Here is a 72,089-nt window from a genome sequence, read left to right on the forward strand (position 1 = left end):
AAGGCAAAAAATCTATAAATTCCTCTGTTGTTCCCAATATGGAGAGGAGTGAAACCAAGAAGTTGACGACAAAAGAATATGATCAGATTATGGCCCTCATTCACAAAGACATCGGTAACACTGAACCTCTTATCAATACCTCAGGTATTGATTCTATTTATGCAAGTAGTACATGGATTTTGGGCAGTGGTGCTATTGATCATGTATGCAATACTCCACCTACTACAATTAAATTTTTCTCTAAACATGTTGTTGTGCAACCACCAAATGGAGGGCATGCAGAGATAAAATCCATCGGGTCTAAGAAATTAAGCAACAATATGACTGTTGAGAATATACTCTATGTTCCAAAATTCAAGTTAAACTTGCTTTCAATTAGCAAACTTACACAGACTCTAGGTTGCAAAGTGACATTTTACCCTGATTCTTGTGTAATGCAGGATTTAACTACGAAGAAGACGATTGGGTTGAGCAAACAAAGTAATGGCTTGTATTAGGTGTGGCAATTCGGTTCAGGTTCGGGTTGACGGGTTCGGGTTGGCAGGTTGGCGGGTTGACAAATGACAACCTGAACCCGACCTGATTATTAATTCGGGTCAAACTATTCAACCTGAACCTGATCTGTTTATTTGCACTTGACCCGAACCCGACCCGTTTGACCCGTTTAACTTGTTTGACCCGTTTGACCCGAACATGACCTGAATTCATTAAAGAAATTTTGTATATTAAATTAAAAATTAAAAATAACATTTATCTACATAAATTGAAAATCCATATCATAAATGATAAGCCATGGCAACATTGCAATCAATAGCATATCTCTATGTTTATAGTTTTAACTTTTTTAAATTTGTAATTTTAGTTTAAATTTATAATTATTTATAAACGGGTTCGTGTGTTGTAATTGGGTCATTTCAGATTGACCAGAACCCGATCTGTTTATTAATTGGGTTAATTGGGTCGACCCGATTTCGACCCAAACCCAAAACTACCCAACCCTAACCTGATTTTTTCATGTTCGGTTCGGTTCGAGTCGTGTTTTCGTGTCGAGTCAAAAATTGTCACCCCTAACTTGTATTACCTTACAGTGAAACTGATCCGTCACCTTTGCAGCCCTATCAACCATACATCCAACCTCTGGCATAAACGTCTTGGCCATCCCACCGTTCATCAACTCTGATCATTATCTAAAACTATTCCAAATATTTCTTTAGAATCAAGCAATGTTTGTGATATTTGCCATTTAGCAAAATAATCTAGTTTACCTTTTTCCATTAGTAATATTTCCAGTCATGAACCTTTTTATCTAATACATTGTGATATTTGGGGACCCCATAGAATCCACTCCTATTATGGAGCAAAATATTTTTTTTGACAATTGTTGATGATTATTCTCGTTATACCTGGGTTCATCTCATGCGTCAAAAGTCTGAAGTTCAATCAATCATCAAGAAGTTTTTCTCTTGGGTCAAAACACAATATAATCGCTAAGTCAAAACATTAAGATCCGATAATGGGCTAGAATTTCTTTCTTTGCAAACCTTCTTTGATGGCAGTGGCACCAATTTTCATCGATCATGTATTTGCACACCCCAACAAAATGGGGTAGTTGAACGTAAACATCGTCATCTCTTAAATGTAGCCCGTGTCATTCGCTTCAAGCCAATATTCCTTTGAAATATTGGGGAAACACATTAAAGCAGCATGTTATCTTGTTAATCATTTACCCGCACCACTTTTATCAAATAAAACACCATATGAAAAATTGCATAATAAAATACCCTCTTAATCTCACTTAAGGGTCTATGGTTGTCTTTGTTTTTCCACAAATCTACAACTCACTCAAAAATTCGATGCTCGTGCACGATGTTGTATTTTTCTTGGGTATCCACCAGGGCAAAAAGGTTATCTTCTCTATGATTTGACTGACAGAAAAATGATTACTTCTCGAGATGTCATATTTTATGAAAATATTTTTCCATACTCAACCACGTCATATGATGACCAAGACGATATGCCAGTTTTGCCAAAGCCTATCAATAACGAGATAGAGATACCTTTAATCACTCAACCTACACAAGATGTCAATAATCCTACTCATAGCCACATTGACCTCCAACCCAATATCATGCCTATACACAACCCGAACACACAAGAACAACCACATCAACCGAATGAAATTTCTCTACAACAAGAATCACTATTCCGGAGATCTACTAGACCTAGTCGCACACCATCCCACCTTCGAGATTATCAAGTCAACCATACTCTGCCAGCCACTACCTCGTCTCTTCTGGTTAAATCCAACACTCAACACCCATTATCAAGGTATGTGTCATATTGTAATCTTTATACTTCACACCGTACTTTCATCTATAATGTTTCTCACTTGGTCAAGCCAGAAACATATGAGCAGGCCTATAAAGACCAAAAATGGATTGAAGCGATGCTGAAGTTTTTGCACTGAAAGTAAATAAGACTTGGTCCCTTGTTCCTCTTCCCACAGGACATCGCCCCATTGGATGCAAATGGGTATACAAGATCAAGTACAACTCTAATAGTACTGTTGAAAGATATAAATCCCGTTTAGTTGCCAAAGGATACACACAACAAGAAGGTATTGATTACAATGAAACATTTGCTCCAGTTGCAAAACTCACCACTCTTCGATGCATACTAGCTATCGCATCTGTTCATGGCTAGTCCCTTCACCAAATGGATGTTCAAAATGCATTTTTACATGGCGACCTTGCGGAAGAAGTCTATAAGCAACCACCCCTGGTTTTCGTCGATAGGGAGAGTCACTTGTATGTCGACTTCATAAATCCCTTTACGGATTAAAATAAGTTTCAAGATCATGGTTTCAAAAGTTTCTTTTTGCCATTACCAAGTTTGGTTTCCAACAATCACAGGTTGATTACTCACTCTTCACACAGGTGTGTGGAAATTCCTTTACAATCATCTTACTGTATGTTGATGATATGAATATAGCATGGAATGATCAAAAGGCCATCAACAATGTGAAGGTTTTTCTTGCAACATGCTTTAAATTGAAGGACCTTGGAATGTTAAAATATTTCCTTGGAATTGAAGTAGCTCGTTCTAAAATGGGCATTTCCATCAACCAACACAAATACACACTCGATCTTCTTCAAGAAGCAGGATTGCTTGGTGCAAAACCTGCTAAGTTTCCCATGGAACAATCCTTGAAGCTCACCTCAAATAATGGCAACTTACTCAAAGATCCGATGCATTATGGACTATTGATAGGAAAGTTGATCTACTTAACCATCACAAGATCAGAAATTTCATTTCCAGTCAATACTCTTAGTCAATTTATGTAAGAACCTAGACAACCTCACCTTGATGCAGTTCATTGATTGCTTCGATATTTAAAAGGTACACCAGGATAAGGATTATTTTTTCCTTCTAAAGGTGATTTAAGTTTGGTCGGGTTCTGCGATGCAGACTAGGTGGAGACATTTCTACACGGCGATCAGTCACTGGTTATTGTATTTTTCTTTGAAAAGCTCTTATCTCATGGAAAAAAAAAATCACTGTGTCTAAGTCTTCAGCTGAGGTAGAATATAGATCCATGGCTTCCACTACTTGTGAAGTAACTAGGCTAAGTTACTTATTACGAGATTTGGGCATTAATCATCAATAGCAAGTAATTTTATATTATGATAATCAAACAACTATGCACATCGCTGCCAATCCGGCTTTTCATGAAAGGACAAAACACATTGAGATAGACTATCACATTGTCCACGAGCGAATTGAAAAAGTAGAAATTAAGACTGCTTATGTGCCAAGTAAAAATCAGATCGCAGACATATTCACCAAGGCATTGGGTGAATCTCCATTTCGTACACTTGTTCACAAGCTGGGCATTCTTGACATACACGCTCCAACTTGATAGGGAGTATTAAAGAAATGATTCTAATTGATTGACGAACTCAATTTAATTAAATGTGATTTCCTAAATATATTCTGTGTAATTAATTCATATTAAACTATGTCTTAATTTCCTTATTTTATGTATTGAGAAGTTGTATATATTCTTGTAATTGACTATTATTTTAGATATACAGAATTAATATAGCTTTCCTCCCTACATACTTTCATATTTTTCACTCAAAGCGATTGCTGGTTTGAAAACAAGGAGAAAAAAGATGCTGCAAATTTCTCGAAAGAAGAACAACATGAGATTTTATTCTATTCTCAACATGGTTATGCGTCAAAGCATCAATGGTATTTGGATAGCAATGCCAGCAACCATATGACGGGAAACAAAGAATTATTTGTGGAGCTCAATCAAAATATTAGCTCAAGTATTATTCTTGGTGTTGGAACTTATAGAAGTGTAAAAGGAAAAGACAGTATTGCTGTCCAAACAAAGGAAGGTAACAAAAATCTCATTATTGATATTCTTTATGTTTCAAGTCTTTCATATAATCTCTTAAGTATTGGACAGCTTATTCAAAAAGATTTTTCAGTCCATTTTGATGTTGGAAGCGCAAAATTTTTGATAAAAAGGAAAATATTGTTGTGGCAAATGTTGAAATGAAGAACAAAACTTTTTTTTATCACATTGCCACTAAACAATGATTGTGCATTTAAAGTTGAGGATGCATATTTATCTCATCTATGGCATTTGCGATATAGTAATGTTTGTGAAGGTTGTGTCTAAGGAAAGATGCATAAGCTTCCATTTCTAAAGTTGTCATAGCGACTAAAGCACCACTAGAACTTGTTCATTCCGACATTTGTGGACCAATGCAAACTCTTACTCCGGGAAACAAGAAATATTTTATTATCTTTGTGGATGACTTTACCAAAATGATGTGGATCTATTTTCTCAGCAAAAAATCTGAAGCATTCTTTATATTTCTACAATTTAAAGCACTTGTAGAGAGACAAAGTGATTTTCTTATAAAGACCTTAAGAACTAATCGAGACAGATAATATCTTTACAATCCATTCATGGAGTATTGTAAAGACAAATACATCAAAAGACAATTAACAGTTAGTCGATGTCCTCAACAAAATGGCGTGATCCAGAGAAAAAATCGCACAATTGTGGAAATGACAAGGAGTATAGTAAAAGGTAAGGGAATTCCAAATCTTTATTGGGTAGACACTATACATTCAATGATATATATTCTCAATCGATCGTCAACTAAAGCTGTTAGAAATTAAACACCGTATGAAGCTTGGTATAAGAAAAACCCAGGAGTTGATCATTTCACAATATTTGGCAGCATTGCATATGCGCTTATACCATCACAACATCATGAAAAGTTTGATCAGAAAGGTCAGAAAGTTCTCTTCATTAGCTATAGTGATGAATCAAAAGGATATCGTTTATTAGATCCATCAACAAACAAACTTATTATATCTTGAGATGTTATTTTTGATGAAAATGCTACTTGGGATTGGAAAGGGAAATAAGTTAACTCAAGATCATTAAGGGGGCGCTTGGTATATAGTTGGCAATGGGAATGATAATGGATTTTGATTGAGGGATTAATAACAATGGGAATGATTACTAGATTGATGGTGCATGGTATAGATACTAGAATAGATATTATTCCCATTAATGTTGCTTGGTTTGGCTTAAATTATGGAATGAGAATCAGCCAAAATTCTCATTTTACCCTTATAAGTAAAATATAAAAAATAATCGTACAGAATGATGGATAAAACAATTTTATTAAAAAAACACAATATGGTGGCAACAACTCTGTCAATGGTCTTGCATAATCAAAACATCTACCACAATATTAAAAATGATAGAAGCAAAAAAGTATTCATCAAATCCAACGACATCACAAACATACTATTCCAAGCAACTGAGTATAAAATCTTCAACTTCAGAGGGATCTAAACTGAACAATAACTCAACCTTCATAGGATCTTCAAAAATTACTTGAGAAACTTTGTACTTGTTCTTACTAATGAAACCATACTTATCCAACATCTCAAGAACTTGTGGCATTTTTGAGGATTTACCTTGAACACAAGATGACATTGACTCAAAGTATGAGCTAACAGTTTGCATAAATCCCTCAACTGAACACTGAGTAACTTGAAGTAAGAATCGACATTTTACATAGTTGAAGTCTATGCCCTCTTCGAAACTTTTTGAACTCTGTCAACGGATGATTTTTTTTTCTCCTTAGATTGAGATTCCCTTGATCTAACAGAAGGTTGTTGATTTGACATCGAATCAACTTCAACTACTTTTTCAGCAAGTGAATTGTCATCCGATATGGTCAACCCAACATCCACATCAGTGATGGTTTGTGCAGCTATCCTAGGATCTTCCGCAACAAGGCTTGTTGCTCTGTCGTTGCCATATACCATCTCTAACTCCGAAAAATAAGGGAATGGTACATTATAGAGACTTTTGGCATCATTGTGATTCTGTCCAAAAAAATAAAACATAACAATCAATTTAACAAAGTTTGATAGCAGGTAATTTGAAAAAAAAACAAATAATGACTAATACACATACCTTAATCCATTCAAGATACCATGTTTCTTCACAAACTATCTTCTTTTCGATATCATTCCAAGTACAATCACTTTGCCTGCACATTTTATTGATAGCATGGAATTTCCTCTTTAAGGTTTTCATCCTAAATTCAATGTGACTGACAGATTTTGTGAAAGTTGACAGATTTTGTGAAAGTTGACAGCTTTTGGATCATAATCTTTCTTATCTCGACCATATAGTTGTTCTTGAACCTTCCGTCTGTTTTCCAAAGAGGATCAGTTGTCATATCTTGCAAACATCTTATCAATGCCCAACTCTCCTTTTCCGTCTAGAAAACTTTGTTTTTACCTCTTCCTCATGCTACATTCTTTCCCACAGATTCCTCAGGATTACTCTCCATCCTACTATCTAGGTTATATCAGAGTTATATAAAATATAATATGAAGGGGAAAGAATGTTACATAATATTACATATAATATAACAATGAAATTACAAGAATATCAAATCTGGTTGAAAGAATGTTAATGACACATAAAAGTTTTTTTATAGGCAACAAACCAAATGGAACAAACATCAAAATAAGGAGTACACATAAAAGTTTTCACAAAGTTGCATAGACAACAAAACAAATATCACAACAATGAAAGTCATTCTATATCAAATACTTCATTTTTCAAATTGTTAAACATTTGTTGTGCTAAATTATTCCTAAATGCAGTCCACTGATCAGTTGGGGCAATTGTACGTATGTACTCCGTTTCAGTTCCACGATCACTATCATCATCTTCACTTTGTTCATCTTCATCAGGAATACACTCCTGAGGATCATGACTCATGAATTTACGGATCAAGTTATGAAGCAAACAACAAGCAATGATAATACGAACTTGGATTTGCATTGGAAAAAATGAAGGGGAAGCTATGATTTTCCAATGACCCTTTAACAATCCAAAACACCTTTCAATAACATTCCTAGCTCTAGAGTGCTTCATGTTAAAATATTCTTCAGCTGTCTCGGGATGACGACCTTCCTATTTATTGAGGTGATACCTATGCCCTCGATAAGGTACCAGAAATCCATCTGAGTTGCAATATCTAACATCGACTAAATAATAATAGCCTAAACCAATGACACTAGTTAAATTAATAAATGCAAGTATTCTGGAAATTTGAAACTCTGTCATAATTTTAACTTCAAATAAAAAATATTTATTATTTATATTGGGGGATTTTAAGACCAGATGATCTACTGATGTCATCACAAAGTACCTGACCTTCATGGACAGAACCTTTCCACCCAGGTAACACATATATGAATTGCATTTATGGGCAACACACTCCCAACATATTTGTTGCAATCTCCCCCTTTTGTGTGTGATAACGTTATTTTTCTTCTTTAGGGAGTGTCACTTGGATAAAAGTAATGTCTAAAGCACCTAAACAACCCTATAATAGTTTTTAATTATAAGAATTATATATTGAAATAAAAAATATAATTAAACTGAAGAATTATAGGCGATTAAAAAATACTTAGCTTAAATGGTTTCCATCTATCTTCTTCGTAGTCATCGCGTATCGGTTCAGGTTTCTTGAACAATATGTTGTGCAGTTGTAAAATTGCTCGAAGACATAGATTGAAATGATGACTCACTGTCTCCTGACTTCGTTTAAAAAGGAGACTCATCGTTCGATTTTTTTTTATGATGTGCCAACACGTAGACAAATAAGGTCACAATTTCATCAATGGTGACATTTTTTGTGGCTTTTAAACCTCCAAGATCTTGAACCATATCACACAATATCCTGAATGTTCTCCTATTCATTCGAAGTTCACTAATACTTATTTGATCGCTCTCTTTTGTAAGGTTGAACATCCATTTCACACGTGCAATCGATTTGTCCTCCCTACTTTTTATTTCACGAATCTTACTTCGACGATATGCAAGTATTGCAATTTGATAAAGTATAACAACCAAACAACCCATGAACATTCCATACATATTCCACAAAGTGCGTAATAATCTACGTCTTCTATAGTTTAATGGTGGTCGTGCCATGTTTATCTACATCATATAACAACCGATGTCACTGATAACTAGCATTTTTATTAGGTCGGTCTCTAGAAAGAAGAAGATTGGCGAGTCTATCGGGGTATCGTATCCTAGAAGACTCCATTGATCGGATGAACTGGCGTGTTCCCGCTCGGCCTATCCATCTACATCAAAGAATGATAGGCCAATACTAAGTGTTCATAACTCCACCCGACCCCAAGGGCTCTGCTTTCATCGACTCAAGGTTCCACTTAGTCAGTTCTACTCCACAAATACTTCGGTTTGACCACCTGACACTATGGCCTCTTCCTTCACCAACTCAAGACTCCACTCAGTCAGCTCCATTATGTAAATACTCCGGTTGGACCACTCGACCTTAGGGGCTCTGTTGCCCCGACTCCAGTCTCCGATCAATCAGCTCCACTCTGCAAATCCTATGATTGGTTCACCTGACCCTAGGGGATCAACTCCCATCGACCCACTGTTTCGTTGAGTTTCATCAACCCAAATCAATCCCTTTTAGTGGATCGGGCCTCCTAAGGTCTAATGGATTCTTCATTTCTTAGGCCAATGTCATGAGTGGTACAACATGTGGGTTGTCAGAGTACACGAGATAGTATAATTATACTAATATAGGATATGACTGATGTAGATTGATATGGTGATGATATGATGATGTGACATTTTCTTCATAGCGACATCATGTCTAATTAACGAAGAGAGAATGACACCTTAATAATATTATAAAAAGGATCCCGCTCCCGCGCGCATAGGTATGCAAACATAAGCACACATATAGGACTTTTACTGTGACTAATTTCCACATTACTAGAAACTTAACTTGAGTGTTGGCTGAACTGAGACACCCATTCTAGCAACCATTATAATAACCCTCTCCGTTTCTTCTCCTTTTCTCTTAGGTTCGGCGAGTGCCATTGGCGATCCACCATTCCTCTTGGTGATTGAAGACTTCGTCAACCTCAACAATAGCTCATCGGTAGCTTATTCTCCGACGTTTCAGACAGGATCACATGGAGACTTCCTTGATGATCAGATTTGAAATGCTGACCACCTTACACTGCACATCCCCTATCCACCTAATTTTTTTTTTATTTGATTTTTTTTTTTACGCTTTATACTATAACTTAACTTCTAAATCTTAAAGTAAAATATGATTAGGATAATCGAGAGCTTTTAATACACTATGGACATGGGTGTGAAGCATAAGGTGAATAGTATATTAAAACTCTATATATAGATATATATAAAACTCACGTTTCGCTGCTCCATATCTCATGAGATAGATCGATTGTTCGTTGATGGAGAGGGTTATCTCAGGATAGGGCGTCCTTTCCCTCCCTCCCACGCAGCAAGCTCGCGATTTCAAGCTGATCCACTAACCTTCTCAAAAAGCACCTTGGTAGAATGGGTAGCAATGCATGAAAAGAAACGACTACGACCTCTCTATTTATAGAATTAAGGAGGTATCCCTTTAATTATTCACCAACAACACATCTCTTCTTACACATGCGTAGGTACGTACTTCATAAGCAATAACAATTAGTTTCTAAACAACAAGCTAGAACCATTCCCGACAATCTACTTTTAAGCGAGGAAGCTAGTTTGACGATCGATCATAGCTCAGAACAGCATATGTGGTCTGTATCAGAGTAAGAACAAATAGGGCAAGAGCACCAAATAATGAGATAATTGCCCAAGGATTGCTAAAGTAATCACGATTCAACCTTGCGCGCCATTTGTTGCATCTAGTGTCATGGTGCTTCCTCATGGCATTGACGACATCCGCAAGGTAGAAATTATATGAAGTATAGCTAACATTCGTGCCAAGTTTGTTAAATAGAGTGGCAATTTCTTGGCTGTCCCCTAAGTCGCCGATAATGATTTCATGTTGTTGAAGCAATTCGACATCTGCTGCGGTATTGATGAGGGAATCCATAAGCACCATATAGGATGTAACACGGAACTTGGAATTCATTGAACATTGCTCGTAAGCGATGAGATTTCTCAAGAGCGAGTTGATGCCGTCCTCTATTCGAAGTTGGGGAATCTCCAACTTGCCGTTATGAAATGTAATGTCCAGGAAACTCTTGTATCTCTTCTTTCTGCCGAAGTGAATTCCAGCTTCATTGAATATTGTAGCACTGGGAATCCATGGTATGCCAGGGCCAAGGTAATCCTTCTCGGGGTTTGTTGTCGGATCAATGCAAGAAAGACAAAAATGAATTATGTGATGAAAAGTCTTATTGTTGGAGGGAGGTTTCAAGTCACTTGAGATACGCATGCGGATCAACTCGACTGTTAGACTTCGAAAGCGATCGCCGTGAGGAAATGCATATTGGTACAAAGTTTCAAGAAGAAAAAAAGGAAGCTGGTTTTCGAGCATGAAGATATCTTGTAATGTATTAAAATGAGTCCACCAGGTACTCTCTTCTGAAATCTCCATCCGGTGGGTCCACCCCATTATTGTAAGCATCAGAAAGCATCCGTCTAGCAACATCATTTCCACAAAACTGTTGCTGCTCATGTTCACTTCCTCCGAATAGGCAACGCGTGCTTGCGTTTCCAGACCCTTGATCAGACCCACATAGTCCTTCATGACCATACCAGGGTTCTGCTCGAGGACAAACTTGAGGTACTTCCATTTGAGCTGATTCATAGCCTGTAGATGAGGTTTGTGGTGGTGGTAGGGGCCGAGTGAGACGAGCAATGGCTCATAGGCTTGGGGGTCGACACTTTTCAAGATATCCGGGACTCTATATATTGTTGGCTCTCTGTTTCTGTCCCTAAATTTTGTGTCTGACACCTTCAACTCCAATGAGGCTACCCAGTCCATGTCCAGTGATGCCTCAATCCCCTCATCTTCTATGTTTTTCATCTTGATTCCAAAGGATTTGCTCTCGAGGATTACAATGATTCAAATAGCTATAAATACAGCGACCTAACAGAGGAAGGAAATAGCACAAGGAAACGAAAATAGCACAAAGGATTTCCCCTTGAAGATTATAATGACAGAGGAAGTAAATAGCACAAAGGAAAGAAAATGGATCGATGACTTGATAATAAGAAGTAAAAAACCAACCTTAGAAAGCTTTCGTTAGGCTAAAGTAGCTCTATCTTTCAGCTCCCAACAATCTCAAGCATAATTGCTAGATTGCTTTATGGATTGATACTTTCTCACACAAACCAAGGTCCTATTTATACGGAGATTGTACCACCTTTTGCCGAATACATATACGAATATTGTATGACTTTTGCAGAATAATCGTTGAGATGATTATTATTTACATCAAAGCACGTAGCCCTTTTTTATTAGATGTAACGAATCCTAGTTTACTCTCGCTTTTATCCATTAAATAATTTTTATTCAAAACTTCTTATTGACCAAATTTGTTTATGGATTGAATTCTAACTGCGTAGAGATTTTTTTTTGTTTTTTGGGGTAGGACGCTAAATTTATAAATGTTGGTGTTTTGGATGAAGTTTTATAATTGCTCCTTAGTTTATTTTGATAGTCAATAAAAAAATTTTATAAATAAAATTCATCATCTTTAAAATTAATAGATTTGAAAAAGTTAGATAATTAAATTAAAAATAATACTCATGTTGAGATGATTATTATTTACATAAAAACATGTGCTTTGTGACACTTATTTTTATTCGATGGAACAGATCAAAGTTTTATGATGGATCAAATTGATTTATGGATTGTTATTTTCTCGTTGGTCAAAGATGATTATATTCATCTCAACGTCCCTATCAATCTATCTCAGAATCAACACAGAGAAAAAAAATCATGAATTATCATTTATCTTTAGAATAATGACTGACACATAAAAGAAATATTTATTTTCATTATATAAAATTTTAAATTTCAAATTAACAGCACCGCATGTGCTAACTATTAAACCCTCCCAACTTTTATTATTGACATGAAAGCGTAATAGCATATGCGTTCTGACACTTGATGGAACAAATAAAGTTTTAATATGTCCTCTTGTCCATCAAATAACTTTGATTCAAAACTACTTGATTGACCAAATACTTATTTATGGATTGCTATTTTCTCACACACAAAGCAAGTTCTATGTGAAGGCCGTTTAGATGATTATTATTTACATCAAAGCATGTGCATTGGGACAATTTTTTTTATTTGATGGAATAGGTTAATTTACAAAGTCCTTTTGTCCATCAAATAATTCTGCCTCGAAATTCTCACAAAAAACAATGTCCAATGATATGATTATTATTGACATCAAAGCATGTGCATTCTACACTATACTTTTTTATTTGATGAAACAGATCAAAGTTTTACTCTGACATTTTGTCCATTAAACTAAAACAACCGTAAGTCATAAACTATGTTATTGCTTGATGGATTGCTACTTTCACACACAACGAAAGATCCTGTGCTGAAGACTTTTGAGATGATTATTATTTACATCAAAGCATTTGCGCTATTTCTTACCTTAAACTTTTTACACAAATCAAGTTCAGAATATAATTGAAGGGGTTACATATAAAATAAAATAGACCTCTTCTTCAAATGCGATTATGGTGACTTGAACGTGAGCTTTTTATCTCCTTTTATTGACTTGAATGTAGAATCAAATTTAACATTAGAGTGGAATGAATAGCGTTACAAGTTTTAAAAATTACTACAAGAAAATCATGCATTAACATGGCTTTAGCGATGGATTATTTAAGCCGTTAATAATCCATCACTATTAGCGGGGGCGAAACTACACTTAGACTAGGGTAGACTCTAGCCCTATCAATTTTTAAAAAAATTACAATTAAAATTTTATTTCAATTCATATCATCCATAGTAATTTTATTTCAACCCTTATTTCTCTATATTGAATTATTGAAGGGTTGCTTTTCAATAATTTTAATTAAACCTAAATTTCTTCTTATTTACTGCTTCACCTTTTTACGCGTACTGCTCTATTTACCGCACGAGCAGTTATTGTCGTGGCCTTCCTTGTCCCTCCTCGCAGACATCTAGTTGCGACTTAACTAAGCAAACCTTCTCCCTATATATTAGCGCGCCCCCAGTCCTATCATCACTACGTTCTTTCTTGACCATAACGACATCACATTCATTGCTATCCCGTTGATAGTCTTGTTATCACTACTCTCCTTGCCACAAGCGATGTTGACTTTGCCCTGCCGTCACAACTCGGCCGCGACCACGATCGCTAGAACAGCGCCGTCGACGATCAATCCTAGATAATTTTAAATCTTAGCTGGCCCTATCCAAGTTTGGGTAATTTTGCATGCAGTCTTTATTGACAAATAAATCTTTGCATGCAGTCCCCACCCATTAAAATCATTGTTTTCACTCCCCCAGTTAAGTATCTTTACCAAATTACCCATGATATTTTTAGGTACAAAAAGTCTAAAAATCAGTATAAATCCTCTTAAATTGAGTATATTAACTTAGAATCTAGTATATTTTCTATCAAATTGAGTACGATTCTAAACCCTAAACCCTAACCCTAAACCCTAACCCTAAACCCTAAACCCTAAACCCTAAACCCTAAAAAATAAGAGGAACAATTTTGATAGAAAATATACTCGATTTTTAATATAAAGTACTGACTTTAAGAAGAATTATACTCATTTTTGGACTTTTTGTACTCAATTTTGAAATTTTTGTACTAAAAAAATCTGAGGGGTAATTTAGGTATCAATATTTGCATGAGGGAGTTGAAACAAGTAATATTTTGCATGCAGGGAGTGGAAACAAAGTTTTTTGGACATGGGGATTGCATGCAAAGTTAACATTATGATTGGAGATTTTTCTTTAATTTATCGTCCAAGTTTTACTCTCTGCTTTTATCCATTAAATAATTTTGATTCAAAACTACTGATTGACCAAATTTGTTTATGGATTGAATTCCAACTGCGTAGAGATTTTTTTTAGGATGATAAATTTAAAAATGTTGGTGCTTGGGATGAGGTTTTATAAGTGTTTTTTCTTAAAATAGTACGAGGAAAATATTTACTTCAGTATATTAAAATTTGAACTCTAAATTTTAAATTGATAATACCACTAGCTATTAGATCATCCAAAGGCGACCGTACTTTCTCACATCAATCCATGTCGTTGAGATGCCCATTGTTATTTACATTAATGCATAATAGCATATGCGTTCACACTACGGAGCAGATAGAGTTTTAATATGTACTCTTGTCCATCAAATAACTTTGATTAAGAACTACTTGATTGATCCGATACTTATTTATGGATTGCTATTTTCTCACCTACGAAGTAAAAAAAATATTTGATAATTCTAGTTATTTTCATTGATTATTTTTTGGATCATCAATCCAGCTCCATAGAATTTTTTCATCGATCACCAAGATAAATCGAGAAGCGCATGACGACGAACTCAAAAACCTAATATTCTTTAATTATATTTTTCATCTGGAAAAAAAAATTCTATAAATATATCTTACATCATTCTTATTTACATCAAAGCATGTGTATTGTGACATTTTCTTATTTTATGGAATAAATTAAAGTTTATCCTGTTTGTCCATCAAATAATTCTGACTCAAAACTGGACCAAATTGGGATCGCCACTTTCTCACAAAAAAACAATGACCAATGCGAAAACTGTTGATATGATCATTATTTACATCAAAGCATGTGCATTCTACACTATACTTTTTTATTTCATGAAACAGATCAAAGTTTTACTCTGTCATTTTGTCCATTAAACTAAAACAACTCTAAATCATAAACTACGTGATTGCTTGATGGATTGCGACTTTCTCACACAAAGCAAGGTCCTGTGCGAAGACTTTTGAGATGATTATTAATTATTTACATCAAGCATGTGCACTATTTCTTATCTTAAACCTTTTACACAAATCAAGTTCATAATATAATTGAAGAGGTTGCATACTTACATATAAAATAAAATAGACCTCTTCAAATGCGTGAGCTCTGTCTCTTTACGGTCAACTGGAATCCGGTCAGTTTGAATTTCTGCCCTGGATCATATCCCGTATGGCATCTAATCTCCTGATCCTCTTGTTTACCGGTCGTCCGATACCGTTTACATTGGATTTGCACTATAAGATCAATTTCCACATGACTTTTGGTCATCCGATACCGATATCTAATCACTTGATCTGAATCCTATGATAACCTATTCAAATAGAAAATAGATATTCATTGTGCATCGGGCGACCGGACTTGCTAGTTCAATCATTTGAAAAATTCAATTAACTAAAGCATTGCCTGAACCTTCCGACTCATTCAGCTACGCTTGAATCCACCTAAGTTGAGTCTATCCTTATCTCGAATAAAAATTACTCAACTCACCTCACCAGCTTATCTTGTGCAGATTTCATTCTACTTCTCGTCCCTTAGATGCACTGATCTCTTCCTGCTTATTCCCCATATGTCTTTATTGTTCTATTGGAATACTCTTTTGTAACTTCTTTTACCTCGAATACACCGAGTCAGTCGACTCTTTTCTCATATCATCTTTTTCGTTCGCTTGTGTCTTCTGCTAAGATCTTGTCTCCGATGCTCTTAGTCCTTTTTGGTCCCTCGGATGTCTCATACTATCCTTTATCGTACTCTACCGGATCACGAGTCATCGGGTACTTGTATTCTTCTAAGTACCTCCACATTTAAACACATGCATCAATAATAATAGAAAAGCTTCACTCAAACATTCAAAACTACCGTGGTTCATACCACTTGGAGTTCTAGAGATCTGGCCCTCAACCACTAGAGTATTAACAAACTCTTTTTTTTATTATTATGTTTGTCAAATTTTATTTAAGTTAGGTAAATCAAAATAAATTCAAACATAACATAGCAAAATGAAGACATAAAACTCTAATCCTAGGCTCCCCTACATTCAACCTTTCTCGATCAAAAATTAGCCAAACTCTCAACTTTCTCCTCCTTTAACAATATCAAAAATATAGGGTCCAGAAATTAAAGATAATGTTTCTAAAATTTAATATTTTCAATTATTTTCACTTTGATTCTTGAATTCTGTTTATCCAAAATACGACTTTAAATGCATTAAAATGTCTATTAGAAATTATCTAGAAATCAAAAAACTGAAATTTTTTATGATTTCTGGTACACAATTTTTCCTTTCACTAAAAATTGATTCCGATTAAAAATTCATTTTCATGCATAGCATTTCTAAATGAGAGGCCTGACATTTTAGCTACTCTTCTGTGAGTGAGGTAGTTTTCGATTAGTTTCATGATGGAGAATTTTGTCAAACTGAAGAATCATAGTATATGCCTGATTGACTGTTTTGGCATATTCTTTATGTTTATTTCATAGAAGATTTGTTGATGAGTTGCAGTTCTGCTGCTACTTAACAATATCATTGGCTGGGAAAGTACCAGAAGAATTGGAGATGTGAGTTTCTCCCTTTGGAAGGAAGATGGGAGCTGAAGAAGATGGAAGGACAAACAGGAAGAAGAGAGGAAAAAGGATTTGTATATATCTTGGAGGAAGAGAAGAATATAAAGTGCGGTGAGAATCTAAAGAGATTAGTAGCAGTCGAGGGAGAGACGAAGGGAGTAGAATGAGAAAGTGGGAAGTTAAAACTTGAAATGAGAGCAGGGGAAGATCAATAAGTGAAGTGAACAACAGAGGAGAGGAGGAGGAAGATCCAGAAAGGAGAGGAGGAATAAGAAGACGAGGAAGGCTAAAAGGAAGAAAAATCAATGAATTAAATGTTATAAGGGACAAAAATGTTAAGAGAACTACCAGGATAGTGAGAGGCGAAAGAGAGAAACTGGGAGAAGACATCGGATAGATGCATTGTTTCCACCTGACATCCTTGCTCAATACAATAAACTCACTTGAATAAGAATTAGGCCAAAGGAAGCATACTAAACAGCACCAATTAATACCCATATTAGCTATCTGTTCCCTAATGCTTCAAGTCATCAACCATAAATCTCTTCCATGCCTCAAGTTGCCAGCTGTATCAATCCTGTCCCACCATTGAATCAGCAGACATGGTAAGGATCCATATTTATACAATTTTTAACATTATATTATGCTGTCTGCCAAGGTCTAACACCATCCTAGCTCGATTTTTAACATTTGGGCTTGAGATTGGTATTGTTGGTTTTCCTTGCCTTTTAACATTATTTTATTAATATGATTGGCACTAACGATGCAGTTACTGGAATTTTTGGAATTCCTTGGCATCCAAAATTGTATGCAGGTGTAACTTCTGCCTGTATTCTAATCAGATTATTCAGTTTTATTCTCCTTGCCCTTGTTGGCAGCTATGACAAATTTTGTTAAAAGTTTGTGCCAAGAAATTAATCCATACACCATAATTTGCGAGATGTTATATAATTACTGAAAACTTGTATAAAGAGGCTACATATTGTACTCAACAAACATAAAATTATGTGATAAGGAAAAGGAAATATTGCATAAATAATATGCTGACATGCTCTAAATTATATCTTTTTTTTGGCTATATATATATATATATATAATTTTGTAACAATTAAAGTCTTAAAAGTATCATGTCAGCTTATGATCATTTCCTCAATGGAATTGCGTGTTTCAGATCACCTTCTAGGCAAGGAAGGAGCCCATCAAGGAGGGCACCTCCTCTACCTTGACATCGTAGCCGTTCACCAATGAGGTGATCTCTAGACCAATATCTCCTGGCAGGTTCTGGCAGTGCTTTTCCCTTTCCCTTTTTGAACTTGCATGTATGAACCCTCTTATTCTTCATTGCTAATTTCCGATTCCACCATTTTCTTTCCTGCTTGTGTAAAAATATATGCTTATGCTCTTGATTTGATCTCTTGAAATAATTTAAGGTATACCTTCTTTTGACTAGTATGAAAAAGTTTTGGACACTTTTTCCATACTTAGTTGGCTATTTTGTTTATCTTATAAAAATGAATCTTCGCTAATTCCATATCCTTGTCCAATGTTCATAGTGTTAGTCTAGGGTTGCTGTGAGTTGATTGGATCTACAATTTTGGTAGGACCTTTTCATAGGCCTAGTATCATTAGATGGAGGCATTAATATCCACAAGTAATTTATGCCGACCTTGACATGCAAGAATTCTAGGCCCTTCAGCTAAATAATTTTTTTAGTGTTGTTTTGATGTTGGGTCCATTTTTTTCCACCAAGCTCAAGGAGTTTGTCTCCATAGACGGAGTGTATTTAATTCTTTACTAATGGAGACCTTTCTCAAATTAGGGGTCGTTCTCCTCCACCAAGGCGGGGCAATTCTAAAGGATCACACTCTAGTTCTCCTAGTCTTCACAAGTTATTTAACACCATGTTGTTTATACACTTGTGTTAAATGCTTCTTCGGATACTACAGCACCCCAAATCTAACTTCTCCCGCATTCCAGGGAGCACGAAGAATAACAAGAAGTCCCAGTCCTAGAAGGTAAAATGTTTTCACATTTGTACTTTCACCATTCAATTTTGTCCACATTAGCATAAAGAAAATGACATAATAACTTAAATTTACTTACCTAATAGAGAATGTAATTTTTCCCTCGCATTTTGCCCTGGAAACGGAAAACTTAGCGAAAAGATGATATTTTATTCTACTATTTAGCATTAGGAATTGATTGTTACATGTTAGGCCTGATAAAGGAAGTAGCGACAGCAACAATGGGAGCAACCACTGCCCTCTGCGAAGAGGCAAGTAACCACTTATTGCAAGGACAGTGCTTTGCTACACTTTGAAAGCTAAAACAATTTATCTGATGTGTCCAGCAATATTCATTCAGAAGTGTGATCTTGCACTAGTTGACCATTCACGATGTACTTTTTAGGAAACAATTTTAATATATAGTTACTGAGATATTCTTGTAGTAATTCTTCATGAATTTGTTTTTAAAACTAGCTTTCTAGTAAATTTCTAGCTGTTAATGCGGGCAATCTTGCATCGATGGTAATCTGGAGGGAAAGAGAGAGATATGATTCATGTAGTTCATGATGACTAATACTGTTTGATGATATACCATGTGACATTCCAATTTAATTTTCAATACCTTGGTAGTCATTTTTTCATCGGCATAGTAGATTGGTAAAAAATGTATTGCAATTAAATAGTGTTTAGTTTAAAATTAGTTTCATAGTTAAATTCTCAAATTTCAAAAATACAATAATTTTTAAAATTTCATGATTTTACAAAATTTATAAATTTTCTCATAATTTCTTTTTTTTAATAAAATCATGTAGGATGGACTCAATTTTATGTTATAATCTTAAAAATGGAATCTTAAAAATGGATTTTCCATTATAAATATTTTTATGCATGCACAAAAAAATGTCCACATATCTCTATGACATGATATTATTGGACCTAGACCCCTTTATAGTCATGACCTTTCTAAAAATCTTTTCAATGCGGGATTTTAACAAAATTTTTAAACCCATAGATTTTCCCCAAAAGGTCTTATGCCAATGGAGATATCATACATCCTTTTAAACTCATGATCTTTTTTAAATTTTTTCAATATGAGACTTTGATTGAATCCCAACAATATAAAAATTATGACGGACAAAATTTTTAAATTTTATAAATTTTTAAATAATTTTCTGAAAATTGATATACCAATGGGAATGTCCGATTTTGAAATTTGATATTTACAAATTAAACTCCAATTAAGGAGAGAGTAAATTTTGCGCAAAGTCATTAATTCAAAAGTTATTTGGATCTCAATTATTTGGAGCGAGTCAACTTTCATGTCACATCACCGGTCCATGTGTTGCCTGAATGCATGGCTGCCAAGATGCTCAAATCTGAAGCCAAGGCCAAGAAATGAAGGATGATGGGAGATTAGTCTACATGAGGTGATGAGGGGTCATATATCCCTGCTATGAGTAAGTAATTATTATACTAACTTTTTCAATGCATTATTTAAATTCATTCATCATGATTAATAAAGTGATGGGGTCCTTAATTATGTCTGGCACAGATTAATAAGGTTTCATTTTTCACTGTAGCACAAATTACTCTCTAACTATTGGTACTGCAGAAAATCTATCAACAATGCAACTGATCCGATCAGCAGTCTTCAGTTGGACCAGTAACTACAGTACTGAGACTCTAAAAACAAGTTACTAGAATAATAACAGCAGAGGAGAGCGAAGTGCCGCCCAATTATGGGTCTTGGCGAGGCGCCGTACGTACAAGGGCGTGGATACAATACGCTACATCCGCATGAGGGCGAGTGATCGAAGTGGCCACAAAGATCTCTGCAACCGACCATCAACACCATCAATTCCCAAAACCAGAAAGGGAAACATTTCTATTCGATTAGGGAACAAGAAAAACAAGAAGAACAGACTCCTGATCTGTCGCTCCTTGGGCGGGCACTCGACGTGATTGGTGGCTTTAACGATGGACACATCCAAATCTTTCGATCCATAAAAACAAACGAGAGGATCAGATATTATTCAAAGAAAGATACTTTTCGAAGAGATTTTTATGGGACGCGAACTTGGAAATGGAAACCTTGAAATTGCTGTTGAGGTTTGCGAGGCTGACGGTGGTGGTGTCTCTGAGCGTGCACACCGCCTTTCGCCAACTCTGCAGCGTCGCCATCTCCTCATCCGCTTCCGCTTTCCCCTTCCTTCCCTCCTCCTCCCTTTCTCTCTCTCTCTCTCTCACTCACTCACTCACTCACTCCCCACGGGCTGATCAGCTGAAAAGGTGTCTTATGTTTGCAACGGAGGTTCAAGGGTCGAGGGTCGCTAGTTATATAAGGGCGTAAAATTTCGGTCTGCTTTAAATTCCACTCGATCTCTAGTCACCCTTCCTGTCCAATTTAATCATGATTTATCTCCTCTAAATATCTGTGGGGCCGGACTTAGGGGCCGTTAAGTGACGGATCCATCTTTTTGCAACTCTAAAAATCCAGAATGCGTATGATGGAGATTTCACGATGGCCATTTCAATCATCATCATTTCTAATATTCCTACTGTTGCTATAATTTATGTGTCTCAATGTATCATGGAATGCATTTAATACTATTAAAATAAGCAACGTTGTACCGAAATGCTGCCATATTTCTCAAATCATTTTTGCATATCTTGATTTATTTAAAAAAAATTATTTAATCCTGTTTATATAGTTTCATTTTAAACATTTATGATAAATTTAATATTCAACTCAATAAAATTTTATTTATGTTCTCAATTAAATAAATAAAGTTAAACAACTCAACAAACAAATTATATATATATATATATATATATATATATATATATATATATATATATATATATATATATATACCAATTTGAATTTTGTGAATACTAACCATAAACAGAAATTACGAACCGTAACAGTTTTGAATACTAATGGTAAACATTAGTTATAAACATTGATTATGAACTGTAGTTATGAATAGTGATCATGAACAATAATTACTAACAGTTTATCTTATTTTTTTTCTTTTTTTCTTCTAGTACTGAGCCTCATCACATCTATTCAGGATCTCACAGTTGAACAGTTGCCCGACTATTTTAGGAATATGGATAGTATACTTTCCTTACTTAACCTGTATAGGACTTATCCAGTCAAAACTTCTATTATTTCTGATATAATTATCGTTCATCTCGTGGTTATTAAGATAAGGACTGAGGAAGTTTTATGAGAGTAATTATTAGTTTAGAAAAACATGACAAAGCCCCTACTTTGTTTGGTTCTTAATAGAAATGACTTTATTAAACATAGAAATTTTATAAGACAATAAAATCATCAGTTAATTACATGGATATTTTTACATAGAGATGGTATAAACAGACAGAGATATGTGGACTTTACATGGACTTAGAAAAGAAATAGCAAATTTACATAAACTTACATAGAAGTGGTATAAATAGATGGAAACATGTGGACTTAGGAAAGAAACATCAGACTTATAGAAACTTATGGAGTTGAGACTACTTGCACTTTGGGGGCTCTCTCTTATGCTCTTTGGGTTGAGATTAGAAGGGCTTTTTATAGAGGAAGAGAGGGAAGACAACCGTGGAGAATGAAGGAAAGGGGCCATTTTCTGAGTGGAGAGCATAAGGCATCTAGAGGATAGAAAGAAGGTGAAAGAGGGTCATTTTTGGAGTGGAGATATCAAGAGGATAGAAAGAAGGTGGAAGGGACCCTTTTTCGGAGTGGAGACATCTGTAAAGTAAGTGTGTCAGAGTAATAGTGGAGTGTGAGACTCTTAGGGTGTGTTTGGTATGCACGTTTTTTATTTTCATTTTCTAAAAAAAACGCGTTTTCTAAAAAATAGTGTTTAGTTTGTATTTTTCGTGCCTGTTTTCTAGAAAACACGCGTTTTTCAGAAAATGAAAATGAAAAATGTGCGTACCAAACGAACCCTTAGGGTTCTAGCATGTTCTCAAGGTTCTGTTCACCTACAGAATCCATTGATGGAGTAGCACTGGTTCCTTGGGATTCATTGTACTGGGCTTGCTGGTTGGATGAGCTGTGTGCTTGGGCTTCGCTTCTTTGGGTCGTGGCGAGAGTAACTCTATAAGCTCTAGCAGAAAGGGCTAAAGTTGCTTTTGCTTTATGAGACCATCTTTTGGCCTTTCGTTTGTAGTGTTGTAGTAATGTTGTATGTTGTGTTGTGAAGGAGAAAGGAAAGAACTCGATTCCCATATCTCTAGGCCAATAAATTTTTTCAATATATGTTTTTTCAGCTAGGAGGTACTCATTAGGGTCTTCTTGTGGATCCCATGTCCAGTTGGATCCTTGGACCGAGGCTCTCCAGTGTTTGACTTGATGTATTAATGAAGGGAAAGCATCCCATTTAGTATCAAAATCAGAAATATAGTCATCAAATTATGGTTGTCTTCCATTAAGCTCATCAATATATATTTTGATAAGATGCCTAGCACGTTCAATCTTTAGATTTACCCATTTGAGAGGAGAGCTGTCAATAGAACATATAACATATGTCTCTTATTCTTCTAGAGCTGAGATGATCTATCTAAGTTTCTTTAGAAAATTTTGGATAGCATCAGGTTCATGTACTCATAATTTATAAAGAAGACCATAGTCCATTAAGAGGAATGGAGTAATCAACCTGCCTTTTACTGTTGGAGTCTCATACGTATCAATATTTATATGCACTTTTCTGAAAGAATATACTAGTTGACATTGGTACCTGTATTTTTCTGAAGTCTCACAAATTTTGTTTCTCTTTTTGACATTTGAGCTTGGGGTTGAATTCTGCTTCATAGATAATTGTCATTCCTTTTGGTACCTTTTGATGTAATAGTTTCAAGGCCTCACATAACTCAGCAAAAATTTAAAGAGTAGACATTTCTACCAACCTACGTATGTAGATGACAATATCTTCAGGAATAGTATTGAGAAGACCTAATACTATTGCTTCTGATGTCCTTTGTGCTGAAGTGGCTTCTAATTGAGCTTTTAACTATTCCAAAGTTAAATACCTTGGTCTATGGATGTGAGGTTCTATCACATTGGAGCTAGGAATTGTGGCAAGGGCCTGTGCATAAGTCTTTTCTTGTTCCTCTGTTTCTATTAGTGTTTTTCCATCGGTTTTAAGTAGAGTGCTAACAAAAAAAATTAGCGTCGATGACTGTTCTTGCTACAGTGAAGGCTTTTTGTAAGGAGTAAAAATCTGTAAAGGAAGGATGTTCACACCCTTGGATGTCAGTAGTCACTTCTTCCCAGTCATAATAGACTTTTGCTTTTGTACGAAAGTACATTTTGAAAGCTGAAACAATTTATCTGAGGTGTGTCGATCAAGGTTCATTCAGCAGTGTGATCTTGCACTAGTTGACCATTCATGATGCACTTTCTAGGAAACAATTTCAATATATAGTTACTGAGATATTGTTGTAGTTAGGGTGAGCATTCGATTAAAATCGAACAGAATCCAATCGAATTAACCAAACCGAATCAAATTGACTGTATTTTAAAAAAATGAATAAACTGAACTAATAAAATATTAATTAATTCGGTTGAAACCTAAATTAATAGATTTTTTTAAGAAACCAATTGTTTCAAATAAAATCAATTTTTAAGATAAAATCTATTTCGGTTTTAAAATATAGGGTTTAAAATTTTGGTTTAAACTAAAAAATTGGTTAATTCGGTCTATTCGATGTTTAATCAAATAAAAAATTATAAAATTGAAATTGAACCGAATTAATTGATTTTTTAAGAAAAAATTAAATTTTCAAATAAATCGAACTAAATTTTAAATTTCGATTGGTTTGTTCGATTAACTGAATTTTTGCCCAGTTGTAGTAATGTTTCTATGAATTTGTCGTTGAAAACTAGCATTGTAGTGAATTTTCTAGGTGTTAATGCCGATAATCTTGCACCAAAGGCAATCTAGTGGGAAAGGGAGAAATTAGATTCGTGTAGTTGATGATATGCCATGTGACGTTCCAATTTACTTTTCAATATCTTGGAGGTCATTTTTTCACTGCTATAGTAGACTGGTAAATAACTTATTGTAATTACATAATGCTTAGTTTAAAGTTAGTTTCATAGTTAAATTCTCAAATTTCAAAAATAGAATAATTTTTTTTGAAAAATAGTTTTCTCTAAAATATGGCATGAAAATTTAAGTCTTAAAAATTTCATGATTTTTTAAAATTTATAAATTTTCTCATAATTTTTTGAATAAAATCATGTATGATGGACTCAATTTTATGTTATAATCTTAAAAATTGATATGCATTTGTCATTATAAATATTTTTATGTTAAAATATGGCAAACATAAATTTTGAATTTTATAAATTTTAAATAATTTTCTGAAAATAGATATACCAAGGGGAATTTCAATTTTGAAAACTAATATTTACAAATTAAACTCCAATAAGGGAGAGATGTAAATATTGCTCAAAGTAATTAATTCTAAGATTATTTTGATCTCAATTTTTGATATTGTCAAAGGAGAGAAGATAGAAGTGAGAAGTAAGTTAAATCATGACTAAAGTGTGTCTGAAGAACAAAAAATATCAGAGGTGGGCACATCTGGAGCAGAAGACGTAAGCGAGAGATAAAGATAACAGGGAAGGGAGCTGATAGGCTCAATGCACCTGAGGGATAAAAAGCTTGATAAAATAGTACACCAGTAAAACAAGAAGAAAGCATGAGAAATGAACTAGAGAACTTATACATTCGAAGAATGAGAAGACAAGTAGAAGACTGCACAAGGTCAACTGTTGTGAGATGGTAGTTGAGTGAATTTATACTTGGATAAAGGTTAGACCTCAACCTAGGAGGACCTAGCCTTGGTAGACTCGAGTCAAAGTTTTGAGTGACCTAAACTATGGTTGTTCGAAATATAGGTTTGGGTAATCATACCACACTATAGGGTGCGCTTTGTTATAGATTGTTATTGATAACCTTGGTTATTTATCCAATGTCATCAATAAAAATCTTATTTGGTTTAGATAATGAGTGATTTCTGAGTCGTTGATGCATGTTTGACACGTCAGCAAATGTGGGTATGCAATCTGGAATGGGAAATCCTCAAAAAAATAAGATTTTTCTTCATTTATTTTCTTTCCAAAATTATCCTCCAATATTTACTCTTTGGTACAAAATTATCCCTAAAAAATTATTAAATGATAATCAGACCTTACTTATTCCCAACTTTGCTGACTCACGAAGTCACAGTCGCGGAGGGGTCCCAACTCGTGAAACCCTAGTAGAGTTTGAAGGCATCCTCACTCTGCGAAGAACCCTAGCAGCATCCCACTCACGAAGGTGCGGTTTTCCTGACTCGCGATCGCGAAGAACCCTAGCGGCATTCTTCATAGGTATCTATTTGATTAATAGTAAGATTTTGGGATTTTGTTTATCCAGCACAGATCCGTTTCTGTCTGGGTGGTGGTCGTGGAACCTAGACCTTGAACTGTTATTTTTTTCTCATGAAAGACCATGTTTTTAAGCTGAGCATTTCTCCTTGTTTTCTTCCTTGGATATCTCTGATGAATTTCTATCTTGGCTTGTTTGTTTAGCATTGTCTTGTTTCCATTTTGCCCTTTTTGCCCTTTTGTACTTACAGCAAAGCTATTCAGTATGACAATGAATGCATTTTATGTAATTTCCTTGACTCAGTTGATTATGTAATTTTGATTTAGTTAAGTTCTGTTGTTAGTTCTTGCTAGTTTTCTTCATACTCTGAAATAATGATGTATCCATTGATGTCCATGTTATTAATTTCATATTTTCCTAATAGTATTGAGTATGATAATTTGAAAGATACATTTATTACTTGTGCTTCATTTGTCTAATCTGCATTTTTTAGCCTTTTTATTCTTATTTATCTTTATGATCAGGCTCAACTAACATTACACAGATTAGTGATGCAATTTTCTTTTATCCTTTGTACTTCCTAGTATCAATAGTTTCTCAGATTCTCCCTATTCTTTTTTTTGTGGTAGCTTCCTTGATATGCTTCTTTCTGTTTACTTGAAGAGATTATTTTGCAACTACAATTATGCATTTTATTAACACAGCATTAGCTTAACATTCATCTGGGAAATTTTTATTTTGATGCTGAGTTCACAAATACTATTTAGTAAAGTATCATTGAATGAGTACAGCCTTTTAAGATTAACCTGTGAACTATCATATAGCTATGTCTTTAAGTAGATTCATTGAGATCTAGTTTTTGTCTAATTTAGGCTTCTTAATTGTGTTCTTAGATGACTTTTACCTGCCCCGATAAAAACTATGAAATTAACCTGTGAACTATCACATGTGAGGTATGCAAAATTGAGCAAGGGTCGAATCCCGATAAAAACTGTGAAATTACCCTCCCATGTGATGGCTATCTTCGTTTCCTAATTTACTCCCTCTCAATGGTGTGGGGTAGTCATGGGGGGGGGGAGGTGCTAGGGTGACAGAGTTCATCTTTTTGCAAAATTAGATGACTTTTACCTAGATTTGTTATGACCTAATACCAAGTTTTAGTTTGGAATAGAATTCTTGTTTAAAACAGAATTGTAGGTTTTTATTCACTATTATTAGTTATTCAGTATCATCAAAATTTAAGATTTTCCATCAAGCTAATTTATTGTTTGAGCATGAAAAAGCCGAACATGCTGAAGGTCACAAAGATGAATAATATGATGATGTCAACTAAGTAATAAGGAAATCTGAGATCCTAAATTCATCAGTTTGTCCATCAAACAAGTATGTTACAACTGTTACTGAGACTAATGAAGAGATGAAGGGAATTTCCACCTACTTTAATAAACAAATGGGGTAGTGATAGAAAAATGAAGATGTATGATGAGTTAATAGAACTTCATGAATTCTCTAAGCAAGAAATTATGGATGTTGGGGAGTACATCTTCAAGGATGAACACAAGGTTGACAACTTCTTCGTAGAATTCTCTAAGCATTTAGGAGAAATTATGTGGGGAAGAAGGTCTCCGAAATTCATCCAAAATGAATTAGATATTTGAATTAGGTTGTTGGTACTTTTATTTTAATATATTTTTGGATAATCATGATATTATTTTGAACAAAACTTATTGAATGAATATCATTTTCGATTGAACTTGGATGATATATTATTTTATGTTTATCAAAATTGCTGGTTGAATTAGTTCAAAAATAAAATTTTTATTAAGTTTTGGTGATAGTCTGTCATTTTTTTTTTATTGCCAGTTAAACCGGACATTGAAATAAATGATTGCAACTCCTGTGGCCTGTAAATTGATTGTGTTGAATGATCAATCCATCCCCTTTTAAAACTGGACATATTCATACTGTTAGAATAATTTTGCACACGATGGGGAGCCTTCCCATTTGATGTAACTATTTGCACACTGGATTTGTACAAAATTTGTGCATTTGACGCTTCCCTCTCTGCATTTGTACTAATAATTTCAATCCATCCCATTTGCACACTGCATTTGTGCCTTTTGAGCAGCCTGTCTAAGCATCTGATCACCAACTATATTCCTTATCACTCTCAAAAATGTCCTCTTTTGACTTCATTATTCTAGAAAATACATTGCAAGTTTAAGTATGTTTTTCATAACTAATCAAATTGTATGAATCTGGTTCCAGCATGTAATTTATTACAACTTAACAAAAGATCATCTAAAAAGGTAGTCGAACAAAGATTTGAAGTATAAGAGGAAGTTCTGAAAGTGACACATAAAGGTAGTTTTAGTTGACATATTCCATTATCTATACAACAGGGATGTCATCCAATTCCATAGGTATGAAGTAATCAATTTCCAATGTTTGTTTGTTTATTTGTTTCATTTTAATATCCAAAGAGTTAGGTTGCAATTGTATGAATCTCAATTAACACTGAGCTATCACCCCACGAGTAGGAAAAAGAACAAAAAATACACTACAAAAAAACAATAATTTAGGGGCGAAAGATTGGGACGAAAAATTTTCGTCCCAAAATCGCAACAATTTTGGCAACAAAAACAAAATTTGATCCGAATTAGAAACGAAATCTGCAACAAAATAATTTCGTCACAAATTCCCAACGAACATTATTTTCGTTGCAAAATTCATCCCAGATTCTGGGACGAATCCAGGATTTGTTCCATAATCAAAACTTTTTTAAGAAAAAAATTAAAAAAATGGGCCAAAATCTGGGATGAATCCAAGATTAGTCCCAGATTTTGGGACGAATCCAGGATTCGTCCCAGATTTAAGAAAAATAAAAAATAAAAAGACAAATCATTTGGAAGGCCTAAATATGGACCTAACGAACTCAGAATTTTATGAAATAAGTTTCTATGGATTTTTAATTTTCTCATGATCTTAAAAATATCCTCATCCATAATTTTAACCTCATATATTTAGTATGGTAATTTTTTAACCCGAATTTGACCTAATTCATAATAAAAAATTCACCGCATTTAATATAGTATGTTAAAATTATGAATGAAGATATTTTTAAGATTACAAAAAAATTAGAAATCTATAGAAACTTGTTTCATAAAATTCCGAGAATGCTAGGTCCATATTTAGGCCTTCCAAATAAATTTACTTTTAATTTCTATTTTTCTTAAATTTGGGACGAATCCTGGATTCGTCCCAAAATCTGGGACGAATCTTGGATTCGTCCCAAAATTTGGGACGAATTTCTGGATTCGTCCTAGATTTTGGGACGAATTCAGAATTCGTCCCAAATTTAAGAAAAATAAAAATTGAAAAAATCATTCGGAAGGATAAAATATGGACCTAACGATCTCGGAATTTCATGAAACAAGTTTCTATGGATTCATAATTTTCTCATGATCATAAAAATATCCTAAATCTGAATTTTAACCTAATAAATTAAGTGTGGTGATTTTTTAATATGAATATGACCTAATTCGTAATAAAAAATTTACCGCACTCAATGTAATATGTTAAAATTAAAGATGAAGATATTTTTTAGATTATAAGAAAATTAGAAATCCATAGAAACTTATTTCATAAAATTCCGAGATCGTTAGGTCCATATTTAGTGAAACATAGACAGTTTAGTATTAAAAAAATAAAAAATAAAAGGAAAATCATTCGGAAGACTAAATATGTACTTAACGATCTCAGAATTTTATGAAATAAGTTTTTATGGGTTTCTAATCTTCTCAAGATCTTAAAAATATCTTCATTCATAATTTTAACCTCATATATTTAGTGTGGTGATTTTTTAAACCGAATTTAACATAAATCGTAATAAAAAATTAACTGTGCTTAATAATATGTTAAAATTACGGATGAAGATATTTTTAAGATGATGAGAAAATTAGGAACCCGAAGAAACTTGTTTCATGAAATTCCGAGATCGTTAGATCCATATTTAGGCCTTCCGAATGATTTTTCTTTTAATTTTTATTTTTCTTAAATTTGGGACGAATCCTGGATTCGTCCAAAATTTTGGGACGAATTTCTGGATTCGTCCCAGATTTTGGAACGATTTCTGGATTCGTCCCAGATTTTGGGACGAATCCAGGATTCGTCCCAAATTTAAGAAAAATAAAAATTAAAAGAAAAATCATTTGGAAGACCTAAATATGGACCTAACGATCTCAGAATTTCATGAAACAAGTTTTTATGGATTCCTAATTTTCTCATGATCATAAAAATATCCTAAATCAGAATTTTAACCTAATTAATTAAGTGGTGATTTTTTAACATGAATATGACCTAATTCATAATTAAAAATTCACCGCACTAAAAACAATATGTTAAAATTATGGATGAAGATATTTTTAAGATCATGAGAAAATTAGGAATTCAAAGAAACTTGTTTCATAAAATTCCGAGATCGTTAGGTTCATATTTAGGCCTTTCGAATGATTTTTATTTTAATTTGTATTTTTCTTTAATTTGGGACGAATCCTGGATTCGTCCCAAAATTTGGGACGAATTTCTGGATTCGTCCCAGATTTTGGGACGAATTTCTGGATTCGTCCCAGATTTAGGGACGAATCCAGGATTCGTCCCAAATTTAAGAAAATTAAAATTTAAAAGAAAAATCATTCGGAAGACCTAAATATGGACCTAACGATCTCGGAATTTCATGAAACAAGTTTCTATGGATTCCTAATTTTCTCATGATCATAAAAATATCCTAAATCTGAATTTTAACCTAATAAATTAAGTGTGGTGATTTTTTAACATAAATATAACCTAATTCGTAATAAAAAATTCACCGCACTCAATACAATATGTTAAAATTATGGATGAAGATATTTTTATGATCATGAGAAAATTAGGAATCCATAGAAACTTGTTTCATCAAATTCTGAGATCGTTAGGTCCATATTTAGGTCTTTCGAATGATTTTTCTTTTAATTTTTATTTTTCTTAAGTTTGGGACGAATTTCTGGATTCGTCCCAGATTTTGGGACGAATCTAGGATTCGTCCCAAATTTAAGAAAAATAAAAATTAAAAGAAAAATCATTTGGAAAGCCTAAATATGGACCTAACGATCTCGGAATTTCATGAAACATGTTTCTACGGATTTCTAATTTTCTCATGATCACAAAAATATCCTAAATCTGAATTTTAACCTAATAAATTAAGTGTGGTAATTTTTTTAACATGAATATGACCTAATTCGTAATTAAAAATAAACCGCACTCAATACAATATGTTAAAATTATGGATGAAGATATTTTTAAAATCATGAGAAAATTAGGAACCCAAAGAAACTTGTTTCATAAAATTCCGAGATCGTTAGCTCTATATTTAGTGAAACATAGATAGTTTAGTATTAATTAAGTATGTTAGCGTTTAACGCATGTTTGAATATGTGTTTAAAACTTAAAATATTGATCCACAGATGTCAGAATTTCTTGAAACAAAAGTCTATAAGTTTCTAATTTTCCCTTAATCATAAATATATCCTCATCCTTAATTTTAAAAAAATATATTGAGTTTCGTGTGATTTTTACCTGAAATAGGTCAAATTCGGGTTAAAAAATCACCACGCTAAATATATGAGATTAAAATTATGGATGACGATATTTTTAAGATCATGTGAAAATTAGGAACCCGAAGAAACTTGTTTCATGAAATTTCGAGATCGTTAGGTCCATATTTAGTGAAACATAGACAGTTTAGTATTAAAAAAATAAAAAATAAAAGGAAAATCATTCGGAAGACCCAAATATGTACTTAACGATCTCAGAATTTTATGAAATAAGTTTTTCTGGGTTTCTAATTTTCTCAAGATCTTAAAAATATCTTCATTCATAATTTTAACCTCATATATTTAGTGTGGTGATTTTTTAAACCTAATTTAACATAAATCGTAATAAAAAATTAACTGCGCTTAATAATATGTTAAAATTACGGATGAAGATATTTTTAAGATGATGAGAAAATTAGGAACCCGAAGAAACTTGTTTCATGAAATTCCGAGATCGTTAGGTCCATATTTAGGCCTTCCGAATGATTTTTCTTTTAATTTTTATTTTTCTTAAATTTGGGACGAATCCTGGATTCATCCCAAATTTTGGGACGAATTTCTGGATTCGTCCCAGATTTTGGGACGAATTTCTGGATTCGTCCCAGATTTTGGGACGAATCCAGGATTCGTCCCAAATTTAAGAAAAATAAAAATTAAAAGAAAAATCATTCGGAAGGCCTAAATATGGACCTAACGATCTCAGAATTTCATGAAACAAGTTTCTATGGATTCCTAATTTTCTCATGATCATAAAAATATCCTAAATCTGAATTTTAACCTAATAAATTAAGTGTGGTGATTTTTTAACATGAATATGACCTAATTCGTAATAAAAAATTCACCGCACTCAATACAATATGTTAAAATTATGGATGAAGATAGTTTAAGATCATGAGAAAATTAGGAACCCAAAGAAACTTGTTTCATAAAATTCCGAGATCGTTAGGTCCATATTTAGTGAAACATAGATAGTTTAGTATTAATATAATATGTTAGCGTTTAACGCATGTTTGAATATGTGTTTAAAACTTAAAAGACATTCCGAGATCGTTAGGTTCATGAAATTCCGCGCGTGGCCGCGCGTGGCTGGCGGAAGTTGGCCGCGAGTCGCCGCTGCTAGCACTGATGTTGCAAGATTTGGAATGGTGGAGTACTGATCTGTGAAATTTAGGGCTTCATTCTTGTTTGTTAACAAAGAAAAGCACTGCAACCCTTGATCACTTAGATGTCAATGACCAATGATCTGTGAAATAGGGTTTAGGGCTATTTTTTGGATAAAGATTTGTAGTTCTTCTTGTATATAGATGTGCAGTTTCGGGGTGTGGAAGTAATAAAATCTCAATTACACTAGGGCAAAATTTTGATACTAGGGTTTCGAATCCTAAATGTATGGGGAGCTCCAATATACCATAGGTATAAATTTACCTTTGATTTTCTGTGTACTGATCCTCTTTATCATTACAAATACTTGTAGGATAGTTTTTAGATTGGAATTAATTAATGGAGGGACAAATTACAATAGAGTGAAACCTACGAATTAGGTCATATTCATGTTAAAAAATCACCACACTTAATTTATTAGGTTAAAATTCAGATTTAGGATATTTTTATGATTATGAGAAAATTAGGAATCCATATAAACTTGTTTCATGAAATTCCGAGATCGTTAGGTCCATATTTAGGCCTTCCGAATGATTTTTCTTTTAATTTTTATTTTTCTTAAATTTGTAATAAAAAATTCACCGCACTCAATACAATATGTTAAAATTATGGATGAAGATATTTTTAAGATCATGAGAAAATTAGGAATCCAAAGAAACTTGTTTCATAAAATTCCGAGATCGTTAGGTCCATATTTAGTGAAACATAGATAGTTTAGTGTTAATATAATATTTTAGCGTTTAACGCATGTTTGAATATGTGTTTAAAACTTAAAATATTGATCTACAGATTTCAGAATTTCATGAAATAAGAGTGTATAAGTTTCTAATTTTCCCTTAATCATAAATATATCCTCATCCTTAATTTTAAAATAATAGATTGAGTTTCGTGTGATTTTTACCTGAAATAGGTCAAATTCGGATTAAAAAATTACCACGCTAAATATATGAGATTAAAATTATGGATGACGATATTTTTAAGATCATGAGAAAATTAGGAACCCGAAGAAACTTGTTTAATGAAATTCCGAGATCGTTAGGTCCATATTTAGGCCTTCCGAATGATTTTTCTTTTAATTTTTACTTTTCTTAAATTTGGGACGAATCTTGGATTCGTCCCAGATTTTGGGACGAATTTCTGGATTCGTCCCAGATTTTGGGACGAATCCAGGATTCGTCCCAAATTTAAGAAAAATAAAAATTAAAAGAAAAATCATTCGGAAGGCCTAATTATGGACCTAACGATCTCAGAATTTCATGAAACAAGTTTCTATGGATTCTTAATTTTCTCATGATCATAAAAATATCCTAAATCTGAATTTTAACCTAATTAATTAAGTGTGATGATTTTTTAACATGAATATGACCTAATTCATAATAAAAAATTCACCGCACTCAATACAATATGTTAAAATTATGGATGAAGATATTTTTAAGATCATGAGAAAATTAGGAACCCAAAGAAACTTGTTTCATAAAATTCCGAGATCGTTAGGTCCATATTTAGGTCTTCCGAATGATGTTTCTTTTAATTTTTATTTTTCTTAAATTTGGGACGAATCCTGGATTCGTCCCAGATTTTGGGACGAATTTCTAGATTCGTCCCAGATTTAGGGACGAATCCAGGATTCGTCCCAAATTTAAGAAAAATAAAAATTAAAAGAAAAATCATTCGGAAGGCCTAAATATGGACCTAACGATCTCGGAATTCCATGAAACAAGTTTCTATGAGTTCCTAATTTTGTACCGATCATATAAATATCCTAATCCTGAATTTTAACTTTATATTTTGAGTGTGGTGATTTTTTTAACTTGAATATGACCTAATCCAAGGTAAAAAATCACCAAAGTCATTATATTATATTAAAATTAAAAAAGAAAATATTTTTAAGATCACAAGAAAATTAGAAACCCATAAAAACTTGTTTCACGAAAATACGACATCTCTAAGTCCATATTTAATGTCTCCGAATCATTTTTCTATTTTTTTTAAAATTTTTTTATATTTTGGGATGAAATCTGGAATTCGTCCCAGATTTGGGGACGAATTCCTAGATTCGTCCCAAAAACTGCCCTAAATCTCCTCCCACCCATCTGCCCCTTCACTCATCCCTTCACTGCAACTCTTGCGGCGACTGATTCCTTCCCGATCGGCTGCGGCACAGGTAACCCTCTCCCTTCTCCCCTCTTCCCTCTCCCTTCTCCCACAACTGCCCACTTCTTCTCGCGAGGCCGCGGCTGGCCGCGTGTGGCCGCGGCTGGCCGCGCGTGGCCGCGGGTGGCCGCGCCTGGCAGCGCGTGGCCGCGAATCGCCGCTGCTAGCACTGATGTCGCAAGATTTGGAATGGTGGAGTACTGATCTGTGAAATTTAGGGCTTCATTCTTGTTTGTTAACAAAGAAAAGCACTGCAACCCTTGATCACTTAGATGTCAATGACCAATGATCTGTGAAATAGGGTTTAGGGCTGTTTTTTGGATAAAGATTTGTAGTTCTTGTATATAGATGTGCAGTTTAGGGGTGTGGAAGTAATAAAATCTCAACTACACTAGGGCAAAATTTTGATACTAGGATTTCGAATCCTAAATGTATGGGGAGCTCCAATATACCATAGGTATAAATTTACCTTTGATTTTCTGTGTACTGATCCTCTTTATCATTACAAATACTTGTAGGATAGTTTTTAGATTGGAATTAATTAATGGAGGGACAAATTACAATAGAGTTGACATATTTTTTTTTTCTTTGATGCAAAATTTAAAGGGTGCTCATCATTATTATTACTGTTAAAAAAATTTTCTTTTAAAGAAAATAACAGAAGCGACCCTATTCTATTTTTTATCTCAAAAACATCCTTATCAAAATATTTTATTTTTCATCTAAAAAAATGTCAATTCTGATCCACAATTGCTCTAATATAGAGAGTAATTTTGTTTTTTTTCCAAATTTTGTTCCATTAAAATATTATTATTTCAATTTAATTATAATTGCTTCAACTTTATTAAAATTGTTAGATTAATACTATAATAATTGATAATGTTGTTTGTGCAGGTCTCAATTTGGCGTGATCTCAGTGTAGTTGAAGACAACTGTATTTGTTCACCTCTTTTCGGTATTCCTAAGTTCATTAATATGCATTTAATGATCTGTATATAAAGTTAGCTTTAAATAGTTATTTTATAGTTGATTAATTGCGTTTCTTCTTTTTGATAAACTGTTCTTTGTTGTTTCGTCTTCAATGATAAGATTTATCTCTTTTAATAATGTTTAACTAAATAGCTGAATTCAGTTAAAATGCAGAATGAGCGAAGTTGGATGTATAACAAGAATTCAGGTATAATGCAGAATGAGGAAGAGGAGGCGGAGGAGGAGGATGATGATAATCACAATGATGACTTTGATTTTTGATGATGGGTAAGTTTTGTTAGCTTATTTAAAAATTTTTTCCATAATTATGTATGATGATTATTTGTCTCATGTTTACTGTTTTACACATTAATCAATGGCTTGTTAACTTTTCTAATTTTTATTTTAATTAATATTGTCAATTTATTTTTAATAGGGTTGGTAAGGCGAACTAAAGGTCCGAGAAAAAAAGTAAGTATTAAGTAACATGTTAAACTTTTAATTTTATTTATTTATTTATTTTTTAATTGCTTTTAATTTATTGAAATTTGTTACTATTGTATTATTAGTTCAAATTGCAAATTATGATTAGAGTTTACCTAGCAACCAAGTAACCATGATTACTAAAACACTTGTATCACGAAAAAATTAAGTTTAATTAGTTTGTGTTTTCTTCATTTGAGTTATTTTCATATGTTAGGAAATTTTAAGAATATCTTTCATGTTCTCCATGTGTCATGGACATAGAATATTTGTAGCTATTGATTGATATGGTGAAATAGGTATTATTATAACAATTTGATGTGCCATTTATATTAGGTTGTATCATATTTACGATACTTTTACTTAGCTTCAAGATACTTCTTATAATTTTATGACATGGATGGTTCATATCGTTGGTAAATAGGGCATTTATTTGAATGTTTTTCACAGTTATGTCTTGTTTCCAATCTTTCTTGTTGCATGGGCATATCGTATCATATTTATAATCTTTCTTTTTACACATGATCTGGTTTATTTGTTTGTTGTTATGTAGGCAAAGGAGATTTGAGGGGGTGCAAAGCTTTTGTGGCAGACGAAGATGACTTGATGTATTCTTAGTTTATTTACCTCCTTGGATGGATGATGGATTTATATAACATTTGATTGTTGAACTTTATAATATTTTCTAGAAGCTTGAACAAGATAGATCTTGTAAAATTTGTTGAGATCTTTATGTTTGTTGAATTATGAGTTGATTGAGTTCAATTATTACTCCTGTATGTGAAATTAGGACGTGTTGAATGTATATAATATGTTATTTGAATTTGGTGTTTATGTATTTATGGATTGAATTATAGAAAGAAATTTAATTTGGAAAAAAAATTTAATATTAGGGACGAATTTGGCGACGAAAACGATTTGTTCCCATTCTATCATAATCCTCAATAATTTTGCGACAAATTTATTTTCGTCCCAGAATCTGGGACGAATATGTGGATTCGTCCCAGAATTTGGGACGAATTCTGGGATGAATCCACAAAATTTGTCCCAGATTTTGGGACTAATTTTGGGACGAATCCACAAAATTCGTCCCAGATTCTGGGACGAATTTTGGGACGAAAATTTATTTATTAATTAAATTAGTATTTTTGTTCTCAAATTCGTCGCAAATGCTTATGAAAATTATCAACGAATTTGGCTACGAATATTGAAGTCATTGCCAAATTTTGTTGCAAAATACGTTGCCCATTTTGCAACAAATTTATTATTTGTTGCAAAATTAGGGACAAATTTGGCAAAAAAAAAAATTTGTCACCGAATTAGTCCCCAAATTCGTTGTAATATTAGGGACAAACTTAGCAAAAAAAAATAATTTGACACCGAATTCGTACCCAAATTTGTTACAAAAATAGGGACAAATTTGGCAACAAAAAATTATTTCCTCCGAACTGAATTCATCCCCAAATTCGTTGCTAAGTTTGCAACAAAAAATTATTCGTTCCTTTTTTGCGACGAATTTGGGGACGAAAATTTTATTCGTCGCCAATTTTGTCCCCAAATTCGTTGCCAAATTTGCAACAAACCATAATTCGTTCCAAAAGTTGGCATCAAAGATTTTGGGACGAAAATATTTACGTCCCTGATTTCGTCCCAAAAAATTTTGCAACGAATTTTTTTTAAAATTCGTCCCAAAATGTCTTATTTTTTATAGTGATATGTAAAAAGAGAGTTGAACTGTTGCCTCTAGTGAAAAAAGGTATTTGATTGTATGACATTCGATCAAGTTCTATTATGCAATTTTAAAATGTATAAATCAATTATATTTATTTATTAAATATATCATCAACCTATTAATAATATTAATATAATATTAATTTAATTTAATTTGTTTAAAAAAATAATCAAATATCAAATTGATTTAGTTATAAAAATATTTAGGTTGAACCAGAATAATACAGTGAATGTTAAACTATGTTATATATTAAAATCTTCAAATAAATAAATTTTTATTACATTGCCTAGGATTGAACCAAACTACATTAAGTTATATTTTATTTCTTGTAATCTTGATTATGTGATTAACTACTTCTAATTCTTCAATTAGTTTGTATAATTGTTGAGGATTTTTTTTGAATGATTTTTTTCTTTATTGATTTCTTCTTCTTCTTCGATGATTTCTTCTCTGTTTGTTGTAATTATATCGAATACAGATTTTAAAGATTTTGATTTATTTTCTAAATTTCTTTTTATTTCTTCTTCCCATACAGAAGATATTTTCAAATAAGAATTGTGTATGTACTCAAAATAGGAGTTATATATATATATATATATATATATATATATATATATATATATATATATATAATAGGATATATATATATATATATATATAATAGGATATGGAGTTGACTGATAGGATGAATCGAGCGATCAAAAAGGGATTTGGGAGATTGGAAATAGACATTGAGTGTCTAGAATAGATCTAAGTTGATTAGGATTTCAGGATTACTGAAAAGCATTCTGGGTGAATGGAACCCTACCACATTAGCAATCCCGTGGCAACAAGACACTTCATGGAGAAGGCTTATAAAAAGACCAAAGTCTCAAAGGAGAAAATTTAGGTTAAATTATGATCAGAAAATTAGAAAGTAAATTTACGGGGAAAAAGATGTAGGGGGAGCCTACTTATTTGATTTTGTATTTGATTATGCATTAATCTTTATTTTCTTACTGTTGTACCCTAACTTAAATAATTTTTGCTAAACATAAGAGAGGAGAGATTGTGAGATTATTGGTACCCTAGTTAGTTTGAAAGGGAGATTACTTTGAGGGTGGGTTTGGTTAGGAGTAATCGTTGATATCTTTGATTATCGAACCAAGGTTATATTATTTATCCCTATTTGATTTAGGTAATAAATGATTCTAGAGTTTCCATCACACCTATCATATCAACAAGCGTCATTGAAACTGGAGATGCGATTACTGCTAAAATGGGTGGTTTTTGATGATTATGGAGTTAACAGCAAATTGTTCCCAAAATTATCCTCGCTTCTTTCTGTGCACCATGCCGCTTGAGATGGGTTGAGTTTGATGCGATTCATGGCAGCATGGCCGGCGACAGCCGCTTCAGCAGGGTAGTACCGGTGGCTCCGCCGGTGCTAGAGAGAAGCTTCATTTCCGATCCCGACGACCTCTACTCCTACAACGGGATTTTGACCAGTATTGAGACCATGCTTCACCAAACCACATCATCAGACGTTGTCCTTGAATCCTTCACAATCGGAAAGAAACACATCGATAAATTGGAGTTTGCGACGGGAGGCCCCACCACTGCCTCATTCCACTGCTCCAGTGTGGTGGTTGCCTATGCCTACGCATGGCTTTGCCATGTCAAAACACACGTCCAAAAAATGACAAGGACAAACATCCTTCTTGGGATTCTTCGCTGACTGCAGGGGAAGGTTGAAATCACCGATTATGACAGAATACTTTGGCAACTATCTCAGCGGTTGCTTCGTGGAGTTAGAGATTGGTGACCTCACATACAAAGATGAGGTGGTGACAACCACGAGGGCAATTGGAGAAGCCATCAAGGTGTTCAAAGAAGGACCTTTTAAGGCATTAACATAGGAGTTGCCAAAGAGGTACAAGGCCCCGACAACCGAACCACCGCTGAGTGTCGCCGGGTCATCGAAGTTTAAGGTGTGCGACATGAATTTTGGGTGGGGGAGATAGAGCGAGGTGGAGATAACACCGATCGCTAAGACCAACGCCATGGTGGTGGCAGAGAGCAAGGAAGAGGAGGGCGACATGGAGATCAGGTTGGTGAAGCTGCAGGCAAAAATGGAGGCTTTCTCACCCCTAAATTATATTATCCTATTAAAATAATTAAACCAATAATAAAATAGTAAATGTTAAATTAGGTTATAATATTATCTAAAATTGAACCAAACAATATTAAATTATGTTGTATTCCTCATAACCTTGGTTATACGATTATTTGATAATTGCATAACCAACGTTATACAGAATAGCTTGAACCAAACGTATCCTGAATGGTTTGATCATGATTTTGATATTTGAGGAAAGGATTTAAGTTAGGCCTTTGTATAGTGATCTAGTGTGTGTGTCTAAGTGTGTAGGAATTTAAAAATATATAAGAATACTTGATGACTCAGGATCCATGGAAGAATGGAGAAGGATGGTATGAGACACTTAAGAGATCAAAGGACGAGGAGTATGAGAGGCAAGTACACCTAGAGTAGAAGACACAAGTGAGTGAGAAGGATGATATGAGAAGGGAGACAATGAGTTCAATGCATCCGAGGCATGAGAAGCTTGGAGAAAGAGTACACCAATGGAGAGAAAAAGAAGCAAGGAGAGTGTGTAGGATCAAGAAGCGCGCTAGAGGAGGGTGAATAATGTGTATCACTTTTTCATGTTTTTTTGAAAGTACACAAAGTATAGTAAAAGTAACACAAAACAAAAGAAACACTTTATTTTTTTTTTCTTAATTCACAGCTCGACGACTGTTAATCCAAGATCTATGATCATTGATTATTGCTTCTAATGGACAATCCACTAAAAATTCATCTTTTAGAGCGGTAACACATTTACCGTCCTTAGAGAATAAAGTACGAGAAGACGAACAAAGTAAGAACACAAATTATACCAACAATTTAATGTATGTACTTGTGCACAGTTGTCGAAGAACGTCTTGGAATAGCGTTGGCCTTTTTGGAGCGAGACACAAGTTCGATCACTTGAGAATTGTTGTTCTGAGCCTCAGCACGAGACCTTCTTTTATAGGTCTCAATTGGTCCACCAATCCGCCTAATCGATATATACCAATTGACGTAGACATTGGATCAAGATTTGGTCCTCATCCTTGATAGGTCCCTCTACCCCATCAGTAGGTCAACCCTTATCGCTTTGCCACATCAGCCATCCAATCATTATCCTGCCCCATGTTAGCAATTCGAGACCTTATCGGTCCACGTCGGAGGCCACGTTAGTGTTAAGAATACAATCAAAGTCTCACATTAATCTAATTGAATCTTATTAGATTATTAAATTAATCTAATTAGATCTTAAACTTATTAGATTAATGGTTAATCTAATATTTATTTAGGTTTTTCACATAAACCCAAATCAAATAAAGCCCACAATATTAGATAATGTCTTAGTAGATAAGATTTGACCACATTATTATATAAAGTCTTATTAGATAAGACTTGACCATATTATATTCGAGTCTTATTAGATAAGACTTGCTACTTTTTATTAGTCTTATTAGATAAGACTTGGTGGTTATAAACATGTCTTATCTGATAAGATAACTCTAAAAGTTTATATATAATAAAACATAGGATGAAAACCAATACGATAGATGTCATGGAAGAAAAATATGTTAAGATTTTTGGTAATAAAATTCTATTACGATTTTATATAACATAATTCTGTTACAGTTTTTCATAACAAAATTTTGTTGCAATTTTTCATAATAAAATTTTATTATGATTTTACCGGGTCTGAGATTTATGCACTATTTATAGGAATCATTGTAAACCTATTATACAACAACAATCACAAGAATCATGGAATATGATTTTCTTGTGTAAAGATAATTCTAATAAAACTTCGGTCATTTTGTAGAGTAGGCATGCTGTCGAACCACGATCACTTTTGTTCTTCCTCTTCTTCTTCTCCTTCTTCATGTTTGCTCTCCTTTTGTGCATCTTTGTCTTGTTGCTCCGCGCGATCTCTTTCTCTCTTTCTCTTCTTCCGCATTAGAAGTTGAAAGGTGTCCCCCCCTCTTTACACAATAATTGGTATCAGAGCTACATATTTTAGCAAATTTCTTCGACATGTCGAGGATGACTTATGTGAAGTTTGATATAGTGAAGTTTGATGGAACTGAGAACTTTAGATTATGGCAAAAAAAGGTCAAGGACTTGTTGGTGTAACAAGGCATGGTGAAGGCGCTAGGAAAAAGGAAACCGGAAAGCATGGAGATATTAGATTGGAAAGAACTTCAGGTGAAGCCAGTGGCAATAATCAGGCTTTGTCTTACGGATGATGAGATGTACCATGTCAAAGACGAGGAGTCACCGGTGGTAGTTTGGCAAAAGCTCGAAAGATTGTACATGTCAAAGTCATTGACAAACAAGTTGTATCTCAAGCATAAATTATTCAGGATGAAGATGACAGACGGAACCAATCTGAGCCAGCACATCAACGTATTCTACCAGATTGTGAGTTATTCGAAGCGGGTTGATGTGAAGATCGAAGATGAAGATAAGGCACTGATGTTGTTGAATTCTCTACCTTCATTTTCTACGTACGAGAATTTGGTTTCTACTTTGATGTGGGATAAGGAAATTCTCAAATTAGAGGAGATCATAGGTGTGCTGCTAGATTTTCACCAAAGGAAGAAAACAAGCGATGAAGTTTCTCAAGGAGAAGGACTTGTGATAAATAGCAACCAAGAGCTTGGTAGGAGCAAATCTTAGCATGGATTTGGTAACAACAATAAGGCTTGTTCTAAGTTAAGAAGAAAGAAAGTGATCATGTGCTATAAATATGGAGGCAAATGTCATATCAAGAGAAATTGCCAGAGATAAAGAAACATATTGTAGAGAACAAAGGTAGTTCGGTAAAGTCTGCAAAAATAGTTAAAGAGGAAAATTCAGAGAGCAGTGATGGAGATATGCTATCAGTTATGTTGAGTTCGGAGCAACTGACGAATGCATGAATTTTAGACTCTGCATCACTATAAGAAAAAAGATCTATTATGACATTTTATTAATGACACTTATAAAAAAATATCATTATAAATACTTTATAATGATACTCTTTACAATTGATTATTATTTTATAAAAATGATCATATTAGACCTCTACTAACATATTTTATAAATGTTATTATATTATAAATAAATTAACCTACACTTTCGCTTCCCAGACGATCATTTCCTTTGTCTCCCACCTCTTCATCTTTCCTTTCCTTTCCTCTATCGCTGCTAGGTTTCCTTTCCTCTGTTGTCGCTAGGTTTCCTCTGTCTCACACCTCTTCGTCTTTTCTTTCCTTTTTGCAGCGAAGCCAGGTTCTTCCCTCTCCGCAGCAAGTATGGAGGAGATCAAAGGTAACCCTATTTCTTATTTCTTCCCTCACTGCAGCACCATTCACAGTCTCGCCAGGCGACGAGGGTTTGCTTCGCGTTGCCACATTCTGATCGCCAGAAGAACGAGAAGGTGTCGAAGGTAGAGGAGATCAGCGTGTCTTCCTCTTCCGGCTCCCTCCCCACATCCAAGGATGTCATTTTAAACCTTGTCGTCTCTTTCCCTTCGTCTACTTCGGCAATGGCGGAAGAAGGAAAGATCGCTCCCTCTGATCCCCATCTGAAAATGCCAAACGCATATGATTTTGGTTCTCAGAAGTCATAGGTGCGTGCGATCTCTGGTGAGCCTATGATTTTGCATGCTTGATTTCATAGTTCAGGATGGTTTATTGGAGCTAGGGTTTCCCTCCTATTGATTTGAAGATCAAGCTCTAATTTTTGTTTTCGTAATTGTTGTATCTCATGATTGGATGCATAGATTTCGTCTCTTCAATTTTGGATCGACGGTTTCGATTGATTGGTATCAAGATTTGAGAGTCTTTGTTCTGAACTAGCAGTTCAACATCTTTTCTATTGTGTTAGTGCGGGAATCATATTTTGTTTGAAATTGACAGAAGGAACTATGAATTAATCAGATAGCAGATAGAATGACTTGCTTCAAAGAGTACTAATTTTGCATTTTGTTTGCTATTATTTTTGGGACATGTCTAGCATTCACATTTTTCTTTGGCTTAGCCAATTACTTTGCATAGTCTTTCGAACTCCGTGATTGTTGCCAATGATGTACTAATTTTGCATTTTCTTATGAATGGTTTATGAAGACCTTCTAATTACATTACAAAGCAAGAAATATGATATTTTTTTTCCTTAAAGAATCTAGTTGTTTATCTCGTGTTGCTTATTAACCTCATATATTTTGGCTATGTAGACAAATACTTCTGGTTTGCAGATGTCATATGCACTCATATCACCTAGAATTGTTCCTATGTTAAATCAGAGCTCAATGAACTTGGTGTAGGATTTTATGCAATTAAGTGTTTTTAGTCTAAGTCCAATCTTAACGATAAGTATTACGTTGGGTATACCAATGAGATATTCTATATGTTCAAGCATTGAACTCATTTATTATTGGGCAACCTTGCAAACAACTTTTTGCCAATTCTAATATCTCCTTGTGTGTTGAAGTGGAAAAATTCTCAAGACACTAGCTGGGGTTTTTAAAGCACGAGCACTATTTTTGTTTCTTTTCTTTTTATTTATTTATTTTTTGGTAGAGTTCATAAAGTACATGTATCAATCTTTCATGCTCTTTTATATTTGTCAAAGTAGTCTATATATAGTTCAAAACTTTACCAATTTCTTTGTGTATGTGCCTAGCCATTAAATTTCAAGTAGAATTGGAGTTAAGGTTGATAGTTTAAAGAAGTGTGAATAAACTCAGCTTTATTAAGTTTGTGTAGTATGCATTTTCCCTAGTTGGTTTAAGTGATAATGAGAAGACTGATTACTGATGTTTATTGACAAGTAAAGTTTGTTGATTTATTTTGTTAGTAATGATGTTTGCTTTGTTGGTGCACATCTACCGTTATGGAAATAAAAACTTTTCATTGTTTGCTTTTATGTTTGTAGTTAACAGAAAGCGAAGACTACTATAAGATACATGTGGAATGTTACTTTGCATTTTTCTCGTTTGGTATGATATACAATATTTTGAATTATTTTCATTAATTTTGTATTTTCATTATTTTATTTCACTTATGCAAATATATATATATATATATATATATATATATATATATATATATTTCATTATTGTATCTGCAGATGACAGGTACTTGGATTTTTATGAATCAATATAATAGTTGAAGATGATCCATCTAATCGAGTTTTTATTTTACAAGACTTTGTTAGTATTAAAATTTAATATTTGGAGTGTGAGTAGGTTGTTTTAGATGTAAAAGATTTAGCATTTGTAAATTTGACTCAAATGATTATTGGATGAATAAAAATATTTATTATCCCTTTAAATTTTGTTTTGTATTTTCTATTCTAAATGGTCGGTAAATTGTGATGATGTATAAATATTGAATTAAAGTTATATATTCTAAATAAATATTAATGATAAATATTAATGTATTTATAAATTATTATAATGATATTTATTATGTCATTATAAATTAGTTTAGGTGGCATTTATAAATGTCCTTAAAATATAATTTTTCCTGACATTTTTGACTGTGGGTATATCCTTATATTATGACACTTTTAAAAAAAGTAGATCTGCTACCTTAGCGGCCCCCCTAGTGTCGACCCCACGGATATGGAGGGAGGTTCATGCTGGTACACAGACCATAAGCGCATGGCGTATTGTGACATTTTTAAAGTTAGCATTAATATTGTATAACGATATCGTAAAATGTCAGGAATGCAAGGAGGTTCTAAGACGACATCACTTTATAGGACGTTTTTCGGTAATGCCACTAAAACTTAAGTATCACCAAAAATATACTATATGGACATTTATGTGTGTCATTATAAACTTTTTTTCTTATAGTGCATGTTCATATCACATGACTCCAAATAAGAATTGGTTTGACACTTATAGGCCAGTGGACTCTGGTTCAGTGTTGATGAGAAACGATGCATCATGCAAAGTTATTGGCATAGAGAACGTCAGAATCAAGATGTTTGATGGTGTGATATGAACTTTATGTGATATCAGACACATACCAGATCTAAAGAAAAATTTGATCTCACTAGGCACACTGAATGATATTGGTTACAATTACAAATCATTGAGCGGAGTGATGAAGGTCAGCAAGGGAGCTCTGTCAGTAATGAAAGGATAAAAGGTAGCAAGAAACATCTACAAGTTGATAGAAACTATAATTATAGGTGGAGTCAACTCGGTGTAGTCTGAATCAGACAGTACTGTCTTGTGACATATGCGGCTAGGGCATATGATGAATGTGGGATGCTAGAACTTCATAAGAGAGATTTGTTGAAGGATGTCAAGACGTGCAAGCTTGAATTTTGCAAATTTTATGTTCTTGGGAAACAAAGTAAAGTGAAATTCAAGACAGCAACAAACAAGATGAAGAGAATTTTGGACTACGTATATACAGATTTTTGAATACCAGCCAATGTAACATCACATAGAGGATACTTGTATTTTGTAAGTTTTACTGATGATTACTTATGAAAGGGCTAGGTATATTTTATGCGTCACAAGTCGGAAACTGTTGTAAAGTTTAAATTGTAGAAAACTAAAGTGGAGAACCAGACTGGAAGGAAGATCAAATGTCTTAAGTTAGACAATGGAACTGAGTACACAAATTCAAAGTTTCAAGAATTTTGTTAGCAGCATATGATAATGAGGTATTTCTCAATTCGCAGGGCACCTCAGTAGAATGGGGTAGCGGAAAGGTTGAACATGACAATCATTGAGAAGGCAAGATATCTCAGACTGAATGCAGGGCTAGCAAAGAATTTCTAGACAGAAGCAGTTAACATGGTATGTTATCTCATTAATAGATATCCAAGGGCAGCACTAGAAGGCAAAGTATCATAGGAAGTATGGACAGTAGATCAAGTAGATTACTCTCATATATTCGAGTTTTTGGATGTCCAGCTTATATGCATATATCTAGTGAGGAAAGATCAAAACTGGATGCGAAGTCAAAGCAGTGTATTCTTCTGGGGTATCAGAAAGGAGTTAAAGGCTTCAAGCTTTGGGATCCTAAGATAAACAAGGTGGTGATCAGTAGAGATATGGTATTTGATGAGAATATTATGCTATAGTGTACTCAGGAAGAAGGAAAGGAAACACCACAGAGCAACATGGAGAAAGATATTGTGTAGGTGTCACGCCCCGGAGGAGTCCCTGTCCGAAGAAATTCCGGTAGCATCTCCCCTGTACGGCGGACAATATGAAACTTTCTACATATCCACATACCTTAGCCACATGTGGCTGGAATAATAGCAGAAATAAAATACAATACACAGACATTCCACGCAGTTTATATAACAAGTAAACGGAAGAATAATATTCTGACTCGAAATCAACCCTACTCCACTACACTCGTAAAGCTCAAATCCGACAAACTCACCTCTTCTGCCGTCCAGGCAGGCATGGAGTAAAATATATCCAAACCACAACAAAGTCCATCAACGATAAGAATCCATACAAGATCCATAAGTAAAACAATCCAAAACATAACAAGTTCAAAACATAGTCTAATAAAGAAGAAAACCAAAAGACCAATAAGTCCTCGTGGTCTGCAGGGGACTAGCAACTGGAACTCTCTCCTGACAGCATCAACCTGGAAAATAACAACAATGGAGGCGGGGTGAGTCCAACACTCAGCAGGTACAACTGATATACAAAGTAGGGAAATAACACTTAACACTAATCATGCATACAGTCTCCTGATATAAGAAAGATAAAAATGCATCTGAAGTAAACAAGAGAGAAACTGTACTAACCAGGACCTGGGTATAAGGACAAACAGTCCGAGTGGTATGGAAATCCTGTATGCATGTCAAACATAGGTATCTAAACAATATGCAGCATATAAATGCAGCAAACACAAACACAAGCAATAAATGCATCATACATATGATGCCAATGATGCGTCCTGGTCACCCCTGACGCTAGTCGATCATCTCACACAATAGTGAGGCCGAGTGGGTAGGGCTGTGACAACCGTGCACTCTGTCGTCACTACTCCTGATGAGTGACCGAGTGGACGGGGTGCTGTCGGAGTACACCTATCCTCCTACCCCAAATCATAAATGAGGGAGCGCAATGCTCTCAACTCCCGGTACACGATGACGGGGAGGAATCCCTGTCGGCTAACACATTGCATCACGCTACCCATGAGCGGACCAACGGTGCCTAACAGAGTCCCTGCTGCAACACACTCTGCCTGAATCGACCATTAACCCATGAGTGGTGGTGTGTGCAGATCCATGTAACTGGCGATGTGCTCAACAATAATGGAGCGAACTATTGCACAGCATGCAATCATGCAAATGGTGCATGGCACTAACCACAAAAATATCCTGACCTAATCCATATATATATAAAAATGCATCATAGGTCAACGAATCAAATCAAAGGTACACAGAAGGTATAAAACCTAGGTCCTGAACATGATGAAGCATGGTATATCACTACCCCTATAACCATGTATCAACAGGTAAGAAATACATGAGATGCAAAACAAACAATCAATCAATCATGTAACAAGTATCGGGTAGTGATTAACCGGAATAAATAAGAACATAATTAATGTAACTTGTTAAATTCACTACTATGTATATCAAATGACATAAGTCAAAAGTACCCGCCTCCAATAGGAATGTCCAAATCCGACATCGAGATACTCGTCTCGCGTCAAAGTCCTGTGTCACAATACTTAGTTTAGCTAACTCTATCATGCATCATTAACTAAACTAAATCCTAAACCATAGATCAATTAGGGTTAACTTCATTAACCCTAATTACACAATTAAATAAATTCTAAACCTAAGTTAACAATTATTGCTAACCCAACTGGCAATCATCTACAACGAAAAATCAAATTTCTCCACAATACCTCAATCACCGTCGCTGTTGCTGCTGAAAATCTAGAACAAACCACAGCACACTATACAAGTCGGACACTTCACTCTAAGATCACCACTCTGTTGTAAAGAAGAGAGTGGCACCGGCAGTGGTGAACTAGGGCACAGCAGCAACACAGAGAGAAGAATCCACCGACTGGTCCAAGCAAGGTCCAGAACTGAGATCATTAACACAGATCAAACCATAACTCAAATTCCACACCACACAACTTACCTCCAAAACCAACTAAGACTAGGCTGTACCCGATGGCCGGCGACAGTGAGGGGCAGAGGTGCAACAACGGCTGTGAACCCAAAACTAGGGCACGACACGATAAGGTAAAGGAGAAGAGATAGCCGGCTGTTGTCGCTAAGGCAGCGGAAAGAGGCTCTACTCGGGGATCGGAGGGAAGGGAGATCGGGAAGCAGAGGATAGCACTGCTCGGGTCAAGAGACGACAACGGCGCAGGAGAGGCGGTCGTCTGCCGGCGTTAGGGCAGAGAGGGACGGTGGTCGGCTCTGTGAGTTGCGGCCGGCGGTGGATCTAGGGCACGACTGGCGCGTCAACTAGAGGAGAGGAATCAGGCAAAGTCGAGAAGAGGAAAAAGAGTGGGGATCGGTTTGGCTTTAATTCGTGAAGCAGGGAACTGTCGCCGCGAGAGAGAACGGCGGTTAGGGCTTCGGCGTCGCAGGGCAAATCAGGAGGAAAGGCACGGGTTCCGCATGAGGAGAAGAGAAGGCACGGGTGCGTGGGTTTGGTGAGGAAGAGAACCAATAAAACAAGGAAAAGAAAATAGAAAAAAAGAATTAAGAAAAATCAACTTTTCCTCATTTAAATGGGGTAGCCAAAATAGGCTTTCCCGGGCCCCGTTTTTTTTATCCCCATTAACTCGTCCATACGAACTCCGAAAAATTTCCGGAAAATTTCCAAAAATTCCGAAAAATTTCTTTATTCATATTCGCCTATTTTCGGTATTTTACAGTAGGTGGAGCTAGAGATTTATGACTCCGATGACTCTAGCTCAGAGTACATGGAGCATCACACTATAGCTAGTGGCCAAACAAGATGAGTCCTAAAACCACCCACCAGATACGGATTCAAAGACTTGGTATCTTATGCGATTATCACTAGTAGTGGTAGGGTCTTTTCAAGAGGTGATACACAGCTCTGAGAAAGACAAGTGGACGAGTGTTATGGCAGAGGAGATGAAGTCGTTACATTAGAACCAAACGTGGGATTTAGTGAAACTTTCTAAAGGAAAGAAAGCTATCGGGTGTAAATGGATATTCAAGAAGAAAGAAGCAATGTCAGAAGGAGAAGAAGTGAAGTTCAAGGGTTAGTTGGTAGCAAAGGGGTATTCATTAAGAAAGAGGATTGACTATGAAGAAATTTTCTCTCCAATAGTAAGATATACATCAATTAGAGTGATGTTGGCTCTGGTGATACATTACGATTTATAGCTAGAGCAAATAGATGTGAAGACAATATTTCTTCATGGAAACTTAGAGGAGAAGAGTTTTATGTCACAACCTGAGGGATTTAGTCAGTCCGGACAAGAGCGGTTGATTTGCAAGTTGAAGAAATTGCTCTATGGATTGAAACAATCTCCTAGACAATGGTATAGACGTTTTAATTCATACATGATTCAAAACGAATATAGGAGATGTGAGTATACTTACTGCATATATGTGAAAAGCCTTGAAGATGAATCACTGGTTTTCTTACTACTATACGTAGATGACATGCTCATTGTTGCGAAGAAGATGAAAGATCTCAACAAATTAAAGAGGCTACAGAGCAAGGAATTTGACATGAAAGATTTGGGAGATGCCATGAAGATTCTTGGGATGGAGATTCATAAGGATAGAGTTGCAAGGAGATTATGGTTCTCTCAACGTAGCTATGCGGAGAAGGTGCTGGATAGGTTCAATATGAAGAATACAAAGTCAGTGAGCACACCCCTAGCACATCACTTTAAGTTATCTAGTATGCAGTGTCCAAAGACGAATGACGAGATTCAAGAGATGTCAAAGATTCCTTATGCTAGTGCAGTTAGTTGTCTAATGTATGTCATGGTTTGCATGGCACAAGCAGTTAGTATGGTGAGCAAGTTTCTCTCAAATCCTAGTCAAATACATTGGGATGCAGTGAAGTAGATTTTCAAATACTTGAGAAATATAACTGATTATGAAATCATATTCAGTAGACAACTAGAAGATCCTTCAGTTGTTGGGTACGTAGATGCAGACTATATAGGAGATTTAGATGACAGGAGGTATACTACATGATACGTGTTCACTATGGCAGGAGAACCTATTTGTTAAAAATCTATAATACAATCTATTGTTGCATTGTCTACTACAGAGTCAGAGTACATGGCAATAGCTGAAGCAGCGAAGGAAGCTTTATGGCTTACAAGGTTGGTCAGAGAACTAGGCGTTCAGTAAGATGAAGTCAAGTTGTTATGCGATAGTCAGAGTACTATCTATTTGGCGAAGAATTCACTACTAGAAAATGTGGCTTTTGCGTCAAGCAAAATTGCGATGGCCAGTTTGTCATCGTAAAAGCTTAATATTTACGTTGATAAAATTATCCATCGCAAAAAAGTGGTAGCATAATTTTTTTGCGTCTGGAATCTTTATTTACGACTAAAAATACAGTGACGCATATAATAAGATCTTTTGCGATGGATATTTTGAGCATTTACTATGCATATCTGACCATCACATATATCACTACTATATGCGACCGAAAATAAGATTAGTTACGACGCTTAATTGACCGTTGTATTTAGTTATATATTTGCGATGAGTAAATTCTTTTTATATGACTGATATTAATGGGACGCAAATGATAAACTGTGATATAAACCCTAAGCCGCCTTCTTTTCTCCCTCTCGCCAAATTTTCCCTCGGAGCCTCCCTCTCCGTTTCTCCCTCTCGCCAAAAAACATAGCCATCGCAAGCCCTAATCTCCTGAACTCGCCCTCCCCAGTCCCCTTTCCCTCCATTGTCGCCTTCCTCAAAGCCCTTTCCTCCCGAACTCACCCTCCCCAAGCCTCTTTCCCTCCATTGTCGCCTTCCCCAAACCCCTTTCCTCCCGAACTCGCCCTCCCCAAACGCTTTTCCTATCCGGTGGAGCAATGGCTGAAATAGAAAGGATGTACTAGAGTTGTAGCTCTTGTTTCATTGATTGAAAGTGTGGCTTACGGCGGTGGTAGTTGCGGCATATGGTGAAGCAGTGGCGGCGTACGATTGTCTTGTGGCTTATGGTGTTCATGTGACTGGTGACCTACTCTCCTAATGCCTCTTTCACAATCATCCCCTCTCCCCTTGCTGCATCTATTTACTTTTTTTCTTTGCCCCCCTCACTTTCTTTCTTTCTCCCTCAGCCCTCCCCTCACAGTACGCCTCCCATTCCCACTGCAACTTTGCTGACTACAGTATCTAGAAAGGTCAAATTACCCCTCTTTCAATTCTTATTGTTCTTTATCTATTTTTTGTTTTCATTTTCTTCCATTTTTTGACACTTGATGTTTAATGGCTTGTATTGCATGATATATGTAGGAGCTTTATCCTTGTCTAGGTGGAATTTGTTGATACATTTAAATCATGGGCTGAATTAAGCTACCTTTTTTTTTTTTAGAAAATCTGGAAATCACATGGTTGTTTATAAGCAGCATTTAGTTGATTTTGGTGCATATTAATGATATTTTGGGACTGAAATTGATGGCTAAATATTGGATTCAGTAGACTGCTTGTTTATGATAACGTGAGGCTTAATTATTACTTGGATTATTGGGAGGCTGAAAACTTAGTGAAATGTTGGAGTTTTAATTGCTGCATTACATGAGCTATTTTTCCCTTGATATTTAGATTTTGGATGAATTAAATTGCACCTAAAATGTCTAGTATTTGAGCTGCAAATATTTGAGTTTGCACCATCCAACTAAGCATTTTTTCCTTTCAATTTTCTTTTTATCTTCCAGCTGATTCTTCTCCTCTATCTTCACTTCTTGTTGTGGCAGCTTTAAGAGCTTTTAATCGCGAAAATCTTGGCCGGAGGAAGAAAAGGGCTTGGGAAGGACACTCTCACCCTTTTTACAAGGTAATTTTCCCTTTCTTTCTCCTTTGTTGGCTAGTTTGGATTTGAAAAGTTCAAGCTAGATTTTGTTGATTCTTGGTAAATGTTAGTCTTGTTTGTTGCGAGCATGAATTTTTTTTAGGCTTACATGTGTAGATGTAAGTTGAATGTTAGTCTTGTTTGTTGTTGAAACTTAAGCTTAAATTGTGCTTGAAATGTTGAATTCTCTAGAGCATGATTAGGCTTTGTTTTTTTGAGCATTACACAAAAATTTTGAGGTTTGGATGCACTAAATTGTATTTGATTTGTGGAGGTGAGAGTGTGAGCTCTTCTTGCATAATGTAGTTATTCAATCCTTAAATTTATGGCTTAAAATATTAAATTTGAAAGGTGCGTTAACAAGTTGGAAATTGTTGAAATTTTTATTTTTCTTGTTAATTTCTATTGGGCTTGCTGTTTTTGGAGCTTAACATTATGTTTATTTTGATATATATCCATTTTATACATGTATATATGTGTTTTATCTTAGGTTGATTTGATGGATAAGAGTTGGATAGATTTATGTGATTCAAAATCAGCTGAGTATGTCTCTGGAGTTAATAGCTTCTTGGAATTTGCATTTAGGGACAAATCTTCTGATTCACAAATTGTGTGCCCTTGTAACGTGTGTGATAATCGATATTTTAAAAACAGAAGTGAGGTTTCAGAGCATTGTTTTTTTAATGGTTTTCTTAAAGGGTATAAGAATTGGACATACCATGGAGAACCTTATGTATGTCAGCGAAGAGGGGATACTTCACATAGTGGGAATGAAAATGTTAGGGATGATATGGTTGGAATGCTTCATGAAGCAATGGGAATTCCTAACGTCCATAGAAATATAGACAATGATTCTCAATCATCACCTGAGAATATTGAACAGAATGTTGATGATGCAACTAAAAGATTTTTTGAATTATTGAAAGATGCAGAGTCTGAACTGTATCCTGGATGTGTTAAGTTCACAAAATTATCATTTATTGTTCGTTTGTTACTTTTGAAGGTAACGAACGGGTGGACTGATACTTCCATTGACATGCTTCTTCAACTTTTGAAAGAGGTATTCCCAGAGGCAAAAATTCCCACCTCATTCTATGAAGCCCAAAAGCTGAATGATGATTTGGGTTTCACTTGTGAAACAATTGATGCTTGCCCTAATAATTGTATGTTGTTTAGAGGAAATGACAAAGGTCTTACTAGTTGTGAGATTTGTGGGGCGACTAGATATAAAGAAGGGGGGAATAAAATAGCCGCGCAGCAAATGCGATACTTTCCACTAAAACCGCGGCTAAAAAAACTATTCATGTCTTCAAAGACAGCTTCTGAAATGAAATGGCATGCGAAAGAACGGGTGGATGACGGAGTTTTTAGGCATCCTGCTGACTCCCTTGCATGGAAACAGTTTGATGTTAAATGGCCTGAATTTGCAAGTGATAGTCGCAATGTTAGACTTGGACTTGCATCAGATGGGTTCAACCCTTTCAGAACGATGAACATCGCTCATAGCACGTGGCCTGTTGTGATTGTCGTATATAACTTACCGCCATGGCTGTGCATGACTCAATCTTCCTTCATTCTATCTATCCTAGTTGATGGGCCCAAAAGTCCAGGAAACAAGATAGATGTTTACATGCAACCATTAATTGATGATTTGAAGGAACTATGGTCCACGGGTGTACCAACTTATGATGCATCCACCAATGAAATGTTTGAATTGCGTGCGACACTTTTATGGACCATTAGTGATTTTCCTGCCTATGCAATGCTATCTGGTTGGAGCACTAAGGGAGAGTTTGCTTGTCCATGTTGTGCTAATGCAACTAAGTCAACATGGTTGAAGCATGGCAGAAAATTTTCTTATGCATATCATCGACGTTTCTTGCCTATTGGCCATAGATTACGTCGAGATAAAGTGTCGTTCAATGGAAAAATAGAATTGGATTCTAAGCCTTCAACATTATCTGGAGTTGATTCTTTAAGGCAGTTAGATTCATATGACATCTTGACTGAGTACAAAAAAGAGGATTTGAAGAAAAGAAGAAGGGATGATTATGAGAGACAAAGCTCAAGGATTCCAAAGGAACACAATTGGAAAAAGAAGAGCATATTTTTTGAGTTAGAATATTGGCAGCACAATTTAGGCCGACACAATATTGATGTGATGCACACTGAGAGAAATAATTTTGATAACTTGCTTTTTACATGCATGAGTACTCCTGGCAAAACAAAGGATAATTTGAATGCTCGACGCGATCTCAAAGATATGGGAGTTAGGGGTCCATTACACCCCCAAGAATCAAGTGGTTCCACTAAGATTATTTTGCAACCTGGTTCTTTTGCAATGAGTAGAAAAGATAAAGAGATATTTTGTAAGGTCCTAAAAAATTTGAAGGTTCCTGACGGATATGCATCTAATATATCAAGGCGTGTAAATTTGAATGATCGGAGTATATGGGGTCTCAAAAGTCATGACTGTCACATATTTATGCAACAACTACTCCCAATTGCTATACGACGAGTATTGCCCAAAAATATTGTACAAGTAGTGATTGAATTATCCAATTTTTTTAGGCAATTATGTTCGAAAGTGAACACAAGAGCTCAATTGGAAGACATTCAAGAACGCATTGCACTTACGCTTTGCAATCTTGAGAGGATTTTTCCTCCATCTTTCTTCGATATAATGGAACATTTACCCATTCATTTGGCTGAAGAGGCTTTAATATGTGGAGCTGTGCATTTTAGGTGGATGTATCCAATTGAAAGGTATTTTTATTTAGCCGTCAAATAATCTTATATATGTTGTCACATTTCTTCTTTTTTTTAACCTATTATTTTATACTAAAAATATGTCTAACTTTCATAATTTGTAGATATCTACTCACATTGAAGAAATATGTGAGAAATAGAGCTCATCCAGAGGGTTCAATTTCTAAAGGATACTTGTTAGAAGAATGTTTAAACTTTTGCTCAAGGTATCTCAATAACGTAACAACAAGGTCAAATAGACCTCCACGGAATTTTAGTGGAGATATCGAGATGGGTCGGCTTATAGGAAAGGGCAAGCAAATATGTCTAGATGAAGTCACATGGGTTCAAGCACATCGATATGTGCTTGTTAACACGGATCAAATAGGTCCTTATCAAGAGTAAGTATACTATTACTACTACGAATACTACTACTACTATTAAACAACTACTCATAGGACTAACTATGAAATGAATTGGACAGAATGCACATGTCATTACTTGCGGGGCAATATCCACGTGCGGGAAGGAACCATATCCAACGGATTCACAATGAAACATTCCACGAGTGGTTTAAGAACCATGTAAGCTATACTAAACTTGCATGGATGTTGTCACTCTATATAGTAATGGTTACTAATTGAAAAACTAACATTTGCTATAAACTTTCAGATACGTGATTTGCAACGTAATTCCACTACACAAATCTCTGATGTGGTTAAAAAGTTGGCGTGTGGTCCTGACAAGTGGGCTCGTAGCTTCAATGTTTGCATTGTGAATGGTTTCAGATTTCGAACAAAGAGCTATGAAGAGTCTAAGGCAACTCAAAATAGTGGAGTTATGCTTAGAGCTAGCACTTTAAGCTTTGCTAGTGCAAGAGATAGAACTCCACATGAGGGACAAGTTATATATTATGGGGTTCTAACACATATCATTAAAGTTAGATATACGAATGATCTTCAGTACACTCTATTCAAGTGTGATTGGATTGATAATGAGAGAGGAAAAATGGAAGATGAATTCAAGTTCACACTGGTGAACTTTAGCCGCTTGATGTATGGTGGTAATAATATTAGGGATGAACCATTCATTTTATCTAGCCAAGCAGAACAATGTTGGTATGTGGCTGATCCGATTGATTCAAATTGGAATGTTGTAATGAGAATGTCACTTAGAGATAATTTTGACATTTACTCAAGATTCCATGATACTGATGGTTATTTTCCACAACCCCTTGATGATCGCCCAATTGCTCGTGAGCAAGATGCCACTTGGGTGAGACAAGGGGTGGAGGCTATTGCTGTTGACACAATGTTGAACTTGAATGAAACTGAAAGACAAATGAATGAAAATGAAGATGCTTGATATATATGTGCTTATCATAATTATATGAATGTAAGTCTCTTTCCTTGCAAATTTGGTTACGCATGTAATGTGTACCTATATGTATCGGATGGAATAGCATGTTTCCAAAACTTACCATCTTTGTCTGTTGTTTTTTTTTCTCTGATTATTTTCCTCATTATATTTAATCACTGCATCTTCAATTGTAATTGCTTATGTTATTTCGTTCCAATATTGGACAGGGAGCATGGGAGGAAAAAGAAAGTTTCGTGGCACTACGATGGTTGACATTATTGAGAAGAGGGTTACCAGATCATCAAGGAATCTTGGACAAAGTTCGATGCCCGGGCAACAATCACTACATGAAGAAGGAAGGCAAACACAGCCTCAAACACAGCTAGAGGTTCAGCCACAGCCACCACCACCACCACAACCACAGCCGCCACCACCTCCACGACCGCAACCACAACAGGAAGCACCTCAATTACAACTGCAAGCATGTCAACTAGAGCACCAGCAGCAAGAAGGATCTACTGCTACTAATGATGCTACAATTTCAGGTTATGATCTGCCATATATTTAGTTATTTAGTTAAGGCAGCCATACATTTGTCTATCTATATTTTTCTCAACTCTTCTTCTATGATTTAATTTGTATGCTACTACTAATGGAATTAAAATTTATGTAGTACCTAGTATAGGTTCTACATCTGAAGGCTCTAGGAGAGGCCGTGGTGGTGCTCGCCCTTGTTTACGGTGGGGTACATCAAGGAAATTGGAGGTTCACCTTGGTAACAATGGCAAGATTGTTGGTTTGGACAAGATGAAATTGCAGTCCACTCTTGGTGTGTTGGCAAGAAATGGTTCCAAGCTCCCCCTCACATATCCATCATTCTCAGATATACCACCATCCTTGACTGATGATATTTGGGAGGAAGTTCAAGTTAAGATAATTTTGTTTAAATGGTTATTGATAGACTATTATAATAATCTATTATTTTAAATATTCATGAAATATTATTATTTTAGGACAATACTACTTTGCATCTGGAGGCAAAAGTAAGAGTATTAATGGATGTGGCAGTGAAGTGGAAGGACTTCAAGAGTCGTTTGAAGACAAAGTATTTTGCTCCTTTTGTGGCCACTGATAATGTACCTATGGATAGTCCAGATAGTCGTGTTTCAAATGATCAATGGAAGACCCTAGTTGCTTATTGGAAGGACCAAAACATCATGGTTCTTACTCTTTATTTATCAACATTTCGTATGACTATACTAATATTTTATGCGTCTAATGCTTTGTAACATCTTTTGGAAGGAAATTTCTGAACGAAACAAGAAAAATAGGGCTTTGTTGAGGTATCCACATCGGACTGGAAGAATATGTTTTGATGAGATCATTGAAAAGGTAAATTCTGTATAATTTGATTCCTTCAATATGATGATATTGTCAAATTTTCGGTGGCAATGAGTTGGTAACTTTTTATATTATAGATGCGGGCTACTAGCATGGACACTTCTCGCCTCGATGTTTTCCTTATGACTCGCATGCCGAAAGCGGGTAAAAGTCTTGATGCGGATACGAAGACAATGGTTGTAAGTATAAAAACTTGCTAGTTTTTAGAGTTATAAATAAAAAATGGTTCTTTTATAATCTAATTTCTTGAATGGTGTAGGACGCTATAAGAGATGCCATTTCTCGAGTTCCTGAGTCAGACGTCACAACCACATTCAAGGAGAAGCTGTTGGGTAGCCTTGTTGGTGGAGAGGGGCGGCCTCGTATGCGCTGTTTGGGTACAATTTCAGCACCAAATGCAGCTCCCGGTTCATCTCATTTAGCTCCGAGTTCATCTAATGCAACTCCTATTTCTTTGGAGTCAATCCCAGAAGGATTGATGCAAATGATAATTGATAAAGTAGGGGAGTACGTGCTTGAAAAGGCACGGGCTGAAGCACGAGATGAAGTTGCTGTTGCCTTAGAGAATTTCTTTCAAACCATTGTTGCTGGAGCAAATAATGATCCGAATAGATCATCTGTGAGAGCAGAAGGAAATGCAAGTACACAGGTATTAGATTTTAGGTGACTTAAACAATTTTAAGTTCTTTCTTATAATTACTTTGTTATTAAACTACCTTTTATAAATAGGTTGCTGATGCATCGAGCGTCCATAAGCCAAACGACTCTTCACGTTGACTTGGGATTTATTTGAGATGATCTTCTATGGTATTAGCTAGGTTAGTGAATTTGGACTACTTATTAGCCAATAGTGTATATGAGCCGGATATGCCATGTATTGTTGGGTTTTGGATTTTAATTATAATTTGTATTTGGTGAAAGTTCTGAATGGCTAAAATATATTTATCTAATAATTATGTATATATAGGTTGTTGAATTACAAAAAAAAAAATACGGCGGGAGGAGGATTAATTGCAAAATGAATCTAAAATTTTGGTTAATTGTGTATAGGTTGTGTATATATTTATCTAATAATTGTGTATAGGTTGTGTATATATTTATCTAATAATTGTGTAAAAAAATAAAATAAATCTAAAATTCTGGTTAATTGTAAAATGAATTTTTACTGCGGGAGGAAGATTATATTTGTCTGTCACAGATATTATTAGATTTGCGATGACCTCACGTCTTTGATATGTTAGTTGCAAATAACCTTTATTTGCGTCACAATTGCGACGACCTGACAATATCGTCACAAATTTGAATTGTTTGCGATGACAACATCCACATCGCAAGAACCCCTTATTCTCGATGCGAATACATTTGTGACGGCATGGTAACCGTCGTGGAGTATTTGCTACCCTCACGTATGCGTCAACCTCTTTTCTGTCGTAAGACCGTCGCTAATGATGATTTACGTCGAAAATGCTACTTTTTACGACCAAAGGACGCCGACGCGAAAGACCACTTTTTTAGTAGTGATTATGTGTATTATGCGAGAACTAAGTACATTGATGTGAGGTTTCACAAGATCATAGAGCTAATTGCTTCCGAGAAAATTCAACTTGAGAAGGTTCACACTGTAGACAATACTGCAGACATGCTAACGATCCATATCTCTATATGCTAAAGGAATAAAGCCCAGACCCAGAGATCTAGATGGAATTTTGTTCAAATACTCGTGTTCTTTGAAGGGGTGAATATTCGCGAAGGTTGAGATTATTGACGGGTGATTCATATTTAGATAAAAGCTAATGCGATAGATGACATGGAAGAAAAATTTGTTACGATTTTTTATAATACAATTCTGTTACGATTTTATATAATAGAATTATGTTACAGTTTTTCATAATATAATTCTGTTGTAATTTTTCATAACAAAATTCTATTACTTTTTTACCAGGTCTGAGGTTTATGCACTATTTATAGGGATCATTGTAAACCTATTGTACAACAACAATCACAAGAATCATGGAATATGATTCTCTTATGTAGAGAAAATTCTAATAAAGCTTCAATCATTTTTGTGGAGTAGGCATGCGGTCGAACTGCGGTAAACTCTAGTTCTTCCTCCTCTTTTCCTCTTTCCTCGTGTTTGCTCTCATTTTGTGCGTCTTTGTCTTGTTGCTCCATGTGATCTCTTTCTCTTATATATATATATATATATATATATATATATATATATATATGATATCGAGATTCTTCAATTATCCTCGTGAGATGGGCAGTGATTGTGCTCATGTAGATACTTCTAGAGGCGTGAACATACTGATCATCGTGATGATATCGGTCTGACTCTCCAAATATGCAAAGGGTTTTTCACATCAAGAGATATCTTTCTACTCTAAACGTGTAATTAGAATTCGCATAAATCTCATCGGTTCATTTTTCGTTGTGCTTTGTGTTTAATTTTACTACGGAACCCAACAAGCATAACATAAACCAAAACATAAAAGTCATATCATGAAATGTAAATGCCAATTTTTCATGATATAAGATAAAACAAAATGATTTATAGCCAGTGTTCTAAATGGCGGCCGCCTAGGCGGGAGGCGGGCATCAACCGCACTGTCTTTACCTGAGACAGTGCTTGAGATAGTAACTCACCTCCTTTCGCCATCGTCGCGCCTAGATCTGTCACCACCACCCTTATTTTGCCACCACGAGTCCAAACACATTGCCTGGGCTTGACGACAAGTCTAAACATGTCGCGCAAGCCTGGACACGTAGTTCAAGCCAGAAGCATTGGTCGAGCCTAGTTACGCATCCAGACACATCGTGCGAGCCTGGCAATGAGCTAGGAGGTGTTGCCCAAGCCCACTGATGGGCCCGGACACTTTGCTCGGGCCCTGCGACGCATCCAGAGGCCTCGTGTCATCCTAGCAACATGCCTAGACTCGTCTCATAGTCCCGATGATGCATCAGACTCATCGCCCGATCGAAATAGGATATGCGGGCTAATTGTAAGTTAGGTTTTAATTAAATAACTTTAGATTAATAATTTTAATCAACTCCTAGTTATTATTGATATAATTTAAATACACTTAATTAAAACCTAATAATTATCTCATTATATATATATATAAAGAATAGTGATTATTTATAATATTATGTATAAAAAATAGTAAAAAAATTAACTGCCTAGTCACCATCTAGGCATTGCCTAGGCAGCTGAGGTAGTAAGTGGTCACTGACCAGTCCGCCATCACCTAACCATCATGTACAACACTACTTATAGCTAGCAGGGAAAAAAAATACATACAAGTCATGGCATGATAAGTATAGAAAATATATCAAATAGCATGGCAACACATACCATTATACAATACATAATTCTATTTATGCATCAATTTTTAATAAAGTGTCAAATACCAAATTTGGCATAATGAGTTGACTCCACTTGAATGTGTCAAAACCCTAAATTTTGACACAATCTAACAAACTCTAAAGTTTGATTTTCCTAAGCATTTAGACATGAGTCTAAACCTTTCTAACTTATAATTCATCGAAATGCATGATGTAATCATAATGTGCTAATTTAGTAAACCACACTCAACTCACATGGCACCTTCTAGAGTAGGATTGTAACGTTTCATTTTCAAGGTATCCTCTCAAGTGTTGACTTCACTATTATTGAGTTAACTAACCTTCCAATGATAATTGATACATTCTTAGAAATCCAATACTTATTGAAGTTTCTTGGATTTACTAAATACTCACTAGGAATGAGCTCCTAAGATATCTTCCTAATTACCCATATATCCTTCTTGGAAGCCTTGATCATGGTGGTCTGATTCAAGGTCTGGTGTAGTATAGAGAAGGGTGGTATGGGACATCCAAGAGACACGAATGATGAAGAGAATTGAAGACAACCAGACTAGGAGAAAAAGGGGCAAACCATACAAGAAAGATGACACTGGAAGTAAGCCAACAGACTCGGTATGTATGAGGGATAAGAGGTTTAGTAGAAGAGTACTTTGATGGAATGAGAAAAATGCACTGAATGCTTCTAAGGGATAAGAAGTCAAGAGGAAGTTCCTCCTACTTAAGGTAAGCTATGGTGAGTTAAGTTGATTGACTTATATTAGAGACGGAGGATAGACTCAACTTAGGTGAACTCAGTCGTAGTCAACTTGAGTCAGAGTTTTGGGTGATCAGAATGGATTTGATCTCTAAAGCCAAGTTGTTTGAGGGTCTTAGCAATTAAAAAGGGTTTTGGGTGACTGGAGTACATGTAGAGCACAATATTGAGTCAGACGCTCATAAATCTGAGTTGATTGAGGTCATGGTGACTAAAAGGATATCAGGTCAGCAACAATGAATAAAAGGGGACTAGGTCATAAATAAGGTTGACGACTGATTCAACAAGGTTTGGGCAACCAGAAGGGATTTCAAGCAAACGAAGAATGGCACATAAACACAATGATCAATTTGAGGTAGAGATTTTATAAAGAGCTCTAGATCTCGAAATACCTGCTCCATATTATTGTTTCTATTACAAAAAAACCTCCACTTTATTTGTATTGCCAATCATCATTGTATAAAATATTTCTTCACCTCTGACTTTTTAACAAAGAGGGAAAAAATAATGACTATGTGCATAGGATTTGGACGTAGCAACTTGAGGGTTATGAACTAAGCAAATTGTAGGATCAAAATTACGCTAAAGGGGGTAAATAGTGTTATAATTTTTTTTTTTTTTAAAAAAAGAGAAAATAGAAATTAAAGCAATTGAATCAATCATAGTAAGCACAATAGAAATAAATTAAACTTAGACTTATTCAATCAAGTAAGACAAAAGCAATAACAGCATGCAACAAATTTAGCTAATACTTTAAGCATACAAATTAATCAATTAAACCAAAAGTATAGACACATAGTAGTTATAAAATATGATTCTTATTTCTTAACTTATCCTAGATGGAGAAATCTTACAAAAAATAAATCTAAAAATTAAATCACAATAAAACAAATAAGGCAACACTAAATAAATGAAAATATTATTCTAGATGTTGCCAATCAGAAATGATGTGTAAATCATAGTGTGTAGTAGCACAGAAGGCGAAGGAGACTTAGAACATAAGCACAAGTGATTAAGAGATGAGTGAATTGGTTATCTTCAAATTCTACCTTGAAACTCCTTATATGGGATTCTTTCGGTCACCTGGAGCCTTCGAGATGGAATCAGCTGGAAGTTGAAGGCTTGACAAATATGTCTAAGTGGAAGCAACTTAGAGTTGTGGCTTGGCAACTCAATCTAGATGAGTTAGTTGAAATCTGAACATCTAGATCCAACGTAAGTACAAGTAACTTTACATTCTATATCATACGCCTTACATGTAACAACTGCAGAGAAGCATGTTTGACAGTTCCAGGCAACTAGATGGAGTTTGGTGGTAACTGGCTAGTGATAACTCTTGATGAAGGGATTTTGGAGGGTTCGGGCGATTGTATAGGGTCCAGGACGGGTATACAGACTACCGGAGCAGCTTTCAGGCGACCGGGAGATGACATTATTAGCAATTTGAAAAACTACGGTCAAGATGAAGTTGACCCCTTCCTAAGTGATCGAATGGTGTATGTTGAGTCACCTAGCATCCAACTAGAAATTTTGTCTACAAAGTCTTAATCACTTGCACTTGAGTCACATGGCACCCAACTAGAAATTTGTTTGTTAAGCCTTAATCACTTGGACTTGAGTCACCTAGCACCCAACTAGAAATTTATCTATCAAATCTTAATCACTTGGAGTTGATTCACTTAGCTTCTAGTTAGGAATTTTGTCGGCTTGGTCTCTAACCAAGACTTAGTCCATGCATGATTTCCAATCAGGGCTTTAGATGCCTAGATCCACTAAGACTTAGTCATTGTCTAGTTCACAACCATGATTTTAATATCTGTCAAGTATCCTACACCTGTAAACTTGATACAACTAGTTAGATCACAACTAACCTAACATTAATCTTAGTCATATATCAAAACTCTGGATTAAATATTATGTACGTAGCACCAATAATCTCACTATTTTTAATAATATAAAATTAAGTTAAAATTAGAATTCAATAATCAAATAAAGTAGACAATATATGTATGAATTTATATTCAATGTATGAAAGAAGATAGAGTTAGTACGATTATAAATGAATATGATAAATGAATAAATAATTACTTAATTATTGCTCCCCTTAATCAGATAAGGGATTAAATTGGAAGTTACTAAGCACTTGCTATTTATCTTCTACTTTTTGTCTCTCCCTTTTTCATATATAAAAAATGAGTCAAAATACAAATAAAACATGGCATATAAGCAAGTGTACTACTGTAGAATTAACAAAGATGATCTAACTGTGGGTGGATTCAAATCAGATCAAAATAAATACAAATAAAACATGGCATATAAGCAAGTGTAATACTGTAGAATTAACAAAGATGATCTAACTGTGGGTGGATTCAAATCAGATCAAAATCAAAGAAATAAGTTAGCCAATTAAATAATATTTAATCAAAATGCAAGCTAAGCTAAGAATTCAACTCTAGTCAACCAATAATTCAATCATAGTCAAAAGATAAACTATAAGTCAAATATAAAGAATAACGACCAACTAATAATGGATAAATAACTACAGTAGTGAAAAATCTATGATAAATTGATTTGGTTAGAAAGCGGGGTCTGTTGACTTGTAAGCTGAGCACGTAACATGTTCATGATTTATCCATCTTCTTTTCCATGAGCTAAAATCCATGAGTGATATATGCTTTGATTTGAGTCACACGATCTTCTAAAGTCAAAGAGAGTTGGGTACTGAGGATGGTGGTGGTGCTGAAGATATGGGTAGTTGTTTTGTGTCATGTTCAGCTGGAATCTCATCACCCTCTGGATGTGTCTATCGATCATCCTTCCAAACTAACATGTTTCCTCTAAGAACCAATTTGGCTAAGTTAAATTTTTATACCCTATTATGTTAAGATTACTCAAGGGTTGAATGTTGCCTCCGTTAATTTCAACTTCGAAAGATCCAGAGATGAAAGTCAGAATGTGACAGTAAAACATAAGGACTTGATGATTAACAATGGTGGATGCGTGAAAGATGATTGAGTTGAATATGTATAGGCTTAAGGTGATATTCAATTTATGCCTAAGGACGTATAACATAAGAGAGTGAAATGGATGCATTATTACTTGACTTTGAGTGTGAATTGGTAGAACACATGAAGTGATGACTTTGTTTAGAACATAGTTTGTAGCTCGAAGTTTACCAGAACGAAAATTAATGAGGGTAGGATTTCAATTACCACTAAAGAAATATGTGTAAATCAGACTCAGTGTAATGTGGGAGAAAGGACTAGGAAGAGGTAGTTGTATACCTAGGAAGCATTTGATTGTGGAAGAAGGTGGAGATAGTTCAAGTTGGTCTCTAACAAGATCAGGTGTGAATGTAGTGTTAAAACTTTCAATTCGAGATGCATAGGTAAGTTTGTCTAACTTGGTCAAGATTATTATAGAATTCGAACAGAGGTCTAGATTGATTGTTTGTTCACAATAGATAGGTTTAGACAATCTATAGTAAGATATGATATCAATAGTGTCTGGACAATGATCAAAGAAGAATTATTGATTGTGATATTTATGAGGCATAAGAATATAAGTGTTTTGTTCAAATTTTATCCTAAGGCCCTCAGAAGGAAATTGGGAATCAATGGAAGAACGAGCTAAAATCATAGTTGATCAACATCAAAAAATGAAGAAAGTGTTTAGCCAAAAAAATAGAATAAATGTTGTGAAAAGAAAATTTACCTTTGCATGATGATTTGAAGAAGAAGAAGAAGAAGAAGAAGAGGAGGGGGAGGAGGAGGAGAAGATGAAGAAGAAGATTTTTGAGCCACGAATTGAGGTTGGGGGTGGAAGGTGAAATGAGGGGTGATTGTGGATCAGGTTGGTTTGGTTATTAGGGTAAAAAATTATCTGACCCTACTAAATCAGATAATACAATATTAGGACCATACATCCGACCCTATATCTGGAGGTTCTTATTTATCAGATATCCGACGATTTATCAGTTATTTGGATATCTGACCCTATATCCAATGAAATATAAATATAACAAAAATAATAAAATATTTTAAAATAATAATAAACATTACTCATTAGACAGTCATATAGACAATAACTCAAAATCTCAAATAAGTTAAATCTTCAAAACGGCAAATAAAGTATTCCAAAATAAAAAATAAAGTATTTCAAATGACAAATAAAGTTTTTCAAAATGAAAAATAAAATATTTCAAATAATAAATAAAGTCTTCCAAAACGAAAAATAAGTTTCTTTATCCATTCTTAAGCTGCTTTTATGAACAAAATGACGTCGTTTTGGGTTGGGCAAAACGACGTCGTTTTGGGTGTTTTACAGTAAGGTGGTTCAGTTCGGTTTTCTGCGGATTTGTTAAAGTAGTAAAGAGCATCCGAACTGGACCTGGTCGGTTTTATTATTTTTCAAGCCAATTTTTATTCAATTTGATCGGTTTTTTTTTAAGCTCGGTTTGGATCGGTATGAGTAGGTTGATCGGTTTGACGAGTTGACTACTCACCCCTAGGTGGAATATGATTCGGAGATAGAGATTTGGTGGCTATTTAGTTGTTTATAAGGGATCATTTTGTCGACTGTATAGAGCCCCAATCGACTGTGTAATAAATTTTTTTTGGAATTATAATTAACGGTATTAGCTCGGTCGACCGTAGGAGGATACGATCAACCATGAATATTTTTTTCGATGTTGGTTAATTCTATATAATTGAATTAAACTCAAACTAATTCAATCAATTAGACAAAGGCAATAATAGCATGTAACAGATTTAGTTAACTATTTAAGCATGCAAATTAATCAATCAAACCAGAAGTATAGACATGCAATTATAAAATATGATTCTTATTTCTTAATTTCTCCTTGGTGAAGAAACCTTATTGAAAATAATCTAAAAATTAAAGCACAATAAAACAAATAAGGCAACACTAAATAAATGAAAATATTACTCTAGGTGCTACCGATTAGAAATGAAGCGTAAATCGCAGCATGTCGTGGCACAGAAGGCGAGGAGTACTTAAACCACGAGCACAAGAGATTAAGAGATGAGTGAATTAGTTATCTTTCAGTTCTGCCTTATATAGGACTCCTTTGGTCGGTTAGACCTTCCCAGTTGCCTTTAAAGGTGCTAACATGGCTACAACTTATATCCGTAAGATAAGGTTAGCAAAGCTATTCGATCGCCCATACACCCTCTAGTCACCTGAGCAAGGGCCAAACTTCATCTTGACCATCTTGTTCGGATTGTTGATAACGTCATCTCCCAATCGCCTAGAAGCTTCTCCAGTCGCTCGTATACCCGGTCACCTAGACCCTCCGAAATTCATTCGACTCTCACTTATGTTGGGTCTAGATATGCAACCTCCAGCTGACTCCTCTAGATTGAGTTGCTAAGCCATAGCTCACATCTGCTTTCACTTGAACTTGTTTATCAAGGCTTCAACTCTCAACTAACTCCACCCGAACTTCAGTCACCTAGCACCTAGCTAGGAATTTTATCTGTCAAGTCTTAATCATATAGACTTGAGTCATCTAGTACCCAGCTAGGAATTTGTCTGTCAACCCTTAATCGCCTGGACTTTGAGTCACCTAGCACCTAGCTAGAAATTTATCCACCAAGTCTTAGTCACTTGGACTTTCACCTAGCCTCTAACTATGAATTTTATCTACTTAAGGGGTGTTTGGTTCTTTCCTAGGAATAGGAATCGGAATGGGAATCATTGTATTGTGGAATGGGAATGGGTATGAGCATGGATATCACTCTTAAAAGCAATGTTTGGTTAGTTGTATATCTTCTATCGGAATAAATCAAAATTTCCTTTTTTACCCTTAAAGGAAAATAAGAGAAAAAATTAGATGTGAGAGAAAGATGAATGTGAGAGAAAAATATGATGAAAGAGAATGATAAGAGAGAAAGTATTATGAGAGAGAAAGTGTGATAAGAAAGAATGAAGAGAGAGAAAGTGTGATGAGAGAAAATGAAAAAGAGAGTGTGATTGGAGAGAGCATGATGAGAGAAAACATGATGTGAGAGAAAGTATGATAGGAGAGGATGAAGAGAGAGAAAATATAGTGAGAAAAAATGAGGAGAGAGTGTGTCATGAGAGTATTGAGGAGAGAGAAAGTATGGTGAGAGAAAAAAAGAACAGTGAATATGATGGGAGAGATTGAGGAGAGAGAAAGTATGATGAGAGAGAAAGTGTATTGAGGAAAAAATGAGTAAGTGTGATAAGAGAGATTGAGGAGATAGAAAGTATGATGAGAGAGAAAGTGTATTGAGGAAAAAAGGAGTAAGTGTGATAAGAGAAATTGAGGAGAAAGAAAGTATGATGAGAGAGAAAGTGTGATAAGAAAAAAGAGAGTGTAATGGGAGAGATTGAGGAGAGAGAAAGTGTGATGAGAGAGAAAGTGTGATGAGAGAGAAAAAAAGAAGAGAGTGCGATGGAAGAGATTGAGGAGAGAGAAAGTATGATGAGAGAGAAAGTGTAATGAGAAAAAAAGAGGAAAGAGAGTGTGATAGAAGAGATTAAGGAGAGAGAAAGTGTGTGATAAAATGATGAGAGAGAAACTATGATGAGAGAGAAAATATAATGAGAAAGAATAAGGAGAGATAAGTGATATGAAAGAAAAAATAAATAAATATATTTTGATATTTGATATTAATGGAGAAAATTTTAGTTTTAAGTCAAGGGTATTTTTGGAATAAGGGAATCTTTTGATTGATGAAAATAGGGTAATGACTCATTGAAGGGGGGTACATGGGAATGAGTTATTATCCAATTTCAAGGATTCATTCCCTTATTTGTATATCTATTCCTATAATCCAAACATTAACAATGGGAATCAATGATTCCCATTCTCATTCCCTACTCCTATTACCCTAAACCAAACGCCCCCTTAGTCTCCAACCAAAACTTAGCTCATGCTTGATTCTCAATCAAGGTTTTAGATGTAGGATCAAAAAGAATTTAGATATTTCCGCAATGGCATGATATTGTCCACTTTGGGCCTAAGCCCTCATGATTTTGCTCTTGGGCTCTACTCAAAAGGTCTCATACCAATGAAGATATCTTTCTCTTATAAACTCATGATCTTTCCCATGTGTTTTCAATGTGGGACTATGTTTACAACCTTACAACCCCAACAATTCCCTCCTCAAACAAAGGACCACAGACTTCCTAACGTCCGATCCTCAACCCACTAGGACTTCCTGCCCCTCGATTCACCTGACCTATCCACCCGACCTACCGACCTACTAGAACTTCTTTGCCTAGCCACAACTAGGACTTCCTGCATAGTGTCTAGTTCTCTTGATCCGGACACGGGAGCCCCCACTTCTTTGTTCGAGGTCAATATTCTATCCACAGGGTTCGATTGGACCATGACTCTTATGCACAGTCGACGGTTAGTTCTTTTGGCAGTTCGGACTCTGATATCAATTTTAGGATCAAAAAGAATTTAGATATTGTCACAATGGCATGATATTATTCACTTTGGGCCTAAGCCCTTATGGTTTTGCTCTTGGGCTCTACCCAAAAGGTCTCATACCAATAGAGATATCTTTCTCTTATAAACACATGATCTTTCCCATGTGTTTTCAATGTGGGATTATGTTTACAACCTCGCAACCCCAACATTAGATGCCTAGATCCACTAAGACCTAGTTATTGCTTCACAATTAGAACTTTAACATCTATTAAGTATCTTGCACATGCAAACTTGACACAACTAGTTAAAGCAAAACTAACATAACTTTAATCTTAGTCATATATCAAAACTCTAGGTTAAATGTTGTGCACCCATCATCAGTACAAATCCAGTGTCCAATAGTATGCTTGTAGTATTTATATTTCTACTCTAATATGTGTGTCCTTACTAAGAAATTTGAAAGAGAAAGATATATTATTTTTATTATAGGTTCAATATTCATTCCCTCCCCCTCTAGCTATATGATCAACACTTTACATAACATCATCCTCTTTGACCTTGGAAGTTGAGGCTTCTCCCTAAGCTGATGTCATAGGTCTTTCCTCCTAACACTAGAATGAAGATGTGTGTGGCTCCTCAACTTCCACTTCAAACATTGAGCACCTCCCAACCTCTAAATTATTTTGCTTTTGAGCCAATGAGTCCTTTCCCTTGGGTTCCTCCTCCTTTTGTGATAATGGGATATTTTCATGAAGTTTGATTAGCTTTGTGGGAAGTCATGGATATTCTGGTATTCACCTATCATGCACAAAATTCATTAGACAAAATATTGACTAATAATGAGATTACCTTACTATTTGTCTTGAATTTATAAACTTGCTCCTTGGTCCACTTTTTTCGTTCAAGGACCTTTCCCTTCTTGTTCTTTAGGACTTTGAAACACTTCCTAATGAGAACCACTCTTCAAGGTTAACTTCCTAATGAGGTCAGGGATTTGATCAATAGTAGGATTCCCTCCTTGTATGCCTAGTGCAAGATGAACTTGGTTCACCAAAACTTCATCCTTGCCTAGTTTCTAATTGGCCTCACTCTGACTTTCTGTGCCTAAAGACTTCTTACCTTCGAGACTTCTAATGATTTAAAACTATTTCTTTGGGACTTCATTAATTATCTAATATCTAATTGACCTCAACTATACTATGACTTACACTTACCTACCCTCAAATCAACTTTGATTCATTGGGACTTTCACTGCTTAGAGGTCACTCTTTCATAATTCTATCTTGCCTAGCATCCAATTACTCTTGACCGATTGAAACTTCATTTACTGTTAAATATCTGATTAGTCTTGACCAACTTAACACATCATCTCTAACTTATCAAAATCCTAGTCATGGTCAACCTA

The 72,089-nt window shown here is 35.0% G+C and overlaps 3 protein-coding genes and 2 long non-coding RNA genes across 6 annotated transcripts; 3 read left to right on the forward strand and 2 right to left on the reverse strand.

Moving 5' to 3' along the window:
- Positions 1–10,172: 10,172 nt before the first annotated feature.
- Positions 10,173–11,450, reverse strand: LOC121972948 (UPF0481 protein At3g47200-like). Its single transcript, XM_042524557.1, has one exon. The coding sequence runs from the start codon at positions 11,448–11,450 to the stop codon at positions 10,173–10,175; it is 1,278 nt and encodes a 425-aa protein (XP_042380491.1).
- Positions 11,451–20,504: 9,054 nt separating this feature from the next.
- LOC121973817 lies at positions 20,505–21,301 on the reverse strand. Its single transcript, XR_006109769.1, has 3 exons — positions 21,083–21,301; positions 20,916–20,984; positions 20,505–20,823 (listed from the first exon to the last, which is right to left on the reverse strand). It is a non-coding gene; the product is annotated as an uncharacterized LOC121973817 (long non-coding RNA).
- A 4,929-nt stretch (positions 21,302–26,230) lies between these two features.
- On the forward strand, positions 26,231–37,565 carry LOC121971785. The gene is made up of 5 exons (XR_006109240.1): positions 26,231–26,384; positions 36,222–36,282; positions 36,460–36,584; positions 36,733–36,767; positions 37,333–37,565. It is a non-coding gene; the product is annotated as an uncharacterized LOC121971785 (long non-coding RNA).
- Positions 37,566–52,051: 14,486 nt separating this feature from the next.
- LOC121972950 lies at positions 52,052–57,743 on the forward strand. Its single transcript, XM_042524558.1, has 6 exons — positions 52,052–52,058; positions 52,708–52,794; positions 53,497–53,615; positions 54,121–56,396; positions 56,863–56,962; positions 57,051–57,743. The coding sequence occupies exons 1-6, from the start codon at positions 52,052–52,054 to the stop codon at positions 57,741–57,743; spliced, it is 3,282 nt and encodes a 1,093-aa protein (XP_042380492.1).
- On the forward strand, positions 53,196–60,017 carry LOC121973818. Of its 2 annotated transcripts, none has more exons than XM_042525170.1 (8): positions 53,196–53,615; positions 57,965–58,282; positions 58,411–58,664; positions 58,751–58,957; positions 59,040–59,129; positions 59,216–59,314; positions 59,398–59,787; positions 59,868–60,017. In XM_042525170.1, exons 2-8 carry the CDS (start codon positions 57,970–57,972, stop codon positions 59,913–59,915), a joined length of 1,401 nt encoding a protein of 466 aa, XP_042381104.1. In that variant the 5' UTR covers positions 53,196–53,615; positions 57,965–57,969; the 3' UTR covers positions 59,916–60,017. The 2 variants fall into 2 exon arrangements, with proteins under 2 accessions (XP_042381104.1, XP_042381103.1); XM_042525169.1 differs by having other exon boundaries at positions 53,198–53,615; positions 59,216–59,317.
- Positions 60,018–72,089: the final 12,072 nt, after the last annotated feature.

This window comes from Zingiber officinale, chromosome 4A (genome assembly GCF_018446385.1).
Source record: "Zingiber officinale cultivar Zhangliang chromosome 4A, Zo_v1.1, whole genome shotgun sequence".
NCBI classification, from domain to species: Eukaryota; Viridiplantae; Streptophyta; class Magnoliopsida; order Zingiberales; family Zingiberaceae; genus Zingiber; species Zingiber officinale.

Bases quoted from the DNA above. Each gene is read 5' to 3' on its own strand.
- LOC121972948 (XM_042524557.1), bottom strand. From the start codon at position 11,450: ATGAAAAACATAGAAGATGAGGGGATTGAGGCATCACTGGACATGGAC.
- LOC121973818 (XM_042525169.1), top strand. From the start codon at position 57,970: ATGGGAGGAAAAAGAAAGTTTCGTGGCACTACGATGGTTGACATTATT. The intron at 58,283-58,410 runs GTTATGATCTGC...AAATTTATGTAG, and splicing joins TAATGATGCTACAATTTCAG to TACCTAGTATAGGTTCTACA. The intron at 58,665-58,750 runs GTTAAGATAATT...TTATTATTTTAG, and splicing joins ATATTTGGGAGGAAGTTCAA to GACAATACTACTTTGCATCT.
- LOC121972950 (XM_042524558.1), top strand. The intron at 52,795-53,496 runs GTGACCTACTCT...TTTATCTTCCAG, and splicing joins TTATGGTGTTCATGTGACTG to CTGATTCTTCTCCTCTATCT. The intron at 56,963-57,050 runs GTAAGCTATACT...ATAAACTTTCAG, and splicing joins ACGAGTGGTTTAAGAACCAT to ATACGTGATTTGCAACGTAA.